Source organism: Pelobates fuscus, chromosome 4 (genome assembly GCF_036172605.1).
Source record: "Pelobates fuscus isolate aPelFus1 chromosome 4, aPelFus1.pri, whole genome shotgun sequence".
NCBI classification, from domain to species: Eukaryota; Metazoa; Chordata; class Amphibia; order Anura; family Pelobatidae; genus Pelobates; species Pelobates fuscus.
Genome location: NC_086320.1, coordinates 69,563,361 through 69,623,361, shown reverse-complemented (window position 1 = coordinate 69,623,361; position 60,001 = coordinate 69,563,361). Strand labels below are relative to the sequence as shown.

The window sequence follows — 60,001 nt, the reverse complement described above, 5'->3', positions numbered from 1 at the left end:
ATTGCAATGTCTACGTTGCAGGTTTAATTCCTCCTGTCAATTGCTGGTATATTTCATACTGACAGCCACAAGCGGTGCTTCCGCGGCACAGATAGTGTAAAACTCAGTCACGTGAATCGAAAGCCCCATAGGAAAGCATTGACTCAATGCTTTCCAAAAGGGAATTTTTAATTTTTAACGCTTTTTTATTTATTTTTTTTCTCCTCGGGGAACTTATTTAGAGCTAGATAGAGGGACACTATAAAGATTTTGTTTCCTACTGCAGTGTTCCTTTAAGAATCACCATCTTCACTTGTCTTATTAATATTATTTTATTGTTTATATAGCGCCAGCAAATTCCGGAGCACTGTACAATGGGTGCACTAACAGACACGTAATTGTAACCAGACAAGTTGGACACACAGGAACAGAGGGGTTGAGGGCCCTGCTCAATGAGCTTACATGGTAGAGGGAGTAATGAGGGGGAGGGGGTGAAAAGCTGTTAACAGTTTAATTGATACGTCATCCTGAAGAAGGGAGTTTTCAATGATTTTTTGATGGAATGGAGAATAGGTGAATGTCCAACAGAGAAGGAATCTGTTATATTTTTTTGTTAAAGCACAAAACACTAGCAAAACATAAGTCATAACTTAAAACTCTTAATTGTGCTTTGTTTACTTGAATTGTATTACAAAATTATAGTATACCCCCAGCAATAAGATACAGTGAATACTCACTTGTTTAGTAAATGTTTTACTTGGTTAAATAAAAGGTCTGGCTGTTCATGCAAGGAAACAACGGTTCTGGTACTCATTTATTTACTCTATTTATTTAGTGTAGGATTAATATAAATAATGACAGTCAAAGGTTCCTGTCCTTTAAAGTATTCACCTCCCCCACCTGCTCGGGATCCAGTATGATTTTCAGTTAATGCAAAGTAATGGACTGTGTTCATATTTAACGCTCTATAACACAAAACAAATACAAAAAGAAAAACACGTCATTAAATCGCCGAACACCGAACTCCAACCCGAACACGTGATATGTCCGTGTTCGGGTCCGGGGTCCAAAAAACGTAATGTTCGGTACGAACTTTTTTTTATATTTTATTTATGTAAAAAGTATATATATATATATATATATATATATATATATAAATATATATATATATATATATATATAAAGTTGTATTCAAATTTATTCAACCCCTATTGAAAATTGTCAAAAATTGTCGAGTTTATTGTCAAAATTTACAAACGTTCAGCTGTTTGCTATTAGCAAATCAAACAAAAGCAATTGAAATAGCTCAACACAATGAATGCCTCAAGTGCTTTCCCCAAATTCAACTGATTTTGATTACATTTGTTTTATATATATATATATATATGTGTGTGTATATATATAGGGTTCTATATCAGAAAGTCAAATATTTTAGTTGAACACAAAATTGTTCTTGTCCTTTAGATTCAAAATGCCCTTGTCAAGGAGAAGTTAATTTCATGATGGTGGTATGACGGAGCCTACATTTCATCCATAAAACATACACTCAATGCTTGTGAGGGTTTTACTTGTGTTGTTTAAAAATGTACAGTACCTCACAAAACTTTAGAATTTTCTATTAAAAAAAAAGAAAAAGAATGTCTGAAAAAGTTAATTTACACCTGAGTAATGTTAATGAGCGCAATCATGAAACGTGACATAAATGTTATGGTTTTAAATTATTAAATACCAATAAAGCAACAGTTTCAGAATGATTTACCACAATTCAAATGTCATCCCCCCCCATTGACCTTAGTGGATGTTGCCCATCATACCTTTGCTGACTACAGCCATATAAACAGCTTGCCGTCTGGTTAATTAGCTATTCAATTTGACACCTTTAATTCAGTCAGGGTTTATTTATTTATTACTGGTATTTATAAAGCGCCAACAGATTCCACAGCGCTGTACAATTAGTGGATAAAGTACAATATACACAGACAAATACAAGAGGTAGAGAGAGCCCTGCCCGTAAGCTGATATCTAGCCATTGGAGCTCTTTTTATACAAAGTGCTTAGCTAGATGGCCCGTGAGCTTACAATCTAAAGGATACAGTGGGGATTGGAGACAAGAGGTAGCAGGGGAAATTTGGAGGTGATAGCTAAAAGAGTTAACAGAGAGAAGCAGCTATTGGTAAAATACAAAGGGAATGAAGAGGTAATTGAGTGAGAATCTCAAACAGCTGGTGGGACATGCTATATATTTAGGGGGAACCTGGGTGGGCAGGTGGGAAATAGGCAAAGAATAATGGGGGTTTAGTTATATTATATGATCATATATTGCACAAGCCTGCCACAACGTCAATGTACCCGATTCGTGGCAGGTCCTATCCTACTCTAGCAGCCTAATGCTTGCTCTATATATATATATATATATATATATATATATATACATACACACATAAATGTATTATTTTTTCTTTTTTTTATTTGCAGCCACCATCCTGTCCCATTTTATGGTGGTTTGCTTGGGGTTGAGGATGATGGGAGCAAGAGGGGTCTGCAGAAGCTCACTCCTCCTTCTCTTCTTGGAGCTAGGGGTGCGACCGCCTCCTCACTCCCGCGTGGCGCTCTCTATATGAAGCTGGGAGGAAGTGACCTGCTGTCACTCCCACCCAGACAGCCAAAACTACAAGGTCCCAGTTGCACTCTTAAAGTGTCATGGCTCCCGACCGGACCCCTGTTCAGCAAAACCCATCAGGTGATCCTAAGTCTATAGGCCAACTGATGGACCCCCAAAGCGATACTCAGTATCCTCAGTATCTTGCAGAAAATTCAGCGCTAGCCTCCATAAACGGCGCAGGCATTATCGGAGATATTAGAGTCACTCATAGATGCATTGATCAGTGTGACCCACTCAAAATTAGTGACCCACAAAGCGACTCACACTTTCGGAATCCCTGATCTAACCTCTTTGAGATAACTTTGTAACCGTTTCCTGTTTTCTAAATTCTGCAATCCAACAACCTATATACTGCTCATACAGTCTCACTCTCCTTGTTGTAGCAACAACAGAACACGAGAACTTGTCAGGCAGTCCGCTGTACAAGTTCAAGATTTGTCTAAATTTGCAGGAACTTGATTGGCTGATAAAACACTTAATAAATATCAAAATACAGTTGTGCTAAAAAGTTTGCATACCCTTGGAGAATTGGTAATATATGTACAATTTTTAAAGAAAACATGAGCAGGCAGAACATTATTTTATTTCTTATGGGATTCATATTTAACCTTAGGATATAACAGAATGGCACAATCATAGAACAAAACATGGCAACAAAGAAAAAAATTAAATGACCCCTATTCAAAAATCTGCATACCCTTAGTTCTTAATACTGTATATTGACCCTTTTAGCATCAATGACAGCATGCAGTCTTTTGTAATAGTTGTCTATGAGGTCCCTAATTCCTGCAGGTGGTATAGCTGCCCATTCATCATGGCAAAATGCCTCCAGGTCATGCAAAGTCTTTGGTCGTCTTGAATGAACCACACATTTGAGATCTCCCCAGACTGGCTCGATGATATTCAGGTCAGGAGACCGTGATGGCCACTCCGGAAACTTCACCTTTTTTCTGCTGTAACCACTGGAGGGTCAACTTGGTCTTGTGCTTAGGGTCATTGTCATGCTGAAGAGTCAAAGAGTGTCCCTTGTGCAGCCTTTGTGCAGAAGAATGCAAATTATCTGCCAGTATTTACTGATAACATGCTGCATTCATCTTGCCATCAATTTTCACAAGATTCCCCCGTGCCACACTTCCCCCAAAACATAAGTGAGCCACCACTATGCTTCACATTGGGGATGGTATTCTTTTCACTATAGGCCTTGTTGACCCTTCTCCAAACATAGCGCGTATGGTTGAGACCATAAAGCTCTATTTTGGCCTCTTCACTCCAAATTACAGTGTGCCAGAAGCTGTGATGCATGTCAAGGTGTTGTCGAGCATATGGTAACCGGACTTTTTTGTGGCATTGGTGCAGTAAAGACTTCTTTCTGGCAACTTGACCATGCAGCTCATTTTTGCTCAAGTATCGTCATTTTGTGCTCCTTGAAACAACCACACCCTCTTTTTCCAGAGCAGCCTGTATTTCTCCTAAGGTTACCTGAGGGTTTTTCTTCGTATCCCAAACAATTCTTCTGCCAGTTGTGGCTGAAATTTTTCTTGGTCTACCTGACCATGGCTTGATATCAAGTGATCCCTGACTTTTCCACTTAATAAGTGTGTTACGACACTCACCGCCAGGGGAGTGAAGCCACCGCTTAATAGATAATCCCCTTTCTCCAGAAATGCAGTTTCAGTCCAGCCAATCGTCAAACTCCCGAACGGAGCATACGAACACGGCAACTCCCGATCAGCAATCCATCCGAAATCCTTTCACAGCTAGAAATAAACGAAAACGCTGTCCCAATAGTAAATCCCTCCACAAACGAGACCAAGCTCCGTCTTGAAGGTCAAACAGGAATGTGTTTAATGGGGGCTACCTGCCCGGTATTTATGCGGGTCTCCACAAGGTGGACACTCCCCTAGGGGACCTTGTGGAAGACTATACAATATATTAGACAGTAGCCAATCGCAGTGGCTTCAATATAAGCCCTTCCCATTTTACCCATAAATCCTTCTTCTCTATCCTGGAGATAATTAGGAAGAAACCTAATTATCTCCCAGGATAGAGACAAAAGCTAATTTTAAAACATAATAAGAAAAATACATTAAAATACATAAATTCAGAAATACCGATTGCATATGGTTCGTGTAACGTATCCCCAGATACCGAATAGTGCTCAGATCCGATGTACATAGTTCAATCGCCATGGAGTCAAAGTCTTTCACAAGTCCTTCGGTATACGAATGACTCCATGGGACGGCTACCTGGGTAAAGTCCATACGAAGGATAGAAACTCCCGAACTGACCGGTGTTCGTACGCCTCGATGAAATAGAAGGTGGGCGGCAGCTTCCAGCGGTGTTCGGCAGATAAAGTATCCGTTTTTAGTTCCATAGGATTTGCACCGAACACCGCTGATTCACCTCGTGTCCCAAAATGGCCGCCGCCACGTGGTCGGCATACGAACGACGACCAACCGTACGAATGGAATGGAGAGGTGTCTGCGGTTAACCACAACGTTCTAATTGTGGTCAATGAGTTAACAAGCAGCACACTCCTCTCCTGGGTGGCCGTTTGTTCGGTAGTTTCAATCGGTATTAGGGGAAACACACGAACAGGGGCATACGGACAGGAAATCCACGAAATCAAGGCAAACAGACGAACCAGCAATATAAGTCTATACAGATGGATTTGTCACAAAGTGATTGAACAGTACTGACTGGCATTTTCAAGGCTTTGAAAATTCCATCTTTATAAAGTCCCATTACCTTGTTACGCAGGTCATTTAACAGTTCTTTTCTGCTCCAAATGACTCAGTATCTAGCCTGCTCAGTGCATCCACGTGAGAGCTAACAAACACATTGACTATTTATACACATACATTAATTGCAATTTAAAAATCCACAGGTTTGGAGAATTAACCTTTAATTGCCATTTTAACTCGTGTGTGTCACCTCTTGTGTCTTTAACAAGGCCAAACATTCAAAGGTATGTAAACGTTTGATCAGGGCCATTTGTGTGATTTCTGTTATCATGATTTTAAAAGGAGCCAAACAACTATATGCTAATAAATGGCTTCATGTGATCACTATCCTTCAATAAAATACACTTTTTTTGCATGATCAGTCATATTTTCAAAATCAATGCCAACATTTCACAATTTCTGCCAGGGTATGCAAAGTTTTGAGCACAGCTAGAGTACTGTGTGTTGAATGGTCCCTGAGAATTGACCAGAAAATGCACTCACTAGACATAGTGTTTGCTGCACTTTGTGCACATGGTCAACAAAATGACTGAGCAGTTTAGTCATGCTGACATTCACTATATAACAATTCTGACTAAATGAGCGAAATCTGTAATTTTGCGGTCAATATACAATTCTTCCAAAACCTAATGAACATGTCTAGTGGATCTCTCACTTAATGGAAAATTGTATACTGATTCTGATAAATAAGAGTTGTTGACATATTTCTGTTAGATATGATTCATTCTCCTATATATTCTCCTATATTGTTATGATGGATTTATTTACTTTATATTATTATTTAGTTACTAATAGTATTACATTTTATATAAATATTTACATTCTTTTTAAGATATATTTTGTTTTGAATATATATTTTTTATTTTTGTTAATCCTTTTTATTTTAATTTTTTTTCCGCTATTTTACCTTTTTTGTTTTACAGATTTTTCTCATTCTGAGACTAATTCCTGGTCTTTGTTTTTAAGTTTACTATTTTTATTGGGAGCATACTCTAATATTTAGTGGTGGTGGTGGTCTGGTTTGTTCTCCTGTTAGGGATCCTATTTCCCTGTTGAGGGTTATGTTATAATCAGGTTCTATTGGCATTACATGTAGGCATGGCTTGAAGCGGCTCTTCCAAGTCTTCTAGTTAATAAAATACAAAATAATTTAGTTCCATTAAGGAGGGGAGAACTACTGTAGGTACTATAACAACTTAATTTAGATGCCGTTGTTTTAGTGAATTCAGTGTTCATTTAATGTGTGCTGTGTCCTGAACTCTTCTCTCAATTTCAATCAAAACATTTTTAAAAAGTAAGTTACTTTTTCCCTGTACTGTTTAGTAGCCTTTACATTTACATTTATTTTAACCAATAGACATTTTCAAGTATACAGAAGAAACAGAATGTAAATTATTTGCTTCAGAAAGAAGTTGACCTGCTTACAGTGTCTGTTGAGCTGTCCAGCAGAAGGACAAAGTTCAGCTGTTCCATGAGCTGCTCACTGCCAGAGAGGAGGCACACAGGTACTGATATTACTGGGGTTTGAATTTTTAGCAGTGCAGCAATTTTACCAAATGACACAGAGGTTTGATATAATTGGCATCCGGTTCGTTCAAGGATTTTTGCCCAAAGCAACTTGACTTCTCACATTCAAACCAGTTTGTGCTGTAACCTTCACAGAGCATGTCAAATAGAGAGCGTGTTCCCTGCAGTTGTAAAGAAGCACATAGGGCAATAGCGGTAATGTTTTAGGCCAATGATCAGGATAGACATTCTAAACATAATTTATAACACAATGCCACACAGCAACATGTGAGGAAAAAATAAAAAATATCAGATAAAATCTGTTTGTCAGGAGCGTGTCTGGCCGCCGAGCCAGTTGGATGCCATTTTCTATAGCTCCGGTTTCGAGCCTCTTAAAAAGCACTTACCGACAATGATTACAACTGCCTTATTGCTAAATTTGATTGTGTAAAATCCCGAGCTTCAAGTGGAACTTTAAACAAAGCAAAACACCAGTGAGCCTTGAAGGATTGGAGTGTCACCAATTGCCTATCAGAGAAACTGTGTCTAGAAAGAGGGATGATGCCATAGCTAATAAACTTCCAGATAGAGTGCAAAATGAGGCTTGCAGTGGACCTGCTTTCCTCACCGGCAGGTGGGGTTATCCCAGTCTTTTGACTACAGTTCACGCTACAGTTGGCATTTATATTCCTGTTTATGTCTACTCACCTGTTCCTGGTGTATTTGTCATTAGTTCAGCTAGCCCGTTGGTGAAAACAGAGGGACTTTTACTCAACTTTTCTGAGGCAAAGCCTCCTATTGCAACCACAGCTCCTTGGGTGTGGATATCACCCAAGTTGAGAGGTCTGCCTTTGAGTATGCTCTGCAAGCAGCATTAGCGGCCTACTCCTCAGTGGAGCCCTGACACCCTTTATTTTATTCCCTTACTGCCCCTCGTGAGACTGGAGGATGGGGATTTGTCTTGACCTCAACAGTGGACTGTTTCCATGCTCAGACTACCTGAGCAGCTTACTTAATGGATATCGGGGGCCTCTGGGTTTTGTGAGGGGCATGGAGAGCATTGTCCCAGTTGCCGAGAGCCCTACTGGGCTGGACTGGGGATCCTACTGTAGACTGGTAGCCATGGGTTCATGCACTCCTCGCCTTGGATAAGTGGCCAGCGATGGATGAGAAAAGCAAAGGCGCCATGTCTGTTTGCCTTGACGACGGTGGGAGGTGTAGATGTTGGCGGTGGGAGGGGGTCCAGTGGACTGGTGGGTCTTCTGTGCTGCAGAGCTTCGGGTCGGCGAGTACTTGCTGGTTTTGGGGGATGGTTGATGGGTTGGCATCCTAGAATAATATGTTTGCTGCAGTATTAGCATGGTCTGATGGTTATTTTGGGTCGCATCCTTGTGATGTTGATCTTGGAGGGGACTGGAGGGGATTTTTTTTTTTTTACCCTTTTTTATTTATTTATTTATTTTTTTTAAATTCTTTATTTTTGTATAACATACACGTATCATGGTAGGTACAATGAGGCTTACGCAGAAGCCAAAAATTTTTTATGAAGCACGTACATATTTTGAAGCATTTCAATGTTTATTAGTTTAGTGTCTCTGTGCTATCCTTCAATTTTTCAAATATATTTTACTTGAAAAAGAAAACATTACAATTCAACTGAAACTTATAACTTTCTGTGTTTTATTACCACCTTGCTATTAGCCCTAGTCAACTCCTGTAACTCCTGTGCCGTCCCTTTCCCGCCCCCCTCCTCATGGTGGTCCATGAGGGTGCCCCAGCCAGGGCTCCTTTATGGGCGGGTAGCCGTGTCCCCAACCGGTGTTCCCCTCTGTAGGACCCTGAGCCTGAGAAGCAGGCATGCCTTACCTGTCCCCCATTGTCTCCCCTTCTGTTTGGATATACTCCTACGATACTGAGTGCTGTTTCTAGGGTGTGCTATGTGATAACTATTTTGATTCTCCTTTTGAAAGGTGTGGTCTGTGTTACAGGCTTATTCGCTATGCTAAGCTTAAGGGGATGAGGTCGGTGTGAAGGTACCTCCAGCATCCCTAATGCCCTCCTTGCTGCCAGATATACCATATTTAATAGCTTTTGTTCATCTCTATTCAGTCCGTCTGTGGGTTTAGAGAGAAGGCAGGCATGGGTCTGGGTTTATCGGCCTCTGAAAGACCACTGACTTAATTTCTGTAACCCTCTCCCAGAAGTCGCCTACTTTAGAGCACTGCCAACACATGTGGATGTAACTACCCCTAACCCCACAGAGGCGCCAGCATGTATCCGTTGGGCCCTTTTTCATATGGTACTGTTTTACTGGTGTCGTGTACCATCTGAACATGGTCTATAACAACGTGACACACATCGAGGTTTTTGTGCAAGCTCCACTTTTTGTCTCCACATCATTTATCTTCTGGAGAAACACCATCACTGCTGCATTATATCCTTAGACGGGAATATCCAATGGTAAAATATAGAAGCAAACAGTAATATGAATTAAAATAGGTATCCTACTTACATTTAAAAAAAGTGTAACCTGGGGGCGTGGCCTGACCGCGGACGCAAATGGACGTGTGAGAGACGGGCTCCGAGACAAATTCCCCTAATACAGCTATTAAACGAGCAATTACCGAGAGACTACCCTTCAAAACCATAATACTCACCGGAGAAATAACCCGGCAGCATGGCGCAGCGCTCAACCACAAAAAAGAAGGTAAAAGAACCACCTTCCCTCCAGATCGCAGCCATGTCCTCGCCGCAACGAGACTTCAAAGATGACGGCGGTAGGCCCCAATCACCGGCCTCGAGTTCCGGTAGAAGCGATATCACCTCCATCTCCCACAGGGAAACCCCAGCCACCGAAGCTTCTATCCAGAAGATGCTTAATGCCCTGCAATCATCCATACAAGCGGATTTCGCCAAATTGGCCAGAGAAATACGAGCAGAGGTACAAGCACTGGGAGAACGCACTGACTGTCTTGAGAATAAGACAGAGGAGATAATCTCGGCGCACAACAATGCGGTAGCATCGTTTGAAAGCATGGATTCTAAATTATCCTATATCCTCACTAAATTAACAGATCAGGAGGATAGAGATAGGAGAAATAATATACGCATACGCGGGATCCCTGAGGAGGTCAGCCCTGGTGAATTGGGTACTTTTGTTACTACTCTATTTAGACACCTGACGCCAAACCTACCTGAGTCAAGCCTGCTGCTAGACAGGACCCACCGTCTACCCAGGCCTAAGCACCTGCCAGCCTCCACACCCCGCGACACCATCACAAGGGTGCATTATTATACCACCAAAGAATCAATAATGATGGCCTCAAGAAAGAACCTACTCTCCCTGAAACCTTCAACAAGATCCAACTATATACGGATCTCTCAGCAAATACCTTAGCTGCGAGAAGGTCCCTCACTCCCATCACTCGAGCGTTGAGAGCAGCGGAGGTTCCCTATAAGTGGGGATTCCCGACACGTCTCATCGTAAAGAAAAATGGAGCCGAAAAACACATCCTCACAACAGAAGATGGAAAACGCACCTTGGCAGAATGGAACATACCGATACCAGAAGATCCGAGGGAACATGCAGGGGGCCAGTTGACAGCCAAAGCACCTCAGCGAATAACCCCAGGATGGGAGAAGCGCGGATCAACTGACTCTAAAGTTTCACAGTCACACAAAACTTTTAAGCACGTAATTAGAGACATGCAATATGGAGACCAGAAGCCTAGGAGGTTGACAGTAATGGTGGTAATGTACTTGTATTGTGGCGGGGTGGCGGGCATGTGTCGTAATAGCCTGAATAATACTAGATATCTAGATAGAGGTGGGATACCAGATCAATGCACAATGTTGACACGCTAGCAAATTACACATGCGAAAGCTAATATTGGAATGCTTAGAGTTTAGCAAATAGCAAACCACAGGGCAGATGAAGAAAAAAAAAAAAAGTAATTCAAATTAAAATGTTTAGGGAGGCGGGGCCAAGCACCAGGACGGAGCAGACGCCATCTTTCAGAGCTCCGGGCCCAAAACTGGCTAATCTACCCAAAATCAATCGACTCAGGCCCCATCGACAATCGGTGAAAGGTGAACTAGGTGCATAAGCACACAAGGAACTCACTCATGCCCTTCACATACGACTCGAAGGCCAAATCAGCCCGCAAGCTCCGGAAAACACCCAGGCCTCACGACCTGAGGAAGGCCGCGGAATACGCCGAGGCCTTTGCAAACTGGGCCTGGCACTCACCTCCGTCTGAAGCCGACTCGCCTACAGCATCGATGGGCCGCACGAAGCCCAAAACACAAACAGGACCGCAAAAGGGGAGGGATATCGGCGAAATGCTCTCCGGCCCGACAAAACAGACGCCCGCAGAACGGGCGGACGAAGAGCACACCACAAACCCACCAGAGGACGAAAATGGCCGACCCCCCAGTAGGCCTAGCGGCTCCCTCCGGTCGCTTCCAGGGGAACCGGCGCACACGCAATCCTCCGATCCCTCGACCAAGCAGGATATCTCAGACCTCTACGACCGCATTAAAAAACTATTTGATGCAGACATTGCCCTAGTGAAAGAAGAAGTACAAGCAGTCACAGAACGAGTCCGGGTGACGGAGGAGGATGTAACCGACCTCAAACGAGGCCTATTAGCCCTGGAGGAGACAACACAAAAGCTACAAGCTGCCCACAGCAACACGATCCTCAGACTGGATTCCCTCGAGGATAAAGGCCGAGAGAAAAACCTGAAAATCCGGGGGGTTCCAGACACAATAGCGTCAGAGGAGCTGCCCCACCTTATTAGACGCCTAATAGCCTCCGTGTTGCCAGCAAAAACGGCTAAAGCAATAGAGCTAGACGGTGTATACCGCATAGCGAAATCACCCAGGGCACCCACAGCCTCCTCGAGAGACATCATACTTCGCTTCCACGCGTACGCTGACAAACAAAGACTCCAACAGGCACTGCGGGACAAAACACCTCTCCACTTTGAAACACACAGCCTGACCTTCTACCAGGATCTTACCCGCTCCACACTTCAATGGCGGCAAGCCATGAGACCCATCACGAAGAGGCTCCAAGAAGAAGGCATAGCATACCGCTGGACTGCCCCAAGGGCCCTAACAGTGACCGTGGAGGACAAAACCTACAGAGCTACAGCACCAGAGGAGGCACCACAGTTCCTGGCCTCACTTGGACTGGTGAACAGGCCCCCGGAGGAGCAGAGACGCCATCCCGAGCACTCATGGGACATTTCGAACATCAGGCCGTTCGTCCCGGCCGGAGACCGAAACGCAGGGACCTGACTCGTAACATGCTAACTCATACCTGTTATATACATATGTTTTAAAAACTTGTTTATCTGTTGACCCAGTTTAACATGTACCCAACACACTACAAACAGGACACCCACAGGCCGCCGACACACCACAGAGATGGAATATCCCACACCAGAACGAATAGCACCGACCATAGGGAACTGCACAGACGGTATACCCAAGAATAGGCCCACACCTAATGCAGCACTCCCCCCCGCCCCGCTATCCCCACGTTAAGGGGCCCACATGATGACTCACACACACGGCGCACAGGACACCCACATCCCCTCCCCAATCCCCTCTAACCTGGACCGCCCAAGATGCCAACTAGGGCGGAAGGGTACACAAAGACCGAGAGACCTACACGAACCTAACCCACACGACGTACTAGCACAAGAACTCCCAGGACTAAACCCAGTTCTCAGGGGAGCACACCCGCTACTAACGCCCTGTCCAGCCCACACCATCAGGCTAAATCAGCCACTCAAAACCCACATCTACGATCACCAAGCAGTCTCATATAGGCACCTTCCCAGACAAACACTAGACCCAAATGAGACTGACCTATTACTCAGACTCCTGTCATAAACCAAAAATGTGCTACGATTCCACATGTCATGAAAATGTCTCTGTATATATGTACAAGCTTGCATTCATTGTTATGGCAACAAAGATTAACGTGTACCTGAAGCTATGCACGACGAAAATAAAGAATTAAAAAAAAAAAAATGTTTAATTAAAAAAAAAAAAACTAAACACATCCTTTCTATCTGTTAGGAGAACACTTAACGTGCTTTCTATACCCTTTGAGTTAAATGAAGGGGAGGGGTTGGTGGCCTGCACCTGTCGTAACCGGGGAGGGCGGCCATAGACACACTCTCCTGGTTGGTATCTCCTTCCCACCCACCAGCGCAAGTCTGCCACTATGTTAACTCCCTACCACCCGCCACGGTAAGAATGCAAATCTAGAGACAAATGTTCAGGGTCTCTAAAAGACCACAGTTACGCATAAGTGAGGGATAGTCTCTCTTTTTGCAACATGGGGATTCTCTACCCCCAACGAGGGCCTCAGCGCCCAGGTAATTAAGTTTTCACAGGTCCCATTTTGGAGACCTTACCTATGTATTGTCAGGGTACCTGTGGTCTCTACCTCCGAAAGAGGTAGAGACTTAGCTGTTCCTCCATCCAGACGGTCTGATGGCTCCCTTCCCCGCGGTCTATCCGGTCATGCTAGGCCGGCCGCGAGGGAGTGACTGCCTTTTACAGCATCTAGGCAGGAAGTAGTCATCAGGACACTCCCCCGGAACAACCTGTCAGTCAATGGCTGCAGGACCAATCAGGACGCCTTGGAGGCGTGGTTACTGCTCTGAACAGGGTATTTAACAGAGCTTCTTTCATTAGCTCATTGCCCTGTCGTGGTTCTAGCTTGTTCTAGTCACTCAGTGCTTGTGTATTCTATTATCCCTTTTGGTTTTGACCCGGCTTGTTTACCTTACTCTGCTTATCTCTGTTACCCTTGATTCGGCTTGTCTCTCGCTTACCTGTCTTCTGTTACCCTCGACCTCGGCTTGTCTTTGACCATTCTATACTGTACTACTTACGTTAGTCCGGCCATTCTAAGGTCCGGTATACGTATCTGGCTACTGTTTGTACTCTGCGTGTTGGATCCCTGTCCCGATCCTGACATTACGACAGGGCCAATGGATCCTGCAAGTACAAACAGTCAGCTGGCTGCTCCTGATCCTAGGTTTGAAGCCATGGATCACAGAATGGATCAGATGGCGCTTGCGCTACAGGCTCTATTAGCTTGTGCCAATAACCCACCAGAGGAGATACGTAATACCCCTGTTTCTCCTGTCTGTTCAGGTCTAGAGGTAACCACAGTGGGTGCTTCTTCTCGCATTACCCCCCCAGTACGCTATGGTGGGGCTCCTGAGAAGTGTCGTGGTTTTTTAAACCAAATTAGTATTCACTTTGAATTGCAACCTCGCTCTTATCCTACAGATAGGGCAAAAGTAGGATTTATTATCACCCTACTCATTGAGAAAGCTCTGAGATGGGCCAACCCACTATGGGAGAACGATAACCCATTAGTTTATAACTATAACGCATTTGTAGCTGCTTTTAGAAGAACATTTGACCCTCCAGGTAGAAAGGTTAATGCAGCCAGATTACTGTTGCGCCTGAGACAGGAGAACCGAACACTGGTGGATTATGCACTAGAGTTCAGGTCTCTGGCGGCAGAAATCAAGTGGAATGAGCAGGCGTATATGGATGTATTTTTGAATGGCCTATCTGATGTAATCCTTGATGAGGTTGCTACCAGAGAACTCCCTGTGAATTTAGAGGATTTAATTTCGTTCATCTCTCGTATAGATGAACGTCTAAGAGAGAGACAGGACACTCGAGAGAGGAACCAGAGACCTTCTTTTAGGTTAGCTCCTGCTTTTCCAAGTCCTGACTCCACGATATCTTTGCTTACTGAACCTATGCAGATAGGGTATACCCGCCTCTCTGAGGAGGAAAGACAGCACAGGAGAAGAGAGGGTTTGTGTATGTATTGTGGAGCCAAGGGTCATTTACTCTCGAACTGTTCTAACCGCCCGGGAAACGCTCGCACCTAAGTCCCTCTAGAGGACAGGCCTTGGGTGTTTCTATTTTGTCCTCTACTCCTAATTATAAGGATCACAGGCTTCTGCTACCAGTTTCCTTAACTTGGGGGAAGGAAGTAGTAAGGGCTATGGCATTGATAGATTCCGGTGCTGCTGAGAATTTTATCGACCAAGCCTTTGCTAGTAAGAACAATTTTCCATCCCAGCTAAGGGAGACACCTTTGGCCGTTGAGGCCATAGATGGTAGACCACTACTAGACCCTGTTATCTTTCGTGAGACCATACCCATTGATTTAAATGTTGGTATCCTACACGTGGAGAATTTATCTCTTCTGCTCATTTCGTCTCCTTCCGTTCCCATAGTTCTGGGGTACCCATGGTTGAAAAAACATAACCCTATTATCGATTGGGAGTTAGGAGAGATACTCTCGTGGGGCCAGGGCTGCCAGGATCGGTGTTTGTGCAAGGTTTCTCCATTAGCTAATATTAACATACCGGAGAATCCTACTCAGTCCACAGAAAGACAAATACCAGACCTTTACCTAGACTTAAGGGCAGTGTTTGACAAGAAGAATGCCGATTCTTTGCCTCCACACAGGTCATTTGACTGTAAGATTAAGCTGCTACCCGGCACTATGCCTCCGAGGGGCCATGTATATCCTTTGTCTGTTCAGGAAAACTCGGTTCTAGAGGAGTATATTCGGGAGAATTTAGAAAAGGGATTCATCAGGAGGTCTTCTTCTCCGGCCAGGGCTGGGTTCTTTTTCATTAAGAAGAAGGATGGCACGCTGAGACCTTGTATCGATTACAGAGGCTTGAATAGAATAACTGTCAGAAATGCCTATCCTATCCCACTGATTACCGAGTTATTTGATCGTCTTAAGGGCTCCAAAATCTTCACCAAGTTAGATCTCAGAGGGGCTTACAATTTGGTGAGAATCCAGCAAGGTCACGAGTGGATGACGGCATTCAATACCCGGTATGGCCATTACGAATACACTGTTATGCCATTTGGACTATGCAATGCTCCTGCAGTATTTCAAGATTTGATTAATGAGGTACTTAGGGAGTTTCAGCATGATTGTGTTATTGTTTACCTGGACGACATACTAATACACTCTAAGGAGATTGAGACTCACCATAGACAGGTCAGAAAGGTATTACACAAGCTGCTGCAACATGGTCTATATTGCAAATTGGAAAAGTGCAGTTTTGATCAGTCTCAGGTAGACTTTCTTGGATACGTGATTTCTGGGGAGGGTTTTAAAATGGATCCTGTAAAACTCCAATCTATTTTAGACTGGCCCTTGCCCAAAGGACTCAAGGCTATCCAAAGGTTTATTGGTTTTTCCAACTACTATAGGCGCTTCATTAAAGGATACTCCTCTATCATTGCGCCTATTACCAATATGACCAAACAAGGGGCGGATACTAAGTTCTGGTCTAAGGAAGCTCTTGGTGCTTTCAAGACTCTCAAGGAACTTTTTGCCTCGGCTCCCATTCTAGTCCATCCTGATACGACTCTGCCTTTCTTGCTCAAGGTCGATGCCTCTGAGACAGCAGTTGGGGCTGTTCTGTCTCAAAGGTTAGGGGTGGATAAACCGTTACACCCTTGTGGTTTTTTCTCTAAGAAATTTTCTGGGCCTGAGAGCAGATATGACATCGGGGAAAGGGAACTGTTAGCAGTCATTAAAGCCTTAAAGGAGTGGAGACATTTGTTGGAGGGGACCCTACACCCTATTACGATTTTGACGGACCACAAAAACTTGTCCTATATTGGGGAGGCTAAGCGCTTATCCTCTAGACAAGCTCGTTGGTCCTTATTCCTGACTCACTTCAATTATGTACTGACTTACAGACCTGGTTCTAAAAACTCTAAAGCCGATGCATTATCTCGCCAATATGAACCTTCTACTGTACCTGAACCAGTTCTTTCTTCTATAGTTCCGAAATGCAATATCATTGCTAATACGAATCTCAGGATTCATTCTCCATTACTGGCCGAGATCATTAAGTTGCAACATCTAGCACCTAAACAGACTCCTGCGGGCCGTCATTTCGTTCCTCCTGCTCTTCAACTGGAACTTTTACAGTGTTTACATAATAGCAAGATGGCGGGACATCCTGGTATTCGCAAAACTTACGCGTTGATCTCTAAAGACTTCTGGTGGCCTGCTTTACGGAGGGATATTGAGGAGTTCATTGCTGCATGTGAAGTTTGTACTAAAACCAAACAACCCCATACGCTTCCATGTGGATTCCTGCACCCCTTGGAGGTTCCAGAAAAACCATGGTCCTGTTTGGCCATGGACTTTATTGTCGATCTACCTATCTCTAAAAGACAGACTGTTATCCTCACCGTGGTTGACAGGTTTACTAAGATGGCACACTTCATTCCCCTGCCTAAACTCCCGTCTTCTCCCGAATTGGCAGAGATATTCGCTAAGGAGATTTTTCGCCTACATGGGATACCCTCTCAAATTGTATCGGACAGAGGCTCCCAATTTGTTTCCCGCTTTTGGAGGTCCTTCTGCTCTCAACTTGGTATTAAATTAAACTTTTCTTCTGCCTATCATCCTCAGTCTAACGGAGCTGCTGAACGTACCAACCAGAAAATCGAACAATATTTATGATGCTTTGTTTCTGAACACCAGGATGATTGGGTCGGTTTGATTCCTTGGGCGGAGTTTGCACACAACAATCTCGTTTGCGATTCTACTCATTCAAGCCCCTTCTTCATGAATTATGGTTTTCATCCGTCTATTCTTCCTTCGGATTCCCCTTCCCAGGGGGTGCCGTCGGTTGATGTTCATGTTGCCAATTTGAGGAAGTTGTGGGATCAAACTCGACAAATCCTTGTGCACAACTCTATGTTGGTCAAGAAACACGCTGATAAACGTAGAAGGGCGGCTCCGGTCTTTGTTCCAGGTGATAGGGTATGGCTGAGCACGAGGAACATCCGTTTAAAAGTGCCCTCCATGAAGTTCGCTCCTCGTTATATTGGACCCTACAGGGTGCTGACCCGTATCAATCCAGTTGCGTATCGTTTAGCTCTTCCTAATACCTTACGCATCCCGAACTCGTTTCATGTTTCATTGCTGAAACCACTCATATGTAACAGATTTTCCTCCACAATAGCCCCTCCTCGCCCCGTTCAGGTGGAGGGTCAGGAGGAGTATGAGGTTAACTCTATTATTGATTCTCGAATCTCCCGGGGGAGAGTACAATATCTGGTTGATTGGAAGGGATATGGTCCTGAGGAGAGGAGTTGGGTACCTCAGGAGGATCTTCATGCTCCCCGTCTCCGCAGGGCGTATCACTCTCGCTTCCCATCTCGTCCCGGTTCATTCCGCCCGGTGGGCGTATCTGAGAGGGGGGGTACTGTCAGGGTACCTGTGGTCTCTACCTCCGAAAGAGGTAGAGACTTAGCTGTTCCTCCATCCAGACGGTCTGATGGCTCCCTTCCCCGCGGTCTATCCGGTCATGCTAGGCCGGCCGCGAGGGAGTGACTGCCTTTTACAGCATCTAGGCAGGAAGTAGTCATCAGGACACTCCCCCGGAACAACCTGTCAGTCAATGGCTGCAGGACCAATCAGGACGCCTTGGAGGCGTGGTTACTGCTCTGAACAGGGTATTTAACAGAGCTTCTTTCATTAGCTCATTGCCCTGTCGTGGTTCTAGCTTGTTCTAGTCACTCAGTGCTTGTGTATTCTATTATCCCTTTTGGTTTTGACCCGGCTTGTTTACCTTACTCTGCTTATCTCTGTTACCCTTGATTCGGCTTGTCTCTCGCTTACCTGTCTTCTGTTACCCTCGACCTCGGCTTGTCTTTGACCATTCTATACTGTACTACTTACGTTAGTCCGGCCATTCTAAGGTCCGGTATACGTATCTGGCTACTGTTTGTACTCTGCGTGTTGGATCCCTGTCCCGATCCTGACATGTATATACTCGGCGCAAGCCGAAGAAAGTTCCAGCCTCACCTCAGAGGCTTATTGTTTACTGTATATAGTTTGTTTTTGGTTCCTTGTTTTCCCTCCCTACCCCCTCCATTCTCCGCAGGACCACAACTCCAGAATCGGAACACGCTTCAGAACGCACAACTGAGAACTGAGAAATTCAACAGTGATCTAGCTATCCGTAATTACATGCGGACAAAAAAAACACGACAACGAACCACAGCAAGAGAAATTTGGGTTTGTATCCCTTGCTCCAGTAATCCAGTAAATACTAGCATCAACCCGAACAAATCCCCCTCGACGCCGAGGAGACACGCTGCACCCCAACACAGAAACCAGGGCGCTTAACATCTTCTCCTTAAACACCAAGGGGTTGAATACACCCCACAAACTGAGACTAGCTCTCACAGAAGCGAAAAAACATAATGCCCATATTGCATTTTATCAAGAGACACACTTCCAAACAAACAAGCAACCGAAATTTCTCTCCAAACACTTCCCCTTGGGATTCCATAGCACCTACAAATCGGAAAAAAGGGGTGTATCAATCTTAATAAGCAAAACAGTGTCCTTTCAACTTGTCAAACTAATCAAAGACAAAGAAGGCAGATATCTCCTTATACAATGCATTATAAACAACATTCAAATGACTTTAGTAAATATATACGGTCCTCACACTGACCAACACATATTCTTAGACAAACTTTTAACCATATCTGAGGCCCACAAACACTAATTGCCTTTTGGATCCCGCATTAGACACTACACTTACCAACCCACGGCATCTTAGATGTATGGAGAACGCTCAATCCAACAGCTAGAGATTACACTTTTCACTCAGTAACTCACACATCATATTCTCCAATAGATAGATTTTTTCTACCGGCCACATTACTGTCAAGAGTAGCGACAACTCGCATTGGTGATATAACGTGGTCTGATCATGCTCCCATTACCCTAGCAATCCTGACACAACACCCTACGCAAGGCAAACGAACATGGCGCCTCAACGACACTTTGTTGGCAGATCACAAATTAGTAGCACAAATCAAAGGTGAACTTGAAACCTACTTTGAAATAAATAATGGAGAGGTTGGGGCGGAAAGTCTATGGCAAGCACATAAAACCGTTCTCAGAGGCCAACTCATCAAACACTCAAGCTACAACAAGAAACAAAGAATTCTGCAATATACAAACATACTCACAGAGCTCCATGATCTCTCACGCATAAATAAACAAACTCCATCCTATGACACGACATCAAGGATCCTCCAATTACAAACACAACTGAACGACCTCGAAACAGCCAAGACCACCTTCTATCTTACGAAAATGAAACACAAATTTTTTAAAGAAGGCAACAGAGCTGGGAAGATTTTAGCCGCACAACTCAAGACTAGAATGGCAGCCACAAGAATAGCTTATCTTCAAACGACAGGCGGTCGCAAATTAACGAACCCACAGAGAATAGTAGATGAGTTTAGCAACTACTACAGTAAACTATACAATCTAGTCATCGCGCTAATTACGCACCACGTATTACGCACAACTGGTAACTCCTACTCCCGGAAGTTTGAATCAGAGACAGTGGAAACAGTATCGGCGGAATACTAAGGGACTTGTCGACACCCCAAAGTACACACGACCTGTTTTATCTGATCACGTACTGTATGCAGAGGAAGGTGAAGTACCTGTGCTAAGCTGGGCATTAAATATGTGAAAAGAATCGTTTGTCCGTGCAGTCTTTTTCCTTAAAGGAAATATTTGAAGAAGCTGATACAGCTAGAGCAGGCTCTTTCTGCTCTATCTTTGTGAGTGTAAATTTTATATCACCACATTAATAAGTCTTTTAAAATAGATTTACACTAGTATTGCTTTTTTGTCTCTCCCTTTTATATGTTCACTGCTATTGGAGAGGACGCATATATGTATGTAGAATTTTGTTTAACACTTTGAGTGCACTTTATAAATTTTTGCACTCTATCACAAGTTGCACTTTTGGCACTTTAGAGATTTGCTCTTACAGACACAGCGCACCTTTATTTGGAGTTGTTTTGTATTGTTGAAACGTACTTCACTATTTTATGTATTTTATTATTTTTCTCTTTTGAGATATATGGCACTACAAAGCAAAATTGTGTATGTATACATTTTTCATTGTCGTGATATCCTTCTTAGAGGTTACCTATTTGTTTTAGGCACAGTTCTCTTTGTTTGTTTGATTTGTATGCATTCACAAGGTTTGGGAATCCTTGTAAGACTTGCTGCCTTTTTATTGTATCTAGTGAGCACCTAACGTCTGCAAATTTTTACTATGTGTATATGTACATACATCCCAGCAATCAAACTTCAACACTACATGCACATACCCTTGCAATCAAATGCAAACATTACATACAAACATACACTTGCAGTCAAGGTCCAAAATTAGATACAGACACATCACTTCATTCAAACACCAATACTACACACAAATGTATACCCTCATTTAAAAGCCAACACTATATACAAACACAGTCCTGCAATCAAATGTAAACATTACACACAAACACACTTCTATATTAAAATGCCAAAATTATATAAAAACAACCCTTCATTCAAACACCAACACTACTCACAAGAGTACACCTGCATTTAAAACCACACCATACAAAAATATGCTTATATTCAAACTCTCAAACACTGCTTACAAATACAATCCTGCATGGATGGACAAATGGTGGATCCCCAGATGGCATAGAATTGTGCGAGTTGTACAACAGATGATGATTTACCTCTTAGCCATCCTTCTTGAACTAGACGGGGGCTCATATATATTTCATGCACCAGAGCCCTCTTTTCATTAGTTCTGCCACTGCAAAAAAGTAATTGTTGTATTCACTAAGTAAATGTAAGTTTTATTTTTTTCTTGATAAACATAATTCCCCTAAATGAGCCACAGAGCAATAATAAAATGTCATGCGCGTGACTAATGAGAAAATGCATATTATATTAGTTATTCAGAAAGTCATGCATAGTTATTTTAGTACTAAACATCCATGATTCAAGCATAATATTTTGATAGGAGAGAGAGAGAGAGAGAGAGAGAGAGAGTGTGTGTGTGTCAAGCTGCCAGTTTGGTATGTGTGTTTGTCTTTTATCTGAAGCTACTATCTGAAATGTGAATGTAGAAAATGCTAATCATAAAAAGTACAATCATCTTTGAAAATTAACAGCATCAATTTATTTGCTTTTGGAAAAATTAAACCATGTTTATTAATCCTTATTAGTCATAAGCACAGCGAAAAAATTTTGGTTCGATTTATTTTGCTTAAAAATATCTCATGATGGCATGCATACACACAGATATTCACAATCACAAATGCACAAATATATTTACTGTCAGACACATACACACTGGTATATACACAGATACACAATACCAGATATACACAAACAGGAGCCAATACACACTGCTAGACACATACTGTGTATCATTGTGTGTCTCTGTGCATCAGTGTGTATGTGTCTACATTTATTAGACTGTTTATGTGTATAGGCGTATTAGTGTGTGTGTGTGTCCAAAGAGGTAGCAAGGCTGCAATGGGAGGTTAATATTGTATAAACAACGTCATGGTAATGTGGGAACATATGCAATACACTTGGGGCTATATAAACAGGGCTCAAAAGGATATCTGCGTGACACTCACACTGCACAATGAACCCCTCTCTATACTGACACACAATGGTGCTTGGAGTTTGTATCACACAGCATTTAACTATGAAACGCTGCACACACAGAGACCGAACCCTATGCTGCCGGAGCAATGAGGGCATCATCAGCCAGCCTGGAAGTAGACATTTGCTGGCTGGCTAAAGTCAGTTCTATGTATATAAGACATCTGACATAAGCACACACAGAATTCTAGCAATTGCCGACTGAAGGTGACACAGCCCTCCTTTGTGCTGCCCATGTCCTCTTCTCAGCCAACCCTCAAGAATGTCACTAGCAGAGGATTATGTTGTTCAGAAAACTTAGCCTGCTTGCTGGAACGGAAGTAAAACATTTATTCTTTTTGGGACGGTATACAGGTCGGTAACGGTTACTTTGATAACAGCCTTTCAAATTTGACAGTTACTATCATGAATTCAGAAGAACACCGATTTAAAATAGCCCCCCATCTTTGAATTCCTCACTGTTCAACCTGATAGTTGTCATTTTTCTATCCTCAGACCTGTAGGTATAAGTCTGTTCTTTATATAATACTCCCTGAAAATGTATCTGCCACCACTTTTTGTTTTTTTTTCGTGATTAACCTCTCTAATTTGTAAAAGCATTGATATTTGTCAACTGTATTAAATATGAGTACATTTAAAAAAGTCTTACAAACCTAACTACACAAAACAAAAACAATATAACTTTTGCACAAAGATATAAAAGCATAAACGCATTTATTACATGTAAATTTAAAACGAAATTGCACGTATATCACGCTTATCAACAGTAGTAGATAATCAGGGCACTGCTGTCTTCCTGCCCGATGAGTTTTGTTGCTAGAACTGCAACTTCTTCAGGGAATTCAAACAGCTTTGGCGATTATGTGCAGCAATACAAACATCTTAATATAAAGAAAATATACATAAGAAATGATGGTGGTGCCTCTAGAGAGTTCATTAAAGTAATTTGAAGCATCGTGATCATTTAAGCATAGTGAAATTATTTTTTTGATTATGTAACAAAATAAAGGCTTAAAATCACATATCATGTTAAGCCCTCCACTACATTAATATCCAATTTTAAAACAGCAGACCTTTCATTGTTATATCAATACTCTGAATGCTATAACTACAACTTATCACAATTATTTGTAGGCACCGTTCCATGTTTGTGTGAGACAACTTTCTAGAGTTGTAACAAAAAACAACCAAAAAATCAGCTTTCCTGACATCTAAAGACCACACTGATGTGGCTTTGATTATGTGAACTTCAAAGAGTAATGATAGCAACAAGCCATAAAGCTAGGTTATCCACCCAAGGCTGGACAAATAATGCAGAAGTCTATCCTCTTGAAAAGATATTAACACAAATCTGTGAGATGGCACCATAAGACTCACAGCACCATAACCAATGCAATGAGCTGTAGAGGTTACAGTGTATGTAGTGCCACTTTAGGCCTACAGAACATCAGTATGAAATTAGTTGTCAATATCACTGATCTTTAGAGTCTTCATATATATCAGTAGGTGACACTTCAAGGAAAAGCTGTAAAAAGCATGTGATCTTATCAAAGTAGGGTAGACGCAACTTGAAATATACAAACGGAAAATACACAATCAGGCTGCTCAACATAAACAGCAAAGCATAGAAATATTCAACTTTTGGACTTTGTACGATTGGAGCAATCACTAAAAATAAAGCTGCTGCCACAACTCCATATGCAATTGGAAGGAAGACCTGGAACAGACAAAAAAGACAAACGTTAGTTTGTATTTAAAGAAAAAACCCTTGTCGTGAAAACTGACTTGTCGTTAGTATACTTGTGAAACAGAGTATACTAACAGATTATTTTTATTCTTATTGTTTTTTTGTTGCTGTATGTATTTATGTATTTAGAAAGAGAAATATATATACTGTATATAATAAATAACTAATATTAATGTGTATATATTTTATTAATGTGGTGACTGTTCTAGATATGGCAAAAATATACAAATACTCCTCATGTTGAAGTGATACAATACACCACCCAACAGTAAGAGTGAGAGTGAGAGTGCAGCGCTACAAAAGTGGTGGATACGGGCACTTACCCCTTCAAACAAATTGGAGGGGGTGTACAATATATGAAAAATAAAGAGAAAAACACAATAAGGTAATATTGTCTTTGCTGGATAATCTAAATATAATACATTTTTGAGAACTCACATGGTATAGAGCCTTTTCAAGATAAAGGCTCTAAACAGCAGATATCCATGCACTTATAAGGTGGCAACCAGACCTCTGAGGCTCCAAACTTAGTGATGTACCTCAGGTGTTCATATTCAGAAAAGGAATCAGAAGAAAAAAATAATCTGGGTACAGCATAATAAACATCCAATACTATATGTATGTATTTAAATACGTGCTCACCTTTTGTGGAGCTTTAAAGGAACACTGTAGTCACCTAAATAACTTTAGCAAAATAAAGCAGTTTTAGTGTATAGATCATTACCCTGCAATTTCACTGCTCAATTCACTGTCATTTAGGAGTTAAATCACTTTGTTTCTGTTTATGCAGCCCTAGCCACACCTCCCCTGGCTATGATTGACAGAGCCTGCCTGAAAAAACAAACTGGTTTCACTTTCAAACAGATGTAAGTTACCTTAAATAATTGTATCTCAATCTCTAAATTGAACTTTAATCACATACAGGAGGCTCTTGCAGGGTCTAGCAAGCTATTAACATAGCAGGGGATAAGAAAATCTTAATTAAACAGAACTTGCAATAAAGAAAGCCTAAATAGGGCTCTCTTTACAGGAAGTGTTTATGGAAGGCTGTGCAAGTCACATGCAGGGAGGTGTGACTAGGGTTCATAAACAAAGGGATCTAACTCCTAAATGGCAGAGGATTGAGCAGTGAGGCTGCAGGGGCATGTTCTATACACCAAAACTGCTTCATTAAGCTAAAGTTGTTCAGGTGACTATAGTGTCCCTTTAAAGGGAAACTCCAGTGCCAGGAAAACGATCCGTTTTCCTGGCACTGGAGGGTCCCTCTCCCTCCCATCCCCCAATCCCCAGTTGCTGAAGGGGTGAAAACCCCTTCAGTGACTTACCAGAGGCAGCGACAGGTCCCACATCGCTGCTTCCTCCTCCCCCGCCGCTCCTCCTTTTGCTTACGTCGGCCGGTGGGCGAGACTGATCTCGCCCGCCGGCCGAGGAGACCTAATGCGCATGCGCGGCAATGGCGCGCATGCGCACTAGCGCACCCCATAGGAAAGCATTGAAAATGAATTTCAATGCTTCCCTATGGGGAATAGAGCGACGCTGGAGGTCCTCACACAGCGTGAGGACGTCCAGCGACGCTCTAGCACAGAAAACCTGTGCTATAGAGCAGGAAGTCCCTCTAGTGGCTGTCTAATAGACAGCCACTAGGGGAGGACTTAACCATTCAAGGTAATTATTGCAATTTATAAAAAACTGCAATAATTACACTTGCAGGGTTAAGGGTAGTGGGAGTTGGCACCCAGACCACTCCAATGAGCAGAAGTGGTCTGGGTGCCTGGAGTGTCCCTTTAAGAACTGGCTCCAAGTATATGGATTTTGTGTCAGCTTAAGGGTTGGCACCACCCCCCTTTAACCGGATAAAAGGTGCAGTGGGAGAGGTAAGCATAAAACAAATACTTTTATTGCAATTTTAAATAAAACAATAAAAACAATACATTATAAAATATAAAATAATCTCCTCCCTTGTTAAGACGCGTTTCACCTGGTTTGCAGCTTTTTCAATCGACAGATTGCACTTCTCCGCTTCCCCAATTTAAACTGCTTCAAACTCCACCCCTCAAACTTTTTGGTCCTATCAGGTTGCTCTTCATTTGGGCATGTATCTTTGAGGTGTGTCCTCACCTTGATACTCAACTGTGCCATATATTTCAATTTACGTTCTCACTTCCGTGTTTTTCCTCAGCCTACAGGGACCAAAATTCTCCTTGGTGAATGTTTCCTGAATTCAGCGTATCAGCTATTTGCCGTCACGTCACTTTGCCCTTCAGTCCATACTACGAAACCAACAATCCTTTTCTTGGGATCTATTGTCCACATATCAAAGGTACCACAGTCAAGTTTTCCATACTTAAAGGAGATAATTTCCGAGACCAGGTTCTATCCAAGATCTTCACTCATTTAAAGTGTATACACATATACAAATTAATATATAAAATATACAAAAAAATAAAATAAGATGAAATAAAACTCAAAATGGTGATTGAGGTAGATATATGTTTATACTAGAAAAAAGTGTTCGTTCTCCAAATAAAACCTCTCATAAAAAATGATATAACTCGAAGTCAGCATTTTGTCCATAAGGACTTAGAATGTTTAAAACATAGATCCACCTCATCTCCATTCTTCCTAATTTCCCAATATTATCCTCTCATCTCCAATTAAAATGAACTTTCTGGATTGCTTTAAAATCTAGAAACCTAAGATCCCTATTGTGTACTTTATTAAAATAAGCTAATAGGCTATTTTTTTCTAATCCATTTTTAATGTTTCTGATGTGTTCATTGATGCGCACATGTAAAAGGCGTTTGGTCCTTTCTACATAATGTAGATTGCAAGAGCAAGAGAGAAGGTAGATCACATTTTTCGTAAAACATATAGTTATTCTTCTGATATTATGTTCCTTATTTTTCTCATGTGGGTCCATGAAAGATTTTATGTGCCTTTTTGTAGTATGGGTATTTTTGCATGCTTGACATAGTCTGCAGCCAAAAACCCTCTTTGTACAAAAAAGTGCGTGGTGGACTCCTTTTATATGGTTATATACTAAATAACTTTTTAGATTAGGGACTCCTTTATAAATTATTGTTGGTTTCTGTTAGTGAAGATTTCCTGCATCAGGAATTTTCCTTTATGTCATGCCATGGACTTTTAATCAATTTGGAACTCTGTATTTCTACTTGTCCCCAAACCAGCTGGTGAGGAGCCCCAATGAATAAGACAAGACAATGTAAGGTTCAAGGTGACTTCTAATATTTAATAGGCTGTGTAACAGGTTATATTCAAGAGGAAACAGGGGTGGTCTTATAAGCATTATCCAATCCTAACAAAACCATCTATCTTATCTTAACATCTTAACCTATAGCTAGCTTGCAGGCGTTTCTTCATGTTCAGGCCTTGCACAAAGCTAAGTTTCAATATAACTACACAATTAGTAATGTGTAATTAGAACTGCATTTAGAACTGAGTAGTTAATATCTTTTCATTCTAAGCAGTTATGATCAAATAGAGAAAACCGGGAAACAAGGCCAACGGCAGAAACACACAGGAAATAACACTAACACCTGTTACATTATGTTCTATACCTCTTGTCTAGGGGTATATTCACTAAGCATTGTATGTAGACAAAGTGTCAAAGTGTATTATTCCCAAAAGTTGACATGCTCCAAGTTAGCCAATTTTAAACAGACTGGACATCTGTAGACATCCGGTCATCTGTAGATTGAGCCTTGGGTCAATAAGCATTGTATATAGGCAAAATATATTATTCCCAACAGTTTCTCTAGAGGAATTTCATAAAGTGCAGGATCATTTTTTAAGAGAGGCCAGAATCTATTTAAAATGTGTTTTATTTGTTGACTTTTTTGGTTATAATGACGTATAAAAGGTATCTCTTCTCTCTTTTAATTTTTTGATTTATATGTCAGAAGGGAGCTACGATCAAGGTCAGCCACTTCCTCTATAGTTCTGTCTAACATTTCTGCTTTATAACATTTTTCCTCAAATTGTCTTTTTAATTTCATCACATGTGTGCGGAACGTGGCAACATCTATACAGTTTCTACATATAATCAAAAACGGAGATCTTTACACATTCCTCAGCCAAGGTGAGAAATGGCAACTCTTTAAATGAATGTAATTGTTGACATCCACAGCTTTGGCCAGGGTTGTGTTTGACTTGTGCTGCCTCTGCCCCTGACCTGCCTCTTTGACAGTCTCAGCCAATTCTATGGGAAAGCATTGTGATTGGCTCACAGAGTCACTTCTGATTATGTCAGTTGTAAGCAGGCAGATAAGGGGCTGAGGCAGCAGCTGCAGACTTGAATACAAGTAAGATTTTACTATATGTAGGTGGTAAGAGGGGGTCAGAAGGGACTAGATGTTGGTTTTAACACTATAGGCCGTACGGGTGCAAGCAGTAGTCAGGAGGTGGTCACGGGCAGAGTGGAGGGAACGAGGAGGGGCATACCTTTGGATCTGTGAAGAGATATAAGAGGGGCTAGAGTTGTTCAGTGCTTTAAATGTATGGGTTAGCACTTTGAATTGACTCCTAGTATTAGGAGGAGGAAAGACAAGGAGTTCAGTTTTAGAGAGATTGAGTTTCAGAAAGCCATCCAGTCAGCGATGGAAGAAAGGCAAGCAGTGACACATTGCAAGACGGCAGCGGAGAGGTCCGGGGAGGAGAGGTATATCTGAGTGTCATCAGCATACAGGTGGTAGTGGAATCCAAAAGAGGCAATAAGTTTGCCAAGAGAGGCAGTATAAAGAGAAAATAGAAGGGGACCAAGGACAGAGCCTTAGGTAGGGAACTCCAACCGAGACAGGACGAGGGTAGGAGGTATCCTTGGAAAAGGAGACATTGAATGAGCATTGGGAGAGATAAAAGGAAAACCATGAGAGGACAGAGTCACAGAGACCAAAGCATTGGTGGTTCTCCCATCATTGGCGTGATATTTCATCTCTTTGATCGTTGGTGCTGTCCTCTTCATCTGAATCTGTTCACCTCCAGAGACAATCAGCAGAACGATCTATTCTTCAGCTGGCTTCCAGATCCCCTGTGCCTTGCGGTGGATGCTTTTCTTCAGGAATGGCCACCTTGGGGGTGTACGCATTTCCCCATTCTCGATTATTCTACGAACTCTAAATCTGCTGAAACATCGAGGTGCAATGAACCTGCTCAGCCATGGTGCTTCCGGCTGGAGTTGTCCTGTGATGATCCCCTGGTCCTTCCGCCCTCACCTAATCTCCTGATGGATTTAGGCAAGGCTCTGTATCTGTTGGTTTCTCAGGACTGTCTGTCCCTGGTGGCCTGGAGTATTTCCAGGGATTGTGGAATGTGCTGGTGGACAACGAGTCTCCAGGCACCAGAAAGTCCTATCATCAGGCATTGGGAATGTGGCATAGCTTATGTTTAGAAAATGGTTTGGATCCCTTAACTGCCCCTATCATGACCTATCATGATCTTGGATTTCCTCCACTCTTTTCTCACCGGGAAAGTCTTACAGGATGATCAATATTTTTCCTTTGGCTGTCTCCACAGTCCATGTTCCCCCCCAGGGATCTGGAGTGGGGAAGGACCCTACATTCTGTAGATTGCTTCGCAAGATTTGACTGGCCGAACCTCCCCAACTCGTTATTCCTCATTTTGGGACATCTCTTTGGTCCTTCAATTTTTGGAGAGGTGGTCAGATAATGACCTGCTGTCATTCCACCCGCTTTCCTCTAAACTGGTCATTTTCCTGTGTCTGACTTCTTTGCAATGGGTGTCTGATATTAGGGCCTTAGTAGTAGATTTTTTATTTGTTTGTTTTCTCTGGCAGAGGTGTTTTTCACAGTTTCTCGGCAGAACAAATCTAATTCTTCTTCGGTTTCTTACCCTTATTTCCAGACTTGCTTATTCATATTATGTGGATTGTTATTATAGTTTACTTAGGGGGTTGTGTTATGATTTAATTCTTTGCTACAGTCTAATACTGGTTTATATGACTGTTTTGTGTTGTTGTGACAACCAGTCTATTACAGTTTACTTTCATGGGTCTTTTCCATTTTATTTTCAGTGTGAAACGGGTTCTCCGGGGGTGTTTTCAGTTCCTGTTGTCATGTGTTTGACTCCTTAGTTGATGTTCACTTGTTCAACTCTCCGACTGACCTCATCAGACACAGAGGAAGTGGGAGGGTCCAGATGAGGATTGTTTTTGCCTTTCCAGATTTTGATTGGTTGTTTTTCTACTATGTTAACTGTTTCTTTGCTGCTGGAGGTGTCAGTAAAGAAGGTTTATGCGAGTATTAATCTCCTGTCTTTAATAAAATCTAGATTATTTCTTCACCAAGGCTAGAATATTCCTCATTGGAGCACAATATATTTTGCTTATAAATTGCTATCTTTGAAAGAGTTTGTAAATTTCCTTAGACACACCTAGTTGGGTTTAATTAAGGTAAACTGTGAAATGAACATAACATACATAATAATTTATTAGTTTTAAGATCTTCCCTTAAATCGCTACACTATAAAATTTTATTGCAAGTAAATATTGCAATTATAGCCAATACATTTTTTAAAGAAAACGTGATAATTAAATATCCTACCTTGTAAGGCCTGTGAAGATTAGGCTCACGATAACGTAGAACAATCAGACTAATGGTAGTCAGGCCAACCAAAAGCCAGGAACAAAATGAAAAGTAGTTTGTTAAAGAGAGGAGGTCAGAAGGGATGATGAAAATAGATGCAATCATTGTTGAGATGATCATGGCTGGTGCTGGGGTCAAATAATGCACATGAAGCATGGATATGATGGATGGCAGGTGACCCTCCTTGCTTCCAGCATAGTTTAGTCTTCCTGACATAAACATGCTACCATTGAGGGAACCAAATATTGAGACCGCAACGGACATGGGAATAATCCAGGCCGCTGTTGGAATTGTTCTACCAGCCCATGTTACCGAAACTGCAGCTGCAATTACATAACATCTCCATGTGAGTAATTACTGTGAAATGCATCATTTTTATTACAAGTACATGACTTTTACAATTAGAATACATGTATCACTTTTTGTTCATTAACAGGATTGTACAATTGACAAGAGATCTGAAATTGAGACTGGAAGAAAGGAGATTTCAGCAGAGGACATGGTTTTTTACAGTAAAAGAAATCAAGACTTTGGAGTCAAAGAGGATTGCTTTCCTTCTGTGTGGCAAAACTGGAAACCCCATCAGATTGGGTTTTCTGCTTTCTTTTCGGCCAACAGCAGAAACAGAGATGTGTAAAAGGTTAAATATGATGGTTTTAAATATGTCCTTACAAGAGGCTTCCTTATGTTACATAGCACCGGGGCGGAAATGCATTTTGGCACCACAACCCCCCAAACTGTAGAATTTGTTTTTGTCTCACTCTTGACAAAAACCTCCTGTGCTGAAACGTTGGATGGTTATTCTGTCCTCCTTTCACTGATTAGGTAATGTGTATACAGCAATTAACAGACTTGTTTTTCTTTTCTGATCTAGCTTTTTGTTTACAGCTTATCATTTATTTTTCATTCTCTTTAGTTTGGTGTACTATATCAATATCAAATATGCATAAGAATTTATGCTAATGTCATGAATTGTTTGTATATCAACTGTTTGATTATTGCTTCTCTATGGGTGTATATAGATCACTTTGGAACATGTTTTATGATTGATCATATAATAAAATTATTTTTTTATTGTATATAGGAGTGCGGATATTACCTTAATATATAACTATTTATATATTATAAAGGGGTGTTTCCTATACCCTTTGGATCCAGTCTACTACTTATTTTAATTAAAAAAAATTCTATCACAGCCAGCATTAAGTTTATCAGCAGTTTGAGCTACAGTACCTCCTCTGTGTGATTGGACAAGACTGGTTAGCCTTTGCTCCCAAGTTCATCAATGAAACTTGGGTGCCCATGACACTGATACCAGTTCACCTGTCAGTAATGTTAATGATGTCGCTGATCAGTGTGTAGACACATACATTTTTATATATACACACAAACACTCGCATTGATATAAATACAAACAGACTCACACACAAACACATGGACATGTATAAGCACGCACAGAGATACATATGCACACACAGACTTACACACACAACTAAATAAAAATAAATAAAAAAAAACAACAATGGAAAAAAAAACACTAATCTAAAAAAATTATTTATTCTTCATCCTTCAACCCAATTGAATAGAGGTCTATTTGTCAAATGAACATTCCATTTATGGTCACAAATGTCTTTACATAAACTTTGCCCTGAATTAATCCATTGGATAATATGGGTTTTATCTTCTATTAAAGGAGCACTTTAGGGTCAGGAACACAAACAGGGTTAAGATAACCATCTAGCCCCCCTGTTCTCCTCATGCCTCCCTAAATATGGTAAAATATTACTTGTATTCAAGCCTGAAGCTGCTGGCTTTGTCCCCGTTTCCTTTAGACCTGCCCACTGCCTGTTGACATCAGCAGAAGTGGTAGCCTGATCCAATCACAATGATTCCCAATAGGATTGGCTGAGACTGACAAAGAGACAGATCGAGGCAGAGCCAGCACAAGTCAAACACAGCCCTGGCTAATCAGCATCTCCTCATAGAGATGAATTGAATCAATGCATTTCTATAAGGAAAGTTCAGTGTCTGCATGCAGAAGGTGGAGGCACTGAATGTTTGGATGCATTTTAGGTAGCCATGACCCTGGAAGGATCTCTAACAGCCATCTAGAGAGTGGCCAGTGAAGTTATCACTAGGCTGTAATGTAAACACTGCATTTTCTCTGAAAAGGTAATGATTCTACTCACCAGAATAAATTCAATAAGCTTTAGTGTCCCTTTAAGCTCCACTGTTCTTGTGTTCATGGGACATCTTTTATCTGGCTCTCCACACTAATAAATGCATGTTCACAAAATTACTATTACAAAATGACCACATTCACCAACCTAGAGCCAAATAACTGCACCAGCACTAACCCCATCAGATGAACAGTGGTTCCTAATATTCCTAATTGTGCATATCACCAAAACTATATCTTATAGGACCAACTGAGTCTGATTCTCTCTCTTTTTATCACAAAGATTTAGTGTACACTATCTAGGCACCTTTCATGCATGTTTCTATTTGTTTTTTTAATTGGAATTTTTTTTAACTTAGCTGATAACTCTTAATCTTGGGCTTTATTGTAGCCAAAGATTATTATGTGGTCTTCTCTCTAGGGTATTATTAAAACCCTTTTTGTAATTTTGTTATTATTATGCACAGTTTGGATATATGCACTTTTGCATATCAACTGATTCAATTATTCATTTTATGTTTATGTACATAGTTTACACAACATTTATTTTATTGTTTCACTAAAACATATATTTTATTTAATTTCCATGCATTGTGCATTGGATTCACATTTTGCTATATTGTCCTAATTTTCAAATTATTATTGTAAGGAAACCAAGTATATTTAAACCTCCTTCGGTAGTTTCCTCCTGAACCGCCAGAGCCTAGAAAAAATAGCTCTCCGTTCGGTAGTTGCAATAGACGAAATCCATACGAAATACCAATAGCTTTACAAGATAATTCCCTTAGTAAAGCATACGAATTCCAAATAACAGCCGAAGTCAAGAAGAAAGGTACAAGATGAACTGGCTTTAATTAACACACACAGGCTTTTATGCAAGTCCCCATGCAAGGGGGACATCCCACAGGGAGGGACAAAATATAACCAATCCCGTACAGTAAAAACATAAAACACACCCAGCACAAACATATCATTCCCTGGAGATAGTCAAGTCTGATAAAGTAATAACTTGATTATCTCCAGGCAGAAAAATCACTATTTTCCCCAATATCTGGAACACCCCTTTATACATGGGGTATCCCCACAAATAATATGTCCCCTGATAGCCCTGATCTGGGTGACCAACATATTCAAATTTCACCCTGATCGGACCTCCATGGTTCTCCAAAACCATGGAGGTCCTTTGTGACCAGTTCACCGTGGGTGGGCTGCCCAAAATAGTTCCACAAGTTTGGGTGGTTTTGCCGGTCACTTTAGAAAAAGGAGAAAAACAAATAAAAGTACCAAATGGATTCCCTTGGCTCCTAGCAGCGATTGTTCCCCACATTTGTATGCACAACCGTACCGAATAGCGCTCTTCTAGCTAATCGGTACATATAGATCCAGCGTTCGTGTGTTTGAGACCGGTGTTCAGAAAGTTGAGTGTCCGATTTTAGTTCCAGACACTCGACGACCAAGTCCCGCTGCCTTTGTTCGTATGAAAAAAGATGGCGGTTTTCTCAGCCACGTGGCGATCAGTAGTACGAACGCTGGCCGCACACGTAGAGGGTTTAATTGAAGCAGGCTTTGAAGTTAAATGAGCCAGGGGGTGGTCTTTGTTCGGTAGTTCCATCTACCGAAGGGAAAAATGAAGAAATACTGAATAAAAGGGTAATTTCTTCACAATTATCATTATTTATTTAATCTATTACTTTATGTATCTATTTATTTATTTTGCCTTATATAGGCCTTTTTGCTTTCAATATTCAGATTGACTTGGTATCCCACCAATCTCAGTACTCTGATAAGCAAGTACTCTATATATACTATACATGTTACTAGACAATTCTTTACATATTACAGGAGAAGTCTTTTGTTCATCAAAAAGTAAGCACCTTCTGGTCCTATTAAACAATTTTCTTCCCCCCGAAAGTGTATGTAGGAGTAAATGGTGAGGGTCACTTGTCAGCCTCCCTGCCCAGTTTTCTTAGGATTCAGTAACACACGCACACACGCACACACGCACAGACTTGTATGTATGTATTTGCCTGTTTAATTGCAACAGAAAGCTATTGTTGTTTCTCAGTAATTACATGCGGGTGTGACAAAGACATTTAGTAGTTGGCTTTTCCTTTCTCATTTTCAAAGCTACAGGGGAGATAAACACTCCACTGCAGCACTGAAAAGTTTAATGCTATATGGTGCTTGCTTGAGTTCCAGCTGGGGTAATACAAACTCCACCATGTATTTTTTATATATTCACCTTCTATAGCAAAATAACAGTAACAAAATATTGCAGTTTGCAGTTATAATTACAGAAATATACTATCTTGCCAGCATCATGTAAGATTGCACTTTGTGGGCAAAAAGTAACACAGTAAAGGAGTTTAAGCATGTGTGGGATAGGCATAAGGCTATCCTAACTCTAAGATAAGGCCAGAGACTAATGAAAGTATTTAGAAAATTGGGCAGACTAGATGGGCCGAATGGTTCTTATCTGCCGTCACATTCTATGTTTCTATGTAAAAGTGACTAAGCTGAATTACACCTACCATAGAAGTCAACCTGTGAGCCCTGTAGTAAACATACGGATCTTTAAACTAACTTCCAAGTGTAGCTCCTTTTTAACAGCAGTGTGGCTCTTTATGGCACTTATAGAATTGAGCGTAAAGTAAGTATGCAGTTAATTAAATCAAATAAAAGGCAAAAGGAAGTGAAAGTAGCACATTGTTAGCAGCAGTACCTGAAGATACAATCTCCCTGGGCGAAAGCACTGTTAGATATGAGATGTTCACCAGCAGATAAAACACAATCACTGCAGTTATGGACGTGAATACTGTGCGGGGAATGTTCTTACTTGGGTCTTTTATCTCTTCTGGAAAACAAAATATAATCAAGGCAAATCTAATAATGTTTTGGAGTAATAAAAAAATAATTTTTCCATTAACATTCTACAAGTTCCGTGAGAGGTACTTTAAGATATAATAACCACTTAATACAATGTGTGCTAAAAGATGTATACATCATGTACATCCAAACACAAATATACTAAGTCTAAGCACCAAAATCCCCCCTCAACTTAATAAAGTGGTTTTGGTGCATGAATTATGCCCCTGCAGTCTCGCAGCTCAGTTGTTAGCCATTCAGAAGCCATTACCTCCTCATTGGCTGTTAAACACACAGTCTCATATGTCCCGAAAATATATATCCATATAGACCATAACTCACTTGGGGTCTTTCATAAATCCCTTAAATCACAGGGGGGGTCTTTCTTAAATCCCTTCTCAGACCAGAGAAGCCACTAAAGCAGACATAACATATTACAATATAATACAATCTTTAATAAATAGCTGAGAAGGTGGTAAACTAGCTGAAACTCTATAGTATATATATATATATATATATATATATATATAATAAATAATGAACAAAAAGCCTTGCATTCCTACCAAAAAGGGATTAGAACCCGGTGCTAGATTGCACAATAAACATAAAGCCAAAAAATAATCAGCACTCCCAGGATTTGTAAATAATCAAAAAAATACTTTACTCCATAGTCAACGTTTCAGCTCCTCTTGGGAGCTTTCATCAGGACAGCATACAAAACATAAATGAAAATTACATTGCTTAAATAAGAACATCAATCCAATTCAGACTCACATTTCAGGTGTGTTCCTACTTGATCTCCAATCAATTCAAACTTCTAATCGAGAGACGCCAGGACACAGCTTTTCCCGGCTTGCGCTCGCGCTGTCACGTGATGTGAGTGACATCATCACGTTTTCAGTCACTATGGAGATCGAGACGCCGTCCGCGTCTAACGATCATCCCCTCAGTTACTTCCTGGTAGACCGCGTTTCCCGTAACTATGGGAACGCCCAGCGCGTGCGCCCTTGACTCACTCTCCTAATCTCTCTGTTCATGAACACAATATAAGCAGACTTCGCTACTAAGGAGATCAATAGTAAATAAGAACATAAAGTATATAAATATATCCAACTCCTTTACCCTTCCATATGGCATATATAAACAACGATTACTAAAAAGAAGAAAAAAGAAAAAAACATGATAAGTCAGAGGGTTGCTATTTCTAAGCAATCCAGCAGAAGATATTTTGTGCAATTACTGTGTCATTAAAAAGTTCCAATATCAGTGTGTATTATCCACTCTTAGGGTCAATGTGTTAAAGTAACTTACTAATTAGGTGCTGTGAATACCTTTCAATCAACCACCACTATAGTAAAGTGACCAGCAGGTAAAAAAAGCCTGCTTATGATATATCTATAATTAAATTCATAATAAAACATCCATATGGATGTATCCTAAATTGATAGTAGTGCAAATAATTCATAATTATGAATTATTTGCACTACTATCAATTTAGGATACATCCATATGGATGTTTTATTATGAATTTAATTATAGATAATTAATTATGAATTATTTGCACTACTATCAATTTAGGATACATCCATATGGATGTTTTATTATGAATTTAATTATAGATATATCATAAGCAGGCTTTTTTTTACCTGCTGGTCACTTTACTATAGTGGTGGTTTATTGAAAGGTATTCACAGCACCTAATTAGTAAGTTACTTTAACACATTGACCCTAAGAGTGGATAATACACACTGATATCGGAACTTTTTAATGACACAGTAATTGCACAAAATATCTTCTGCTGGATTGCTTAGAAATAGCAACCCTCTGACTTATCATGTTTTTTTCTTTTTTCTTCTTTTTAGTAATCGTTGTTTATATATGCCATATGGAAGGGTAAAGGAGTTGGATATATTTATATACTTTATGTTCTTATTTACTATTGATCTCCTTAGTAGCGAAGTCTGCTTATATTGTGTTCATGAACAGAGAGATTAGGAGAGTGAGTCAAGGGCGCACGCGCTGGGCGTTCCCATAGTTACGGGAAATGCGGTCTGCCAGGAAGTAACTGAGGGGATGATCGTTAGACGCGGACGGCGTCTCGATCTCCATAGTGACTAAAAACGTGATGATGTCACTCACATCACGTGACAGCGCGAGCGCAAGCCGGGAAAAGCTGTGTCCTGGCGTCTCTCGATTAGAAGTTTGAATTGATTGGAGATCAAGTAGGAACAGACCTGAAATGTGAGTCTGAATTGGATTGATGTTCTTATTTAAGCAATGTAATTTTCATTTATGTTTTGTATGCTGTCCTGATGAAAGCTCCCAAGAGGAGCTGAAACGTTGACTATGGAGTAAAGTATTTTTTTGATTATTTACAAATCCTGGGAGTGCTGATTATTTTTTGGCTTTATATATATATATATATATATATATATACAGGGGTCAAGTCCTGGGGAAAAAAGTGTGGGAACTCACCCAAGATTCCACCTCCCCCCCCCTTAAAAAAAATTACACTCCTATGCATATAGTGCAGTGCAGGATGTGTATAATGAATGTAGTGTGTTTGTACTGAATGCAGAGTATGGATAATGAATGTAGTGTGTTTGTAGTGAGTGCAGTGTGTATAATGAATGTAGTGTGTTTGTAGTGAGTGCAGTGTGTATAATAAATTTAGTGTGTTTGTTGTGAGTGCAGTGTGTGTATAATGAATGTAGTGTGTTTGTAGTGAGTGTAGAGTGTGTATAATGAATGTAGTGTGTTTGTAGTAAGTGTAGAGTGTGTATAATGAATGCAGTGTGTTTGTAGTGAGTGCGGATTGTGTATAATAAATGTAGTGTGTTTGTGGTGAGAGCAGAGTGTGTATAATGAAGTGTTTGTAGTGAGTGCAGTGTGTATAATAAATGTAGTGTGTTTGTAGTGAGTGCAGAATGTGTATAATGAATGTAGTGTGTGTGTAGTGAGTGCAGTGTGTATAATGAATATAGTGAGTAGTGAGTGCAAAGTGTGTATAGTGAATGTAGTGTGTTTGTAGTGAGTGCAGAGTGTGTATAATGAATGTAGTGTGTTTGTAGTGAGTGCAGAGTGTGTATAATGAATGTAGTGTGTTTGTAGTGAGTGCAGAGTGTGTATAATGAATGTAGTGTGTTTGTAGTGAGTGCAGAGTGTGTATAATGAATGCAGTGTGTTTGCAGTGAGTGCAGAGTGTGTATAATGAATGTAGTGTGTTTGTAGTGAGTGCAGAGCGTGTATAATGAATGTAGTGTGTGTAGTGAATGCAGTGTGTATAATGAATGTAGTGTGTAGTGAGTGCAAAGTGTGTATAGTGAATGCAGTGTGTTTGTAGTGAGTGCAAAGTGTGTATAGTGAATGTAGTGTGTTTGTAGTGAGTGCAGAGTGTGTATAATGAATGTAGTGTGTTTGTAGTGAGTGCAGAGTGTGTATAATGAATGTAGTGTGTTTGTAGTGAGTGCAGAGTGTGTATAATGAATGTAGTGTGTTTGTAGTGAGTGCATAGTGTGTTTAATGAATGCAGTGTGTTTCTAGTGAGTACAGAGTGTGTATAATGAATGCAGTGTGTTTGTAGTGAGTGTAGAGTGTTTTTTTAGTGAGTGCAGTGTGAATAATAAATGTAGTGTGTTTGTAGTGAGTGCAGAGTGTGTATAATGAATGCAGTGTATTTGTAGTGAGTGCAAAGTGTGTATAATGAATGCAGTGTGTTTGTAGTGAGTGCAGAGTGTGTATAATGAATGTAGTGTGTGTAGTGAATGCAGTGTGTATAATGAATGTAGTGTGTAGTGAGTGCAAAGTGTGTATAGTGAATGTAGTGTGTTTGTAGTGAGTGCAAAGTGTGTATAGTGAATGTAGTGTGTTTGTAGTGAGTGCAGAGTGTGTATAATGAATGTAGTGTGTTTGTAGTGAGTGCAGAGTGTGTATAATGAATGTAGTGTGTTTGTAGTGAGTGCAGAGTGTGTATAATGAATGTAGTGTGTTTGTAGTGAGTGCAGAGTGTATATAATGAATGCAGTGTGTTTGTAGTGAGTGCAGAGTATGTATAATGAATGTAGTGTGTTTGTAGTGAGTGCAGAGCGTGTATAATGAATGTAGTGTGTGTAGTGAATGCAGTGTGTATAATGAATGTAGTGTGTAGTGAGTGCAAAGTGTGTATAGTGAATGTAGTGTGTTGTAGTGAGTGCAGAGTGTGTATAATGAATGTAGTGTGTTTGTAGTGAGTGCAGAGTGTGTATAATGAATGTAGTGTGTTTGTAGTGAGTGCAGAGTGTGTTTAATGAATGCAGTGTGTTTCTAGTGAGTACAGAGTGTGTATAATGAATGCAGTGTGTTTGTAGTGAGTGTAGAGTGTTTTTTTAGTGAGTGCAGTGTGAATAATAAATGTAGTGTGTTTGTAGTGAGTGCAGAGTGTGTATAATGAATGCAGTGTATTTGTAGTGAGTGCAAAGTGTGTATAATGAATGCAGTGTGTTTGTAGTGAGTGCAGAGTGTGTATAATGAATGTAGTGTGTGTAGTGAATGCAGTGTGTATAATGAATGTAGTGTGTAGTGAGTGCAAAGTGTGTATAGTGAATGGAGTGTGTTTGTAGTGAGTGCAGAGTGTGTATAATGAATGTAGTGTGTTTGTAGTGATTGCATAGTGTGTATAATGAATGCAGTGTGTATAATGAATGCAGTGTATGTAGTGTGTGTGTAGTGAATGCAGAGTGTGTATAATGAATGCAGAGTGTGTATAGTGAATGTAGTGTGTGTGGTGAGTGCAGTGTGTACAGTGAATTTAGTGTGTTTGTAATGAGTGCAGAGTGTGTATAATGAAGGTAGTGTGTTTGTAGTAAGTGCAGATTGTGTATAATGAATGCAGTGTGTGTGTGCTGGATTGTGTGTGTGTGTGTGTGCTGGATGATTGTGTGTGTGTGCTTAATGAAGTGTGTGTGTGTGTGAGCTGGATGAAGTGTGTGTGTGTGTGTGCTGGATGATGTGTGTGTGTGCACTGGATGATGTGTGTGTGTGTGTGTGCGCTGGATGATGTGTGTGTGTGTGTGAGCTGGATGAAGTGTGTGTGTGTGCTGGATGAAGTGTGTGTGTGTGCTGGATGAAGTGTGTGTGTTTGTTTGCTGGATGATGTGTGTGTGCTGGATGATGTATGTGTGTGGGGGGGGGCTATGATGTGTGTGTGTGTGCTGAATGATGTGTGTGTGTGCGCTGGATGATTGTGTGTGTGTGTGTGTGCTGGATGATGTGTGTGTGTGCTGGATTATGTGTGTGTGTGTGTGCTGGATGATGTGTGTGTGTGCTGGATTATGTGTGTGTACTGGATTATGTGTGTGTGTGCTGGATGATGTGTGTGTGTGCTGGATGATGTGTGTGTGTGCTGGATTATGTGTGTGTGTGTGCTGGATGATGTGTGTGTGCTGGATTATGTGTGTGTACTGGATTATGTGTGTGTACTGGATTATGTGTGTGTGTGCTGGATGATGTGTGTGTGTGTACTGGATTATGTGTGTGTGTGTGCTGGATGATGTGTGTGTGTGCTGGATTATGTGTGTGTGTGTGCTGGATTATGTGTGTGTGTGTGCTGGATTATGTGTGTGCTGGATTATGTGTGTGTGTGTGTGCTGGATGATGCGTGTGTGTGCTGGATGATGCGTGTTTGTGTGCTGGATTATGTGTGTGTGTGCTGGATTATGTGTGTGTGTGTACTGGATTATGTGTGTGTGTGTGTGTGCTGGATTATGTGTGTGTGTGTGCTGGATTATGCGTGTGTGTGCTGGATTATGTGTGTGTGTGTGTGTGTACTGGATTATGTGTGTGTGTGTGTACTGGATTATGTGTGTGTGTGCTGGATGATGCGTGTGTGCTGGATTATGTGTGTGTGTGTGTGTGTGTGTGTGTGCTGGATTATGTGTGTGTGTGTGCTGGATTATGTGTGTGTGTGTGTGCTGGATTATGTGTGTGTGTGTGCTGGATTATGTGTGTGTGTGTGTGTGCTGGATTATGTGTGTGTGTGTGTGTGCTGGATTATGTGTGTATATGTGTGTGTACTGGATTATGTGTGTGTGTGTGCTGGATTATGTGTGTGTGCTGGATTATGTGTGTGTGTACTGGATTATGTGTGTGTGTGTACTGGATTATGTGTGTGTGTGTGCTGGATGATGGGGGGATGCATTTGCTTTTTAACCTTTATGTTTTTATGTTTTTTTTTACTTTACTCCCCCCTCCCTGCTTCTTACCTTGTCAGGGAGGGGGGAGATCGCCTCGTGGTCCGGTGGAGGGTAGCAGCCGCTGCATACAGGGGCCATCACACGCAGCGTTCTTCTCCAGCTCTCTCAGCTTCAACTCTCGCGAGACTCGCCTGTGCGGAGCGTTGCCATGGTAACCCGTGGCAACACGCTCTTACAGCTGCGGGTCTCGCGAGAGTTAGAGCTGGAGAAGAACAACGCGTGTGATGGCCCCTGTGTGCAGTTAGCAGGGCAGGTCCTGCAGGACTGGGAACGGCGTTCCTGCTTTGGAAAAAGTGCAGGAACGCCGTTCCCATGCGTTCCTGCAGGACTCGAGCCCTGTATATATATATATATATATATACACAAAAAAAATACAAGTTGTGTTCCTGCACTCACGCTTCAATGTCCCTTAAGTGGCCGGGTGCCAACCATCAGTAGCTTTAATATCCAAAAAAAATCCAAATGTATGGCTGCACTCACGATTAAAAGTCCAAAGTTTAATAGAAAAACGATTTAAAACATCAGTGGATCAACGTTTCAGTCACATACGACTTTCATCAGGATCATGTTGATCATGTTGATCATGTTTTAAATCGTTTTTCTATTAAACTTTGGACTTTTAATCGTGAGCACAGCCATACATTTGGATTTATATATATATATATATATATATATATATATATATATATATATATATATATAAAGTGGTACATTAGTATAACACTCTACAATCTTATAAGTGGGTAATGCTGTATGCACTTAGACATACAGGGTATGGCAGTATTATTATGAAAATAGTTTGGCCATCCCACTCCTTTTATCTACTTGTTTCCACTATTTATTTTCTCTCATTTGTTTGTCCATGCATGTTAAAAATTAAACAATGTTTATTGGAATGGTGCACTGTTAAAAAAAACTTGGTTAACCCAATTTCTTACCTGATGTCTCACTCATTCAGTCAATGTTTCTATTGATTTGGAATTAGTTCATGGTGCTTTACAGTTCTGTCAAATTTAGAATTTTTAAAAAAATTCGAATGAACCATAAAAAACAACAACAACAAAAAAAAAACATTAAAAATTGGCCAATTAGTGTACTGCAAGCTATATGTATACTTTGTATATATTTCGCAGTACACCACACAGCTTATTTTTGCACCATTTTTCTCACAAATAAGGTAAGAATAAAGGGGAGAGCAGGGGAGGGAAAGGTGGGAGAGTAGCAAATATATCTATTAGATAATATATATCACTTCTCACTTGATCTGTGTGGAATAAACAAAACAAACATTAAGTAGCTGTCCCATAACCACCAATCATCATTTTTCCCCATCTTTCTTTTTGGCACCATGAGTGAAATCATGAATCAAATGAAAGACAGTGAGCGTTAACACAGTGAGGGAGATTAAGCATGCGTGGGATAGGCATAGGGCAATCCTAGATATAAGATAAGGCCTGGGACTAATGAAAGTATTTAGGAAATTGGGCAGACTAGATGGGCCGAATGGTTCTTATCTGCCGTCACATTCTATGTTTCTATGTTTCTATGTTTCTATGAAACATTCATGCATTGTCTGTTTTGTGCTTTATCCATGTGGCATTTCAAAGTTTAGGATTTTTGCATGAATGTTGACTCACTATTTGTTTGAAACCAAATGCAAAGTCTAGTGTTTATATTACTGTACAAGGTGACCCTGAATAGACAAGCACAACTATGTCTTGCTTTACTGTACTAGAAAATTACCCTTCATGCTGATATAGGCTGCACTGACTATGTATCTTTTTTGGGCTAGAGGTATTCTCAATCAGTGTGAATTTAATTGCATTCTGCACTGTATTTTGCCCAAGGCAAACAAGGCATTGGGTCTTGGGTGGCACTATCCATAAGGGGGCAGAAAAAAATGACCCCCGAACACCTGTTTGAATGCCCCCCTCTTCTACCCACCCCATTGTTCTGCAGCTTTTGCCTGTCATGGTGGGCCCAAGAACTGGCTGTGTGGCTAACTTAGGGCTCTCCAGAGGAGAGCAGATGTGTGCAGGAGGAAGCTGTAATATTCTTGCTCTACTCCCCCTTCATGCACCCTCCCGTGATGCCAGGAGCCGGTATATGACGTCACTCCGGCCCCGGCATCACTTAATGGCGCAAGGGAGAAGAGCAAGAAGATTACAGCTCCCTTGTCACCTCCATTGCTCACACACCATCCCGCCTGGCAGTCACTCCATCATTAAAATCCATCCTGGTTTGCTGTCCTCAGAGAACAGTGTTGCAAGATGTCATGTAAACAGGCAAATCATTAAACCTAAATACACCAGATTAATTTTTTCCCCAGAGTAAAGCCTAATAACCAAAGACAAATGCCCTACACTGTCCATTGCATATATGTATGGACCAGAAATTATTTATTAACTATGCATGGAACAGCTTGCTGTTACAATACAATTGATCTTTTAGTAACAATGAACAATTGTTGGCAGTTAGCAGCCACACTTGACCCCAGGCAGAGCCGGCGCGTCCTATAGGTTGCCGCCTAGGGCGCTTCTTAAAGGGGGCGCAGGCAGCAGCTTTACTGCTGGTTTGGTCCGCCCCCCTCTATGTGGAACACATTCTGTATTGTGTGCCCAGGTCATGGCACCGGTGCCATCAACCTCAGCACTGAGAGCCGTTCCCCCTACATATCTCACATCTCAGCAGCACACGGGCGCATTGCACGATCGCTCCTGCCCCTTCCCCTGTACTTGGGGTCAAGTGGGCAGGAGGATCGTGTGGGCGGAGCTAAGATAGCATGAAGGCAGCCAGTCCTGGACTGGGACACACGGAGAGCAAACATGAAATTAAGGCAAGTGGGGGACGGGTGTGTGTGTGTGTGTCAGCCTGTTTCAGTCAGGATGTTTGTGTGTGCTTGTGTCTGTGTGTTTGTCAGCTTGGGTCAATGTGTGTCTGGATCAGTGTGTGTGTGTCTGTATTTCTCGATCATTGTGTGTGTGTGTGTGTATGTGTCTGCTTAGGTCAATGTGTGTGTGTGTGTGTGTCTATGTGGGTCAGTGTGTGTATGTCTGCGTGGGTCAGTGTGTGTATCTGCTTGGGTCTGTGTGTGTGTCTGGATCAGTGTTTGTGTGTGGCTGCTAGGGTCTTTTTGTGTCTGCTTGAATCTGTGTGTGTGCATGGGTCAGTATGTTTGCATGGGTCAGTGTGTGTGTATCTGCTTGGGTCTGTGTGTGTGTGTCTGGATCAGTATGTGTGTCTGCTTGGGTCTGTGTGTGTGCATGGGTCTGTGTGTGTATCTGCTTAGGTCTGTGTTTGTGTGTCTGGGTCAATATGTGTGTCTGCTTGAGTCTGGATCAATATGTGTGTGTCTGGATCAGTGTGTTTGTATGTCTGGATCAGTGTGTGTGTCTGCTTGGTTCAGTGTGTGTGCCTGCTTCGGTCTCTGTGTGTGCCTGCTTCGGTCTCTGTGTGTGCGTGTCTGCTTTGGTCTGTGTGTGGGCACATGTTTGCATAGGACAATATGTGTTTGTGTGTGTGTTTTTGCATGGGCCAGTGTGTGTGTATCAGTCTGCCTCAGTCAGTGTGTGTGTGTAAGCTTCGGCCAGCGTGTGCATGTGTGTATGTCAGTCTGCATAAGTCAGTGTATGTCTGCTTGAGACAGTGTGTGTGTCACTCTGCGTGAATCATGTGTGCAGTGGTCACTGATTGTGATTGTGTGGACCATTGACTGTGAGTGAGTGAGTGAGTGAGTGAGTGTGAGTCTGTGTGTGAGTATATGTAAATATGGCATTTTAGCGAAGGTGTCTCTAATGGCGGTCACTGTGACAGCTACTAGAGTCTTGTTTAACCCTTCAAGGTAAGGCAATGTGTTATCTTGTGGGCTTAAGCCTACAGGACCACTGTGGTGCGAATGGGGCAGTAACATTTTTTTTAGCCTAGGGCGGCAAAAATCCTTACACTGGCCCTGACCCCAGGGACAGGATCCACTCCAACTCTTCAAAAGTTACGGAGGCTAGGTGAACATAAATCATAAATGAAAAATATAATAATAATAATTTGTGATCATTGTGTGTGTGTGTGAGAGAATGTGTATGTGTGTGTCTGTCACTAAATGTTTGTGTCTGTGAGTGTGTGTAAATCAGTGTGTCTGTCAGTGAGTGTATGCCAGGGACTGTGTGTCTGTAAGTGTATCAGTGAGTATGTGTCTGTCAGTGAATGACTGTGTGTGTCTGCCAGTGAGTGTGTCTGTGAGTTTGTGTGTCTGTCAGTGAATATGTGTGTAAATACCAGTAGAGGAAAGAAGGTCCAGGCACTCCAATGCTCTGTAGGCAGATTTATTAGTAACAAGGAGGACACTGCAACGTTTCGACTCTACACTGGGTCTTTGTCAAGCTTGACAAAGACCCAATGTAGGGTTGAAATGTTGCTGTGTCCACCTTGATCAACAAAACTAAGCAGTATATACAAGGAGAATATGTTAAGCTGAGGGACAATGAGGGATAACCCCTACTTAAATCGAACAAATATATCAAATACAGATAAGGAAGTGCCAGCCCAGAAGTCTAAAATAAAACTTTTATTGTATCATATTTAACCCCTTAAGGACCAAGCTTCTGGAATAAAAGGGAATCATGACATGTCACACACGTCATGTGTCCTTAAGGGGTTAAATCCAATATATCAAAATATCAAATCCAAATACCGTATATACTCGAGTATAAGCCGACCCGAATATAAGCCGAGGCCCCTAAATTTAACCCCAAAAAAGTGGGAAAACTTATTGACTCGAGTATAAGACTAGGGTGGGAAATGCAGCAGCCACTGGTAAATTTCTAAATAAAATTAGATCCTAAAAAAATTATATTAATTGAATATTTATTTACAGTGTGTGTATATAATGAATGCAGTGTGTGTGTATGAATGCAGTGTGTGTGTGTGTATGAATGCAGTGTGTGTGTGTATGAGTGCAGTGTGTGTGTATGAATGCAGTGTGTGTGTATGAGTGCAGTGTGTGTATATGAATGCAGTGTGTGTATGAGTACAGTGTGTGTATGAATGCAGTATGTGTATGAATGCAGTATGTGTATGAATGCAGTGTGTGTATGAGTGCAGTGTGTGTATCAGTGCAGTGTGTATGAATGCAGTGTGTGTATGAGTGCAGTGTGTATGAATGCAGTGTGTGTATGAATGCAGTGTGTGTATGAATACAGTGTGTGTATGAGTGCAGTGTGTGTGTGTGTGTGATGCAGAGTGTGATGGAGAGCCTTGGTGGGGGGTGGGCATTTTTATTATTATTTTTTAAATTATTATTTTAAGATTATTTTTTTGTTTTATAAGTAATTTTTTTATTATTATTTTTTTATTCTTAATATTTTATTAAAAAAAAATTTCGTCCCCCCTCCCTGCTTGATACATGGCAGGGAGAGGGGCTCTCACTCCCTGGTGGTCCAGTGGCATTGGGAGTTCAGTGGAGGGGGCCGGCGCGGAGGAGGAGGGAGCTGACAGGAGCTGCAGAAGAGGTAAGTAAGAGCTCCCTGCCAGCCCCCCTCCTACACAGCCCCATTGTGTAAATGTAAATTGCCATAATACAGACATTGACTCGAGTATAAGTCGAGTTGGGGTTTTTCAGCACAAAAAATGTGCCGAAAAACTCGACATACTCAAGTATATACGGTAATGAAAAACACTAAATCTATAAGTATAATTGAGATTTTCTATATAAAATACTTAGTTGGCTTAGACAGGAAAAATATAGTTCTAATTGGATTTCCAATTGAATTCCTCATTACAAGTTTAAAAAAGTCTAAAGGTTTATTTATTTATTTATCCTATAGGTTGCCGCCTAGGGCGCTTCTTAAAGGGGGCGCAGGCAGCAGCTTTACTGCTGGTTTGGTCCGCCCCCCTCTATGTGGAACACATTCTGTATTGTGTGCCCAGGTCATGGCACCGGTGCCATCAACCTCAGCACTGAGAGCCGTTCCCCCTACATATCTCACATCTCAGCAGCACACGGGCGCATTGCACGATCGCTCCTGCCCCTTCCCCTGTACTTGGGGTCAAGTGGGCAGGAGGATCGTGTGGGCGGAGCTAAGATAGCATGAAGGCAGCCAGTCCTGGACTGGGACACACGGAGAGCAAACATGAAATTAAGGCAAGTGGGGGACGGGTGTGTGTGTGTGTGTCAGCCTGTTTCAGTCAGGATGTTTGTGTGTGCTTGTGTCTGTGTGTTTGTCAGCTTGGGTCAATGTGTGTCTGGATCAGTGTGTGTGTGTCTGTATTTCTCGATCATTGTGTGTGTGTGTGTATGTGTCTGCTTAGGTCAATGTGTGTGTGTGTGTGTGTCTATGTGGGTCAGTGTGTGTATGTCTGCGTGGGTCAGTGTGTGTATCTGCTTGGGTCTGTGTGTGTGTCTGGATCAGTGTTTGTGTGTGGCTGCTAGGGTCTTTTTGTGTCTGCTTGAATCTGTGTGTGTGCATGGGTCAGTATGTTTGCATGGGTCAGTGTGTGTGTATCTGCTTGGGTCTGTGTGTGTGTGTCTGGATCAGTATGTGTGTCTGCTTGGGTCTGTGTGTGTGCATGGGTCTGTGTGTGTATCTGCTTAGGTCTGTGTTTGTGTGTCTGGGTCAATATGTGTGTCTGCTTGAGTCTGGATCAATATGTGTGTGTCTGGATCAGTGTGTTTGTATGTCTGGATCAGTGTGTGTGTCTGCTTGGTTCAGTGTGTGTGCCTGCTTCGGTCTCTGTGTGTGCCTGCTTCGGTCTCTGTGTGTGCGTGTCTGCTTTGGTCTGTGTGTGGGCACATGTTTGCATAGGACAATATGTGTTTGTGTGTGTGTTTTTGCATGGGCCAGTGTGTGTGTATCAGTCTGCCTCAGTCAGTGTGTGTGTGTAAGCTTCGGCCAGCGTGTGCATGTGTGTATGTCAGTCTGCATAAGTCAGTGTATGTCTGCTTGAGACAGTGTGTGTGTCACTCTGCGTGAATCATGTGTGCAGTGGTCACTGATTGTGATTGTGTGGACCATTGACTGTGAGTGAGTGAGTGAGTGAGTGAGTGAGTGTGAGTCTGTGTGTGAGTATATGTAAATATGGCATTTTAGCGAAGGTGTCTCTAATGGCGGTCACTGTGACAGCTACTAGAGTCTTGTTTAACCCTTCAAGGTAAGGCAATGTGTTATCTTGTGGGCTTAAGCCTACAGGACCACTGTGGTGCGAATGGGGCAGTAACATTTTTTTTAGCCTAGGGCGGCAAAAATCCTTACACTGGCCCTGACCCCAGGGACAGGATCCACTCCAACTCTTCAAAAGTTACGGAGGCTAGGTGAACATAAATCATAAATGAAAAATATAATAATAATAATTTGTGATCATTGTGTGTGTGTGTGAGAGAATGTGTATGTGTGTGTCTGTCACTAAATGTTTGTGTCTGTGAGTGTGTGTAAATCAGTGTGTCTGTCAGTGAGTGTATGCCAGGGACTGTGTGTCTGTAAGTGTATCAGTGAGTATGTGTCTGTCAGTGAATGACTGTGTGTGTCTGCCAGTGAGTGTGTCTGTGAGTTTGTGTGTCTGTCAGTGAATATGTGTGTAAATACCAGTAGAGGAAAGAAGGTCCAGGCACTCCAATGCTCTGTAGGCAGATTTATTAGTAACAAGGAGGACACTGCAACGTTTCGACTCTACACTGGGTCTTTGTCAAGCTTGACAAAGACCCAATGTAGGGTTGAAATGTTGCTGTGTCCACCTTGATCAACAAAACTAAGCAGTATATACAAGGAGAATATGTTAAGCTGAGGGACAATGAGGGATAACCCCTACTTAAATCGAACAAATATATCAAATACAGATAAGGAAGTGCCAGCCCAGAAGTCTAAAATAAAACTTTTATTGTATCATATTTAAATCCAATATATCAAAATATCAAATCCAAATACCGTATATACTCGAGTATAAGCCGACCCGAATATAAGCCGAGGCCCCTAAATTTAACCCCAAAAAAGTGGGAAAACTTATTGACTCGAGTATAAGACTAGGGTGGGAAATGCAGCAGCCACTGGTAAATTTCTAAATAAAATTAGATCCTAAAAAAATTATATTAATTGAATATTTATTTACAGTGTGTGTATATAATGAATGCAGTGTGTGTGTATGAATGCAGTGTGTGTGTGTGTATGAATGCAGTGTGTGTGTGTATGAGTGCAGTGTGTGTGTATGAATTCAGTGTGTGTGTATGAGTGCAGTGTGTGTATATGAATGCAGTGTGTGTATGAGTACAGTGTGTGTATGAATGCAGTATGTGTATGAATGCAGTATGTGTATGAATGCAGTGTGTGTATGAGTGCAGTGTGTGTATCAGTGCAGTGTGTATGAATGCAGTGTGTGTATGAGTGCAGTGTGTATGAATGCAGTGTGTGTATGAATGCAGTGTGTGTATGAATGCAGTGTGTGTATGAGTGCAGTGTGTGTGTGTGTGTGATGCAGAGTGTGATGGAGAGCCTTGGTGGGGGGTGGGCATTTTTATTATTATTTTTTAAATTATTATTTTAAGATTATTTTTTTGTTTTATAAGTAATTTTTTTATTATTATTTTTTTATTCTTAATATTTTATTAAAAAAAAATTTCGTCCCCCCTCCCTGCTTGATACATGGCAGGGAGAGGGGCTCTCACTCCCTGGTGGTCCAGTGGCATTGGGAGTTCAGTGGAGGGGGCCGGCGCGGAGGAGGAGGGAGCTGACAGGAGCTGCAGAAGAGGTAAGTAAGAGCTCCCTGCCAGCCCCCCTCCTACACAGCCCCATTGTGTAAATGTAAATTGCCATAATACAGACATTGACTCGAGTATAAGTCGAGTTGGGGTTTTTCAGCACAAAAAATGTGCCGAAAAACTCGACATACTCAAGTATATACGGTAATGAAAAACACTAAATCTATAAGTATAATTGAGATTTTCTATATAAAATACTTAGTTGGCTTAGACAGGAAAAATATAGTTCTAATTGGATTTCCAATTGAATTCCTCATTACAAGTTTAAAAAAGTCTAAAGGTTTATTTATTTATTTATCCTATAGGTTGCCGCCTAGGGCGCTTCTTAAAGGGGGCGCAGGCAGCAGCTTTACTGCTGGTTTGGTCCGCCCCCCTCTATGTGGAACACATTCTGTATTGTGTGCCCAGGTCATGGCACCGGTGCCATCAACCTCAGCACTGAGAGCCGTTCCCCCTACATATCTCACATCTCAGCAGCACACGGGCGCATTGCACGATCGCTCCTGCCCCTTCCCCTGTACTTGGGGTCAAGTGGGCAGGAGGATCGTGTGGGCGGAGCTAAGATAGCATGAAGGCAGCCAGTCCTGGACTGGGACACACGGAGAGCAAACATGAAATTAAGGCAAGTGGGGGACGGGTGTGTGTGTGTGTGTCAGCCTGTTTCAGTCAGGATGTTTGTGTGTGCTTGTGTCTGTGTGTTTGTCAGCTTGGGTCAATGTGTGTCTGGATCAGTGTGTGTGTGTCTGTATTTCTCGATCATTGTGTGTGTGTGTGTATGTGTCTGCTTAGGTCAATGTGTGTGTGTGTGTGTGTCTATGTGGGTCAGTGTGTGTATGTCTGCGTGGGTCAGTGTGTGTATCTGCTTGGGTCTGTGTGTGTGTCTGGATCAGTGTTTGTGTGTGGCTGCTAGGGTCTTTTTGTGTCTGCTTGAATCTGTGTGTGTGCATGGGTCAGTATGTTTGCATGGGTCAGTGTGTGTGTATCTGCTTGGGTCTGTGTGTGTGTGTCTGGATCAGTATGTGTGTCTGCTTGGGTCCGTGTGTGTGCATGGGTCTGTGTGTGTATCTGCTTAGGTCTGTGTTTGTGTGTCTGGGTCAATATGTGTGTCTGCTTGAGTCTGGATCAATATGTGTGTGTCTGGATCAGTGTGTTTGTATGTCTGGATCAGTGTGTGTGTCTGCTTGGTTCAGTGTGTGTGCCTGCTTCGGTCTCTGTGTGTGCCTGCTTCGGTCTCTGTGTGTGCGTGTCTGCTTTGGTCTGTGTGTGGGCACATGTTTGCATAGGACAATATGTGTTTGTGTGTGTGTTTTTGCATGGGCCAGTGTGTGTGTATCAGTCTGCCTCAGTCAGTGTGTGTGTGTAAGCTTCGGCCAGCGTGTGCATGTGTGTATGTCAGTCTGCATAAGTCAGTGTATGTCTGCTTGAGACAGTGTGTGTGTCACTCTGCGTGAATCATGTGTGCAGTGGTCACTGATTGTGATTGTGTGGACCATTGACTGTGAGTGAGTGAGTGAGTGAGTGAGTGTGAGTCTGTGTGTGAGTATATGTAAATATGGCATTTTAGCGAAGGTGTCTCTAATGGCGGTCACTGTGACAGCTACTAGAGTCTTGTTTAACCCTTCAAGGTAAGGCAATGTGTTATCTTGTGGGCTTAAGCCTACAGGACCACTGTGGTGCGAATGGGGCAGTAACATTTTTTTTAGCCTAGGGCGGCAAAAATCCTTACACTGGCCCTGACCCCAGGGACAGGATCCACTCCAACTCTTCAAAAGTTACGGAGGCTAGGTGAACATAAATCATAAATGAAAAATATAATAATAATAATTTGTGATCATTGTGTGTGTGTGTGAGAGAATGTGTATGTGTGTGTCTGTCACTAAATGTTTGTGTCTGTGAGTGTGTGTAAATCAGTGTGTCTGTCAGTGAGTGTATGCCAGGGACTGTGTGTCTGTAAGTGTATCAGTGAGTATGTGTCTGTCAGTGAATGACTGTGTGTGTCTGCCAGTGAGTGTGTCTGTGAGTTTGTGTGTCTGTCAGTGAATATGTGTGTAAATACCAGTAGAGGGAAGAAGGTCCAGGCACTCCAATGCTCTGTAGGCAGATTTATTAGTAACAAGGAGGACACTGCAACGTTTCGACTCTACACTGGGTCTTTGTCAAGCTTGACAAAGACCCAATGTAGGGTTGAAATGTTGCTGTGTCCACCTTGATCAACAAAACTAAGCAGTATATACAAGGAGAATATGTTAAGCTGAGGGACAATGAGGGATAACCCCTACTTAAATCGAACAAATATATCAAATACAGATAAGGAAGTGCCAGCCCAGAAGTCTAAAATAAAACTTTTATTGTATCATATTTAAATCCAATATATCAAAATATCAAATCCAAATACCGTATATACTCGAGTATAAGCCGACCCGAATATAAGCCGAGGCCCCTAAATTTAACCCCAAAAAAGTGGGAAAACTTATTGACTCGAGTATAAGACTAGGGTGGGAAATGCAGCAGCCACTGGTAAATTTCTAAATAAAATTAGATCCTAAAAAAATTATATTAATTGAATATTTATTTACAGTGTGTGTATATAATGAATGCAGTGTGTGTGTATGAATGCAGTGTGTGTGTGTGTATGAATGCAGTGTGTGTGTGTATGAGTGCAGTGTGTGTGTATGAATGCAGTGTGTGTGTATGAGTGCAGTGTGTGTATATGAATGCAGTGTGTGTATGAGTACAGTGTGTGTATGAATGCAGTATGTGTATGAATGCAGTATGTGTATGAATGCAGTGTGTGTATGAGTGCAGTGTGTGTATCAGTGCAGTGTGTATGAATGCAGTGTGTGTATGAGTGCAGTGTGTATGAATGCAGTGTGTGTATGAATGCAGTGTGTGTATGAATGCAGTGTGTGTATGAGTGCAGTGTATGTGTGTGTGTGTGATGCAGAGTGTGATGGAGAGCCTTGGTGGGGGGTGGGCATTTTTATTATTATTTTTTAAATTATTATTTTAAGATTATTTTTTTGTTTTATAAGTAATTTTTTTATTATTATTTTTTTATTCTTAATATTTTATTAAAAAAAAATTTCGTCCCCCCTCCCTGCTTGATACATGGCAGGGAGAGGGGCTCTCACTCCCTGGTGGTCCAGTGGCATTGGGAGTTCAGTGGAGGGGGCCGGCGCGGAGGAGGAGGGAGCTGACAGGAGCTGCAGAAGAGGTAAGTAAGAGCTCCCTGCCAGCCCCCCTCCTACACAGCCCCATTGTGTAAATGTAAATTGCCATAATACAGACATTGACTCGAGTATAAGTCGAGTTGGGGTTTTTCAGCACAAAAAATGTGCCGAAAAACTCGACATACTCAAGTATATACGGTAATGAAAAACACTAAATCTATAAGTATAATTGAGATTTTCTATATAAAATACTTAGTTGGCTTAGACAGGAAAAATATAGTTCTAATTGGATTTCCAATTGAATTCCTCATTACAAGTTTAAAAAAGTCTAAAGGTTTATTTATTTATTTATTACAAACAAAAGTCTAAATATTATTACAAACAAAGTATCCCTTTAATAGGAAAGTCAGAACAGGAGTTGTCTACTACTATAATAAACAACAAACTGTAAATCAAAAATAAGGGGATGGCTATCTCATGTCCTTATTAGTGTCTTCAAGGACACCCCACTAATACCCCACACCTATTACAAGCATGCTGCTCAGGCTAAATGAGATAAAATCCTAAATCATAAACAATTCAAAAACTGAGAATAAAAGTAGAAAGAAAAACATATATCGTGTGAGATACATCGAGTAAATGCAAAAAGAGAAAACCAAGGGAAGGTAATAACCCATCGAATCCTCCCTCACATTTTTGGATCACACACAATCAGCTGTCCCGATGTGCGTTTTGCCACAACCGGGATCTTCACCTAGTTCCTAATAAATGTGCCTACAGAGCATTAAAGTGCGTGGGCCTTCTTTTCTCAACTGGTATTTAACCCCTTGAGGACCGATGACGGTCCTGGACCGTCATCAGAAACATTCCCTTGAAGACTGATGACGGCCCTGAACTGTCATAACTTAAATCCGAGATCACTTCTACCGAAATACCACTTTTACTATCTGCCAGGCATGTAAGGCAGATAGTAACAGCCAATTATGTTGTTTGAGCGACACGGGATCGCTTATTGGCTGGTGTCAAAATGGTTGTTACAAACACTCACTTTGACAGTGATCTCTGCCCCTCTCCCTCTCCTCTGTAGCGTTTTGAGAGAGAGACAGAGATCGGGATATATTGTTGCCAGAAGTGTTCCAAACTGTATTACTGTAAAAAGAAAAATAATTTTAACCCCTTTCCTGCCAAATCATGTTACAGCTTTGCATTTGTACTGTCTGTATTTATTTATTTATTTGCCCTTAGGGGTTATTTTTTGTTAAAAAGCTGTGTATTAGGTAGTTTAAGTCGGTTTTAGTCAGTTCGATAGGTAGTTAGTTAGGTAGTGTGTTGGTGAAATATGAAGCGTATGTACAGCTTGGAGGAGGCATATGCCCTTCTTGGCGTCAGACTGACTCCAGGTCAGTTTTCTGACACATCTAGTGACACGCCATCTGTGTGTGAGCGGCTGTAAAAAGAAGCTGTGCTTCCCCTGCTACGCCGACTCTCGAAGAGGAGTGGGTACCTCCACAGTTAGCTGAGCCCACCATCCCCCCTTTCAGTGCCAACTCAGGCATTAATGTCAATGTGCATGACTTCTCCCCTTTGCAATATATGGAGTGTTTCTTAGGGGATACCATCCGGGAGGAGATTGCTTCCCAGACTAATCTATATGCTACCCAATTTATAATACCAATCCGGGTAGTTATGCAGTCAGGGAACATGCTTGGCATCCCACATATGTCCCTGAACTGAAAAAATTCTGGGCTCTTACTATGCTGATTATTAAGAAGCCATCAATTCGTTCTAACTGGAGCACCAACCCTATCTGTTCTAATCCAGTGTACTCCCAAACCATGGATATGAGTTGCTGCTCTGCTTTTTACACTTTAATGACAATACTCTCTGTCATCTCAGAGAGATCACCCCCAATATGATAGGCTTTATAAAATCCGCCCACTGGTAGACCATCTTCAAAAAAAAATTCTGAAATTTATACCCCCCGACAAAATATATAAATTAATGAATCTTTAATGAAATATAAAGGGAGATTAGGATTCAAACAGTACATCCCCTCAAAGCGTTCTGGATATGGCGTAAAATTCTATAAACTGTGCGAGAGTGAAAGTGGCTATACAATTGCCTTTCGTGTATATGAGGAAGAAAGACTGTCAACTGGATCCTCCTGGCTGTCCTGACTTTCTGGGGACAAGTGGGAAAATAGTTTGGGACCTACTGATCCCCTTGTTCAATAAAGGTTATCACCTTTATGTGGACAATTTCTATAGCAGTGTCTGTTTGTTTCAAGCACTTTATGGTTTGCAGACACTGGCCTGTAGCACTCTGCGAAAAAATGCAAAAGATTTCCACAGACATCTCATACAGGCCAAATTTTTTTTTTTAAAAAGTGAAAGTTATGTGCAAAGCTGAAGTGTTAGCAATAAAATTTAAGGATAGGAAGGATGTTAACATGCATACTCCATCCATGACGAAAGCATATCAGATGTCACTGTCCAAGGCAGAGTACAGACCAAACCTGTTTGCATTAGGGCTTATAACAGGCACATGGGGGGTGTTGATTTGGCTGATCATCTGATTTTAAGAAAGACGAAAGCCTGGTATAAAAAGGTGGCTATCTATCTTATGCAACGCATAATTCATTTTTACTTTTAAAAAAAAATGAATCCAGGAACAACAACCTTTCACCAATTTCAGCTCAAGCTGATTTCAACAATAATTTATGAAGGTGGTCAAGTTCCAACAACAGTGCTAGAGGAGTACAGAATTGGTGCTACAGATTTTATTTTCAAGATAACGCCAACTGAAAAAAAGCCAATCCCCAGAAATGTTGCCGAGTCTGTTAGGGAAAAGGACAGACACCCCCTTTTACTGTCCTGATTGCCCTTCAATACCTGGACTGTGTATTGGAACTTGTTTTAGGCTCCACCACACAGAATACACCTTTTAATATACCTTTTTTTAATACTTGTTCCTCATATTTTTACTTTGTGTGTTTGAAAGCGACATATTTTAGTTAGTCAGTTTCCTTCCCCCAAATATCCAGTTAGATTCTTTTTGCAGGAGTTAGTTCAGAGATTACTGCTAAAGGTGCATTTGATACCTGTACAAAAGTTTTAAAAAGTCGAAACGTTTTCTGGCAGTAACTTTTAACTGGCTGGCCAAAATCTAAAAGCAATATGTGCATAAAAACAGAATTCAAAAGTTATCACCACACACTTTCTCTGAATTTTTCAGGCAAAATGGTTGTGGGAAAAAGTCAAAACACCCCATCTTGGATGTCTACTTTATAAAAATATATCATTTAAAACCATAAATTCAACTTGGGGGATGTAAAAATGAACCACACTCAACATGTGCCTAGCAAAGCAAGCAAACTATATTCAGCCAAAATGGCAAGTCCAAAATGTGTTACTGTAAAATCGTGGCAAACCAGTGCATGGGGGACATAGGTGTACTCAGGGGACTTTGCAGAAAACAAATTGGAGTGTTTTCTGGCAGTAACATATAACCAGGTGGCTAAAATCAAAAAGCAGGATTCAAAAATTACCACCATGCACTTTCTCTGAAATTTTCTTAGCACAATGGTTAGGGGAATGAAGTTAAAACACCCTATATACAATATCCTGGCATGACTCTACTTTATAAATTATATACTTTCATGATGGTAACATTAACTGGGGGATGCAAAAAATATGCCAAATTGAAGATAGGCCAAGCATACCTATATATCAAGTTGAAAAACTGACATGCCCAAGTCTCTATCATCGCCTTTTAGCCCCCAAACAACCCAGCAAACCTATGCATGGGTGGCATCACTGCTGTACTCAAGAAATGTTGCTGACACATAACAGGGTCTGTTAATTCATGCCTAAAGTACAATGTGTGTGGGGGAAAAAAAACCACAAAAAAATACTACCCAAAAGTTTGACAAAGGCTGGTGGTAAATTCAGCACATGAAAGGTGTTAAGATACCAGCATTTGAAATACCCTGGGTTGCCTACTTTTCAAAAATATATAGTTTGAGGGGGGTAAAATACATCGTCCAGCTTCACAAATGCCCCAAATAGGACATGGGAGCAGGTTGACTACATGTCAAAATTCCAAGTTGGAAAATGGATATGCGCACCTACCAAATGTGCCCTTTTAGCCCCCAACCAACCCAACAAACCTATACATGGGTGGTATCACTGTACTCAGGAGATATTGCTGGACACATATTAGTGTATTTTGGCAGCAACACATAACAGAATATGTGAATTTATACCTGAATTGCAATGCATGTGAAAAAAATCAAACAAATAAACTACCTATGTAAAGTTTGCAAAGATTGGTGGTAAAATGGCTGCATAGAAAGTGTCAAAATATCCTTAAATGAATACCCTGGGTTGTCTACTCTAAAGAAAATATGTACATGTGGGGTGTGATTCAGAGATTTTTGACAGATAACAGTGTTACAATGTAACTATTGATACATTTTTAAAATATATATTTTGAAACAGCAATGTCCTACTTGTACTTATAGCCTTATATCTTGCAAAAAAAAAAAGCATGTATTTTATTGTAAGTGAATGTGTGTGGGTGCCTGTTTGTCAGTGAGTCTGAGTCTGCCAGTGACATCTGTGTGTTTGTCATTGAGTGTGTATGGCTGTCAGTGTGTGTCAGTCAATATGTGTGTGTGTATGTGTCTCTGTCAGTGAGTGTGTCAATGTATGTGTGTGTCGGTCAGAGTGTGTCAAATCAGTGAGGCTTTGTGTCTGCCAGTGAGCGTTTATGTGCCTGAAAGTGTGTTTCTGTCCGTGAATGGTTGTGTCAGTATGTGTCTGTCAGTGAAAGTGTGTATTGGTTAGTGTGTCGGCGATTGACTGTCAGTTTGTCAGTGAGTGTATGTCAGTGTATAAAATGAGTGAGGGTGTGTTGTCAGTCAGTGAAAGTGTGTGTTGGTTAAACAGTGTGTGTGCCAAATAGTGCATGGTCAGGTAACAGTGTGTGCTCTTAAAATGATGAGGTACGAAGAGGTGGTTTAGTCATGCATAGGGCAGCACAAAACCAAAATACATCACTGCTTGCATTACATAAGACATTGTGTTTTTAGTACTTAACAAACACTCATACATACTATACAATAATAAAAAAAAAAAATGTGTATACATACCAGCGAGGTAATTCAAATAGGACCAACCCCCAAATGCATGAAGACCTTGATAGAATGACTCGGCTATTTGTGCTGCATTAGGAACTTGACCGTTGAAAGCATCTTTAAAGTTTTCGAAATAGTCTTCATCTGTCCCAAGTAGTACAAGTCCAGAAATCACAATTAGACTCAGTGCCATCATTTTCAGCACAGTAAATATATTCTGTACCCAGGTTGCCATCTTTACACTCATAGTATTTATGATTCCTAGAACCCAAAGGATGCCAATGGCTATTATTTTCTTCAGAAGATCTGGTACTGGACATCCAGAATAAAATGGCTTGGTGACATATTCTGCAAAAGTCAGGGAACAGGCTGCATTGGATGCAGGCATTGTAAACAATGTTAGAGTCCAGATAAAGATGAAAGCTGGTAGAGATCCAAGTCCTCGATTTATGTGAAAGTATTCCCCTCCAGTATATGGCAATGCGGAACCCAATTCTGCGTAACAGAGGGAACACATTATACTCAAGACTCCAGAAGCAGCCCATATACATAGAGCCACGCCAACATTTAGCTGCGAATATTCCAGAACTCCTGTAGGAGATACAAAAATCCCAGCTCCTACAATGCTCCCAACCACAAAACACACACTATCGAAGTACCCTAAAGATCTTTTCAAATGTACCCCTTTATTTAGTTCTCTACCATTGTCTTGCTGTTGCTTCGACATCTTTTGAGTTTTTTGTTGTTTTACCAGTGATGCTTTACCTTAAATGACAGTCTCAGTATAAATATGTCCAGTGTATACATAGCTTTCCCAT

General features: G+C 41.3%; 1 protein-coding gene across 1 annotated transcript; it reads right to left on the bottom strand.

Annotated features, from left to right (window-relative positions):
* Positions 1–23,966: 23,966 nt before the first annotated feature.
* LOC134607795 (b(0,+)-type amino acid transporter 1-like) lies at positions 23,967–59,715 on the bottom strand. The gene is made up of 4 exons (XM_063450352.1): positions 59,199–59,715; positions 35,764–35,895; positions 30,821–31,185; positions 23,967–24,212 (listed from the first exon to the last, which is right to left on the bottom strand). The coding sequence occupies exons 1-4, from the start codon at positions 59,698–59,700 to the stop codon at positions 23,967–23,969; spliced, it is 1,245 nt and encodes a 414-aa protein (XP_063306422.1). The 5' UTR covers positions 59,701–59,715.
* Between the last annotated feature and the right edge of the window lie 286 nt (positions 59,716–60,001).

Bases quoted from the DNA above. Each gene is read 5' to 3' on its own strand.
- LOC134607795 (XM_063450352.1), bottom strand. From the start codon at position 59,700: ATGTGTTCCCTCTGTTACGCAGAATTGGGTTCCGCATTGCCATATACT. The intron at 31,186-35,763 runs GTACTGCTGCTA...ATGTAATTGCAG, and splicing joins CAGGGAGATTGTATCTTCAG to CTGCAGTTTCGGTAACATGG. The intron at 24,213-30,820 runs GTAGGATATTTA...TGTCTGTTCCAG, and splicing joins ATCTTCACAGGCCTTACAAG to GTCTTCCTTCCAATTGCATA.